General features: G+C 51.8%; 3 protein-coding genes, 1 long non-coding RNA gene and 1 pseudogene across 6 annotated transcripts; 3 read left to right on the top strand and 2 right to left on the bottom strand.

Annotated features, from left to right (window-relative positions):
- Positions 1-3,798: 3,798 nt before the first annotated feature.
- Positions 3,799-10,384, top strand: ENSA (endosulfine alpha). Of its 3 annotated transcripts, none has more exons than XM_004588863.3 (4): positions 3,799-3,998; positions 5,539-5,664; positions 6,819-6,985; positions 9,669-10,384. In XM_004588863.3, exons 1-4 carry the CDS (start codon positions 3,942-3,944, stop codon positions 9,682-9,684), a joined length of 366 nt encoding a protein of 121 aa, XP_004588920.2. In that variant the 5' UTR covers positions 3,799-3,941; the 3' UTR covers positions 9,685-10,384. The 3 variants fall into 3 exon arrangements, with proteins under 3 accessions (XP_004588920.2, XP_058516196.1, XP_058516197.1); XM_058660213.1 differs by lacking the exon at positions 9,669-10,384 and adding an exon at positions 7,470-7,682; XM_058660214.1 differs by lacking the exons at positions 3,799-3,998; positions 9,669-10,384 and adding exons at positions 5,166-5,321; positions 7,470-7,682.
- Positions 10,385-12,139: 1,755 nt separating this feature from the next.
- Positions 12,140-30,090, bottom strand: LOC131478062 (ubiquitin-like FUBI-ribosomal protein eS30 fusion protein; annotated as a pseudogene).
- A 9,754-nt stretch (positions 30,091-39,844) lies between these two features.
- Positions 39,845-42,295, top strand: MCL1 (MCL1 apoptosis regulator, BCL2 family member). Its single transcript, XM_004589174.4, has 3 exons — positions 39,845-40,658; positions 40,963-41,210; positions 41,890-42,295. Exons 1-3 carry the CDS (start codon positions 39,980-39,982, stop codon positions 42,004-42,006), a joined length of 1,044 nt encoding a protein of 347 aa, XP_004589231.3. The 5' UTR covers positions 39,845-39,979; the 3' UTR covers positions 42,007-42,295.
- Positions 42,296-52,836: 10,541 nt separating this feature from the next.
- On the top strand, positions 52,837-55,484 carry LOC131479508 (uncharacterized). The gene is made up of 3 exons (XR_009244914.1): positions 52,837-53,467; positions 55,176-55,225; positions 55,344-55,484. It is a non-coding gene; the product is annotated as an uncharacterized LOC131479508 (long non-coding RNA).
- On the bottom strand, positions 53,802-63,583 carry ADAMTSL4 (ADAMTS like 4). The gene is made up of 18 exons (XM_058660202.1): positions 63,493-63,583; positions 61,263-61,366; positions 61,045-61,102; positions 60,478-60,821; positions 59,739-60,285; positions 59,484-59,586; positions 58,201-58,337; positions 57,713-57,917; positions 57,394-57,566; positions 57,147-57,258; positions 56,879-57,064; positions 56,627-56,756; positions 56,204-56,408; positions 55,759-55,935; positions 55,301-55,504; positions 55,040-55,219; positions 54,649-54,793; positions 53,802-54,515 (listed from the first exon to the last, which is right to left on the bottom strand). Exons 2-18 carry the CDS (start codon positions 61,277-61,279, stop codon positions 54,379-54,381), a joined length of 3,060 nt encoding a protein of 1,019 aa, XP_058516185.1. The 5' UTR covers positions 61,280-61,366; positions 63,493-63,583; the 3' UTR covers positions 53,802-54,378.
- Between the last annotated feature and the right edge of the window lie 4,955 nt (positions 63,584-68,538).

The following is a 68,538-nucleotide window of genomic DNA, read 5'->3' as shown; positions in this document are numbered from 1 at the left end:
TTATGATACAGTTCCATAGGCCTTGCAATTTCCCTTATCCCCACACCAAGTCTCCTCCCCCAACTGAGCTCCTCTAATATTATTACTATAGTTCTTCATAAACAGTCATAAAGACAAGCATCTTTTTTTAAAAAAAATGTATTTTTGTTTATTTGAATGGTAGAGTTACACCAAGAGAAGGGAAGACAGAAACACAGATCCTCCACCTGCTGGTTCACCTCCCAAATGGCCACAATGGTCAGAGGTTCCTCCAGTCTCCCATGTGGGCACAGGGGTCCAAGGACCAGGGCCATCCCTGCTGCTTTCCTAGGCACCCAGCAGAGAAGCAGATAGGAAGTGGAGTAGCTGGGACTTGAACCAGTGCTCATATGGGATGTTATAGGCAGAGGCTTAACATGCTCCTCCATGGTTCTGGCCCTGAGACAGGCATGTTAAGCACCATTGAACAGCCAGACCAAACATTCACCCCGACATTTTCTTTCATAGTTGTTCTATAGAATGCTGCTTCAATTTTATATTTCATCTGATATCCTGGAAGGATTTACGCTTTAACTAGACAAATTCAGAAATAAGAATACAGACCAAAAGACTGAATCTAAAAGTTCAGGTCTTCTCTCACTATTTAACCTCTTCATCCCATGTTGGGCCTGTTTCTGCATTTCAGTAAATAGTATCACCCTTCTCACACAGGAATTTAAGATTCAGCCTTCATTCTCTCCTCACATGTACCTCTCATTTGCAATATCATTTGTCTGCGCAGACATCTCACACATGGTCTGCCTTTGAAAAGGCTCTTTCTTTCTCTCTCTCTCTCCTTTTAATTTGATAGATAGAAAGAAAGACAAGATTCATTGATTCACTCTCTAAGTGCCTGTGACAGCCAGGATTGGGACACACCAAAGCAGGAACACCGAACCCAGGCCAGGTCTCCATAGTGAGCGGCAAAAATCCAGGCACAGGGCCTGATGTGCTAGCATAGCAGCTAAAGTCCTCACCTTGCATGCGTTGGGATCCCATATGGGCGTCGGTTCTACGCCAGTGGCCCAGCTTCCCATCCAGCTCCCTGCTTGTGGCCTGGGACAGTAGTAGAGAACAGCCCAAAGCCTTGGGACCCTGAACCCTTGTGGGAGACCTCGAAGAGCTCCTGGCTCCTGACTTCGGATTGGCTCAGCTCCAGCAGTTGAGGTCACTTGGGGAGTGAACCATTAGACAAACGATCTTCCTGTCTCTCCTCTCTGTGTATCTGGCTTTGCAATAAAAATAAAATAAATCTTTTAAAAACATCAAAAGTACTTATTAAGCCACCCCAACTAGGCTACAGTTCCCACTAATGTGCATTAAGGGGCAGATGCATGGCACTCCACAAATGGCTGCAATTGTCACTGCTGAGCTGACCCTATCTAAAGCCAGGAGATTCTTCCAGGTCTCCCATGCTGGTGCAGAGTCCCAAGGCTTTGGATTGTCCTCCACAGCTTTCCCAGGCCACAAGCAGAGAGCTGGATGGGAAGTGGGGTTGCCAGGATTAGAACCAGTGCCCATAATGGATCCCAGTCCACGTGAGGTGCAGACTTTAGCTGTTAGGCCACGGTGTCAGGCCTGAGGCCTCTTCTTCTTTTTTTTTTTTTTTAAAGATTTATTTATTTTTATTACAAAGTCAGATATACAGAGGAGAGACAGAGAGGAAGATCTTCCGTCCGATGATTCAATCCCCAAGTGAGCACAACAGCCGGTGCTACGCCAATCCGAAGCCGGGAACCAGGAACCTCTTCCGGGTCTCCCACATGGGTGCAGGGTCCCAAAGCCTTGGGCCGTCCTCGACTGCTTTCCCAGGCCACAAGCAGGGAGCTGGATGGGAAGTGGAGTTGCCGGGATTAGAACCGGCACCCATATGGGATCCTGGGCCCCTGAGGCCTCTTCTTTACTTCCTACCAGCACCCAGGCTCTCTCAGCCAGGCGTGGCCTCACCGCACTCTTGTCTTCAACCCTCACAGGCGTCTCTGGTGACCAGTAGGTCTCTAGTCTTCACTACCACAGTTGTTAAGTAAAACCCCAAGAAAGTTTTCTGTGGAACTGCAGCTGCACTATCCAGCTCCGGTGTGTCTCTGCTTAGAATTAATGCTCACTTGCTGTTAACGTTTACCTGCTGGAACAGCAGCGATCTGACACCTTCAGGCCTAAAACCCTTCAAGGTTTTTCGTTGATTATTGAGCTATTCACAAATCCTTTACCTGGCATTCAAAGCCCTTCACCTACTGGCCTCAAATCAATTTTTCTAGACTCCATGCAATGTTTATGACCTTTGATACTTTACTGCCTTTCATCTTTTCCTAGAAAACTCCCAAGTCCTTTAAAGCACACTTCAAATATCAATTCTCCTGTGAAGCTTATTTTTAGATCCTAAACTGAGGACAACCCTTCCTTTGAACCCCTAAAACAGGCACTTTCCTTTTGAATCTTTCCTGCTTTCACAATATGTGGGAATCACTTTCTAAGCATACTTCACTGGGCCAGCATTGTGGCATAGCAAGCTGCCACCAGAAAGACCTACAAATGCTATCGCAGAGCCTGGTTGAGTCCCAGCTACTCTCAGCTTCAGATCCAGCACCCTGTTAACACACCGGGGAGGCAGAAAATGGGCTAAACTCCTGGCTTGCTTGTGGCTAACTGGAGGAATGAATGATAGAATGGAAGGTCTCAGTCTCCTCCTTTCTCCCTCCTTCTCTTTTTGTTTTTGAAGACTGATTTTTCTTTTCCTGGAAAGAAAGATTTACAGGGAAGAGAGACATAATAAGCTCTTCCATTCACTGGTTCACTCCCCAAGAGGCTGCAACAGCTGGAACTGAGCTGATCCAAAGCCAGGAGCCAGGAGCTTCTCCCGAGTCTCCCATGTGGGTGCAGGGTCCTGCTTTTCCAGGCCATAAGCAGAGAACTGGAAGGGAAGTGGAGCATCCAGGGCACGAACCAGAGCCCAAATGGGATACCAGTGCATGGCAGGAGAGGATCAGCCAATTGAGCCATCTTGCTAGGCCCACCTCCTTCTCTCATAAAATCAAAGAAACAAAGAAACAAACAAAAAAACCAAGCCTGTGTTGTCAGTTTTAAGATCAGTGCTCAGGGGCTCGGCACAATAGCTTAGTGGCTAAAATCCTCGCCTTGCATGATGTCCCGCCAGGATCCCATATGGGCGCTGGTTCTAATCCAGGCACCTCCACTTCCCATCCAGCTCCCTGCTTGTGGCCTGGGAAAGCAGTGGAGGACAGCCCAAAGCCATCCTGCACCTGTGTGGGAGACCCAGAAGAAGCTCCTGACTCCTGGCTTCAGATGGGCTCGGTTCCGGCCTCTGTGGCCACTTGGGGAGTGCAGACGGAAGATCTCTCTGTCTTTCCTCTTCTCTGTATATCCGCCCATCCAATAAAAATAAATAAAATCTAAAAGAGCCTATATGGCAAGTCCTTAAAAAAAATACCAGACCTCTTGTAAGGCTTAAAACACGCAGCACAAACGGCGTCCCACACAGCACTGAGGGTCATGTCCCCTCTCAGGCCGCCTGCAACGTCTCCAAGACGCGGGCGGTGGAACCCACTAAAGCCGCAAAAATACCCCAGCTAGACGTCCCGCCCTCAGAATCCCCCGCAAGCTTCCGATTGGCCCCAGCGGTTCACTCTCTTTGCCGGTTGGTGTTTCGGCTTGTCCGTCTCCTCCCTAGAGCCCGCCTTTAGCCAGCCGCTATTGGTAGACAGTTACGTCATGGCCCCGCTCCCCCGCACCCCCATTGGCTGCTACAGGCGGCCGCAACGTCACGGGCAAGGGCCGCCATTTTGGCTGAGCAGCCCTAGTGACAGGAGCCGAAGCTGCAGCGCAGGCTGCCCCGCTCCCCTCCCCCTTCCCTTCTCTAGTCGCTCTCCCGGGCCCCCCCTGCACTCTGCAGTCCCGGCCCCGCCATGTCCCAGAAACAAGAAGAAGAGAACCCTGCGGAGGAGACCGGCGAGGAGAAGCAGGTGAAATGGAGGGGGTGCGGGCGGGCGAGCCCGGGGAGACCGCGGGGGGCGGGAGACGGTCTCCCTCCTGTGCGGATTGGTCGCCATCGTCTCAGGCTCTGCAGGGGTTGGTCGCTTCTGGCGTCACGCAGGGCGAGCGTCGGCACGGCCCCGGTGTTCCGGCATTGATTGGTTGGGTTGATTGTCAGTTAGTACCGGGCCCTTCCTGATTGGCCAGTGGGCCTACTGCGCAAACGCTGGAAACTACTCTGTGATTGGCTTAGCTGGAGCTCGGGGCGGGTGTTTGGAAAGACGAGGTGAATGAAAGGGGCTGGTGGGCCTTGCGGGTCAGGGGTTAGTGGAGGTTAATGACCTCGGTCGGTGTTCGGCTGGGGCTGCGCGTCCTCCTGCAGCGGGAAGGTACAAGTCGACGTAAAGAGGTCTACGAAAGCCCAGCATTAGGGGAGGAGAAGAGAGTGATAATGGTGGCTAGCTCAAGGCAGCAACTGTCAAAAGGGATCTTATTTAGATTGTTGGAGGTGGTCTATTGTTCGCCCTGCGTCAGAACCGAGCTAGATTGAACTAGAGTTACAAATATAAATCACAGAAGTTAGGCCGGCCCAGCAAGAGGCCACAGACACCCCGGCTTCTTCCCCCAGACTTCCAAGGCAGTGGGGCTTGCGTCCACCTGCGATTCTGTGATGAAAACACAAGCGCCGAGTAAACCTTTGGGGTTTGTATCTCACTTCCAGCGTTCAGTACCGGACGCGAGGACTCAGGAAATGATGGCGTTACGTGGATGCCTGGTTTTAAGGGGAGAGAATGAAATGTCACTGAAGAGAGCCACCCCTAGATTGCAGGTCGTTCTGGGAAAAAAAAAATTGCCTAGGACTGGGCGGCGGGGCCAGTAAGCCAGTCCAGCTCCTGGCATGTCCTCAGGCTCCATTTCCCCCCCTCGGGGAAGCTATGCATGAAAAATTATAGGAAAAGACTAACATGTGGCGTATCTGAATTCATTTTCTCAAGGCTAGAAGCATTCTCGTCTCTGTCACCTTTCCACCAGAGTCCTTAGGGAAATACAGCCACTCAGGGAGCCTGCCCAGCTGGCCTGATAAGGCTCAGCTGACTTAGCCTTTTCCCATTTGCCCTGTGGGGCAGCCGGGGAAACCTGCTGCTCATCTTGTGTCACGAGCAGTCCCGGTCAGCTCTTAATTATTACTATTATTTGTGTGTCTCCTGGAGTCTGTGCTGTGTGAGCCGGGACCGCCCCATGACTGTGGTGTTCAGTGATTACCTTTAACTCGGTCCTGCCATGTCACTGGGAGGTGGCTGCCTGGACAAAGGGTGAGAAGCAATGTGTCTTTCGGTTCTCATTAGATGGACAGTCACGTTGAACTTTGGGGGTTTGAGCAAAGGTCTGGCCATCAGGTCAGCTGGGCTAGCAGGGATTACCAGTGAGTGGGCGGGTTTCCAGTGAAAGTGAATCCTGAGAGAGTCTTCAGGTCCTATAAGCGCTTGTTTCTGGGTCTCTAATTTTGTTTGGTCCACTTGTTTCTTCCAGGACACACAAGAAAAGGAAGGTATTCTCCCTGAAAGGGCAGAGGAAGCAAAGCTGAAGGCCAAATACCCCAGCCTGGGACAAAAGCCCGGCGGCTCGGACTTCCTCATGAAGAGACTCCAGAAAGGGGTAGGACACTGGCTCTGCCCCATATTCCTCGGGGCTGGAGTAGACCCTGGAGAGCCTGTGCTGGATGGTTTGTCACACGGCGGCAGGAGTTAGAAACTTGGCAAGAGCAAAGCATATTTCTGTAAATCCCTGATGACCATAGCAGTGGTCGACTGCTTTCCCATCTAGGAAGCTAAGACCTTCTGGGGGAGCATTTGGATATGTGAGGAAAGCCTGGGGTGCAGACAGCCCTGCAGGTGTTTTCCCTGTTTGGGGCCTGAGCTTCTTGAGTGGAGGTAAACGTGAGGGGATGCCTGTAAGGAAAATGGGGAATTGACTGTCTGCAGGAACCCTCAGCTTGAGGTGAGTGGGTTTCTTCCGACCCTCCAGTAGACACCCTCAGGAGGCCGACTGTTCCTGCCCACATACACAGCCCCGAGGAGCAGCCGGAGGCAGCAGCGGGAGCTGTATGTCCTTAAACTGGAGTGGGCACTTTGGGTGGGAGCCGTGAGGCGTTCAATCTGGCCTGAATCTTAGTCATAGAGGAGAACGCATTTGCGGCGTACCTTGCTGCAGGCAAGACAGGCATGGGCAGGCTGTCCAGGCTGTGGGGTGCGTGTGGGAGTGGCAGGAGGCGGCATGTGACACACACCCGCCCCAGCAAACCTAGCTTCTATTCCTAGGCTAAGAGCAGGAATTTTTTTTTTCTTTTTTTTTTTTTTTTTTTTTTTTGAAGTTGTGGGGTTAAATTCAGTGTGCCAAAGGCTAGGCTAGCCTCCATCCTGTCCATCTTAATTAATTTGTGTTTCGTTGGTACCAGTCTCTGACTTTGTACCCTAGTAAGGTCTTCAGTAAGCCTGTAAGAGTGAAGGAAATTTGGATGAACCTGGGAGGGTAACCCAGGATGTAGGGCGTATCTCTGGATTCTGGGGAGAAAAAAAAATATACACACACACACACACTCACTCACTCAGCCTGCCTGCATGCCTCAGAAGGCCAGAGGAGAGAAGACATTCCACCTGTGTAATGCGTGGTAAACTCTGCCTGCAGGAGGTTAAGCAAAGGCGACCTCCTGGGCCAGTGTGTGTATGGGTTCTTTGTATCTGGTTCTGTCTTCTTGCCTTGGAGGATGCCCAGGGCCACGCTCTCACGTCTGCCTCCTCCTTCTGTCTTAGCAAAAGTACTTTGACTCAGGAGACTACAACATGGCCAAAGCCAAGATGAAGAACAAGCAGCTGCCAAGCGCAGGACCGGACAAGAACCTGGTGACTGGCGACCACATCCCCACCCCACAGGATCTGCCCCAGAGAAAGTCCTCCCTCGTCACCAGCAAGCTTGCGGGGTAACCTGGCCCCCTTCCCTCCTCCCCTTCCTCACCCACTGGACTTTGTATATTGTAGGCAGAGATGGAATTGGGCAGCTAGTCAGTTCCTCCCAGCTTGTTAACCCAAAAGTGCTGTTGCTGCTGCTACTGGGGGCCACTGCGAAGGGAATGTGGGTTGAAGAGGGCCTCTGGGGCTCATGTCTGGTTCATTCGAGACTTCCACACCCTCCATGTAGCCCAGGTGGGGGCCTGAAAATAGGCAAGACCGGGATGGGATCGGATAAGGCTTGCAGGCTCTCTTTTTCTTGTGAGAAACTGGAAAAGAGATGCCTTCTTTTGGAAGACACTACCCTAGCAGTGCTTCGGCTGGGCCCTGGGGTCAGTGATGGCAGGTTGGACAGCGCAGGCCACGCAGCGTGCTTGGGAAAGGGGGTGTGTTTTCTGTGCTTCTGAGTGTTTTGTCTCTCGGGCTGCTATGGCTTTGTGTGTTCATTATGGGCAGGAGGTCCGAGTGGTCTGCCTGGGGCTGCGGTGCCCCCCTCACCTTAGGGTCGCTCACAGATGGCCCTGGCTCTCGTAGAAAGTCCAGACAGGTGGACGTTATGGACTGAAAATGGGCACCTTCTCTCCTTCCTCCTTCCTGTTGCTTTTGAAAGTGCCCTGGGATAGTGGAAAGAGCACTGATTTAGGAGTCTAGACAGTGGGAGGGAAGAGGCCCTGGGGTACATCCATTGTCAAGTCCCGTTGCCTCATCTGTACGAAGAGTTATTAAATATACGTAACATTGATCCTGACTCCTCTTAAGCCTGGAACTGCCAGCAGAGAACTGCAGTGTTGCAGTGAGAAAGGCTGGTGGGTGAGCCCATGCCCCCTAACGCTGCGCATGCCCAGAGGGGAGCCACAGAGGGTTCCATGATGGCGGAGGACGTTGCCAAGTCAGGGTTATAACTTCAGGCAGCAGCACATCACAGCCTTGGGCATCAGGTTCATCAGGAGCTGGCCGTGAAGCCCTCCTGCTGCCTGCCCGCAGCCCCCAGCTGGACCTTGACTGCCTGAGAACTGCTCTGGTGGCCAAGTGCTTGGTCTGCGGGAAAGCACACTAGCCCCTGTTCACGTGGAGAGCTGGATGTCCACTGCAGTTGGGCTGCCTGTTAGGAAGAGAGAATGGAAAGGGTTCAGCTGAGCTAGCCCCCCAGGCTTAGGGCCACGGGCCACAGTGGGGCGGCAGCAGCAGGCTTTAGGAGGTGATTCACGATGGGGGAAGCCGAGGAGAGTGGCTGTGGGGAGGAAAGGGAAGTCAGAAATCCCGACCTGCTGTAGACCTCTCCTGCAGGAAGGAGGGGAGGCCACGTGACTTCCCGCACAGGTGGAGGAAAGGGGGTTGCAGGTGAGCAGCATCTTCGGCCTCGTGGTGGCTGAATCTTGTTACTGCCACATGCTTGCTATGGCAAGAAGGCCAGAGTGAGAACTAACCATTGGGAAGAAAACACAAGATTCGCTAACTCTCTCTCGCCCCTTGATGTCACAAATTCTGAAATGCCAAGCATTTGGCCCAGCGGGGAAGGAGACCTGAGGAATTTCCTGGTGTAAATGAGGGAGGTGCGTGTGCACGCTGCTCCCCTGTATGGCCAGTTGGCTTGATCAGGCTGTGTCAGTGGGCGTTGGACAGGAAAAAGTCGGTGAGAGAAGCCCAGAGCGAGCAGGCTCCCTGACGCCCAGGTCCCTCGACTGTCCCTTGTAACTGTATATATAATGTGTGTGTTCCTTGCTCCATTTCCTCATGCTGTCATCCTGAATCGAAAGTCCGTGTGGGAAGGGGAAAATGCTGAACCTCATTGTATAGTTTCCTTGACTGTCCCAACCATGTTGTACATAAATATGTCATGTTATTATATATATAAATATATATATAATTTTGTACGTTTTCTTCATCTCTGACCTTCTCGAATTCTGTACTTTTTTTTTCTATTTTTTTTCTTGTGTCGGCTGCCTGCTGTATCCGTCCGTTTTGAGTCCTCAAGATTTACAGGCACACGATAAGTCTGATGTTAGCGAAGGAGCAGGGAGACTTTTACTCTCACTCTGGTGTCTCGTCATCTTCAAGGCTAAGACCACGTTGCCACCCACTGCCTGCTGTCTGCGCCTCCTTCCTGCCTCTCCCCACCTGGCCCATTTGTGTAGCATCCTTAGGGAGGAAAAGTCTTTGTGCAAATCCAAATGCTGATCACTTTGATGGGGCGTAAATGACTAAAGGCACTCAAAATACCTTGTCTGTGTGGTCTGGCCTTGGCCTCCAGTGCGGTGAGCACCTCCTCACCGTGCCGCCCCATCAGCCGTGCTGTGAGTGGGCATGGCCACAGCTTGCCTCCCCTAGAAACCTCCAGGAATTTGGATCTTGTCCGAAGAGTTGCTTTTCTATGTTTGTTTTCCACACATCATTCCAAAATACAGAAAACGCTGTTTTGTGGGTAGAAAAAGACTAAAATATTTTGGGTGGTTATTTTTGTTTTTAATTTTTTTTTTTTTGTTTGCTTTTTGTTGTTTTTATCTTTTGCAACTTTGCTATGCCAGGTAACCTAGAGGTGATCAAGTATAGAGAGGTCGTGGGTTAGTCTGGGATGGAATTCAGGGCTTTTCCCCTATTACTTGACCTGTTTGTTTTGTTTGTTTGTTCTTTTCTTTCTTCTCTGTTTGTCCACAGTGGCCAAGTTGAGTGATGCTGCCCTGGGCTCTACCAGATGCTGAGACGTGGCCCCCCACCCCAGGTCCAGCGCTGGCTCCCGCCCCCTCTCTGCCTTTGCAGCCAGGGACCCAGAGGTGGCCCAGGGGTGGGCTGCAGAGGCAGAAGCCCCTGCCTGTTGCTGTCTCTCGCATGGAGCCCCTGGGGCCGAGCCCCAAGACCTTGAACCCTTTTTTGTTTTACCTTTTTTTTTTTCCTAAATAACTTGGGGGAAAAAATCTCAGTGAAATTCTGGGAGTGGAATGGGGTGGGAGATTCCAGGGAAACATGAACTACGGCCGGAAAGTTGATGCAAACGTTTCTGACTTTCCTCCCTCTTGACCCTGCAGCTGGTGTGGGGTGGATGTGAGGGGGGAGGCGGATGGACTGGGGACACGGGGTTCTAGTTCAGCTCTGTAGAAACATGCCTGCTCTGGCTGTGGCTGGAGACTCGGTGTCCTGTGAAGGAAGCTGCCTACACACGACCCATGCAGACAGCTCCCCCACTTGGGCAGAGCTAGCCGAGGCCGGCGGTGTTAACTGGGCCATTGAGAAAAGTGCTACTCTCCTGGAAGTCTGTTACAGGGACAAGGGAGTACGTGGTGGGGGAAAAGAGCCGTGAGCATGCGGAGCCCCACAGAGGCCAGTGGACTTTTTCAGCATTTGAAATAATAATAATAATAATAATATATTAATAATAATAAAGACCCACCAAAAGAAAAAACCCAACCTGGAAATCTTCTGAAGCAATTGGTGTGTTTTATTGGGGTTTTGGGCAAGGGAAGAAAAACCATAGTGAAAACACTGAGTGTGTCCAGGCTCTGCACTCTGTCCCTTAGGGAGAGGTTCTTACAGCTGACATAGGGCATGCAGCCACCTCAGGGTGTGGCTCCCCAGGTGAGCGACTCTAGGACTTGGGTGCGGACAGCTTACTGACACCCGACAAAGCTTAGTACAAGCTCAGCAAACAAAAGCCAGTTCTTTATTTCCGTCTCAGTCCCCTGTTCCTGCGTAGGTTTCCCTGTGGGTGGAGGACAAACAGGACCCCTTAGTAATAGACCCTAAGACACTGAGGTTGTTCTGCTTGTGGCCAGCAGGAGGCAGAGTGACCTCTGTGCCTGGCGTCCCAGCCTGGACTGCCAGAGCCAGTGCAGCGGCTGAAAGGCATAAAAGCTGCTCGTTAATGTGTTACCAAAGGACAAACAGCCTGCAAAAGCAGCCCTTCCCCACCCCACCCACCATTCACCTGTGGCAGGCTGCAGCTACCTGCTGGCTTAGCCCTACTGCGATTAATGAGCACGCTGTACTCCCGCAGTGGGACTGACTGCTCAAAGGAGTGTGCTTCAAGGAAACAGCTATTCAAAACCCTGTTGTACTGGGCAGGGTGGGAGGACTACCTCTAACTGCAGAGGGAACGTTGCCCTCGGTGTCCGACTCATCAGTCTCTCCCTCCCTAGTGCAAAACCCTCCTTCCAAATAAAATTTCACCTCTTTGGGATTGTGTTCGTTTGCTCTCTCCTGATTTAGCCAGGGAACTCCCTAGCATCCTAACCATTTTTAATTTTTTTTTAATTATTTGAGAGGTAGAGACTAGATAGCTCCACTCCCCAAATGCCCACAGCTGGATGGAGAGCCAGGCAAAGAGTTGGCAAAGCTGGGAGCCAGGAACTTAATCCAAGTCTCCCACCTGGATGGTAGGACCCCGACTACTGGGGTCCTCACAACCACCCCAGGATCTCTGTTGGCAGGAAGCTGGACTCAAACTGGAGGCTTGGCAAACCCCAGGTGCTTCATCTTGGGGTTCAGGTGTCCCCAAGAGCCTCTCACCTGCAGGACCAAATGCACACTCCTCCACTTGGGTTTTGGAGCCATGTAACTGGGAACACGGTGTGATATTTGTGGTGGGTTAGTGAGCTTTTTTTTTTTTTCTTCCTTTTATTTAGGATTATTTGAAAAGCAGAGCAGCAGGGTTGAGGGGTTTTTCCATCCACTGGTTCACTTTCTAGATGACTACAGGAGTCCCACATGGGTGGCAGGGACCCAGCACTTGGGCCATTAGCGACTGCCTTCCAGGGTACATTCTCAGGGAACTGTATTCAAATAACTGGGACTCTTTAACAGTGCCCCTATGGGATGCCCATGTTGTTCTTGGCTCCCAGCCCTGACCTTTGCAGCCATCTGGGGAAGTGAACAGCACATGGAAGATGTTTCTCTAACTCCTTCAATTTGTTTTAATTGCCATTTATGGGGCCAGTGGGCAGGCTAATCCTCTGCCTGCAGCACCAGCATTCCCATACAGGCACTGGCTGTGTCCCTGATGCTCCACTTCTAATTCAGCTCTCCGCAAATATATCTCCTTCTATCAGTCTGCCTTCCAAATTAAAATAAAACTTTTTCTTAAAATTGCCACTCAGGCGCCTCGCACCTGTACTATAGGGCTTAGCAACCAGGCAACTCTTTCAGCAATGCTTTAAATAGCTATTCTTGCTCATTGTCGTAGCTGTGTGTTGTGTTTTGTTTTGTTTTGGTGGGCAGAGCAGCTTTATTAGCACCAGGACTGCGAGGGTACCCTAGGAGTTGGCATTGGGGCCTTTCTTGCCGAAGGCAGGCACCATGTTGATGAAGTGCCGGTTGTACTGCACGCTCCGCTTGGCCTGGCCGGTCATCGTCTTCTCCTGCTTTGCCACCCTCGGAGCCTGACCTCGCACATTTCCCCGTGGAGCCATGGACTTTACCCACCCACCCCCAGCATGTGTCCGGCTACCTGTAGCGTGCTTAGGACCTACACCCCACACTGGGTCTAGACGCCCTCATCCTCCAACGGCGTGCCCATGAGCAGTACGGCCTGGTCCTCCAGGGCGGTGCCCTCCAGGGAGGCCACATGAGCCTTGATCTGGGCCATAGTCTCCTGGCTGGTCACCTCAAGGGTGTGGAGCTCCTGCGGGCAAACAGCTGCATATGAGCAGCTGACCCACGGCACCTCCTCACTGCTGCTACAAGATGAAGCCCAGAAACAAGAGGAGATGAGGGCATGCACACACTCTTCATGTGTTTTGTTTTGTTGCTTTTTTGGTTTCTTTAGGTTTATTTTTTGAAAGACAAAGTTACAGAGGGAGAAGAAGAGACAAAGAGAGGTCTTCCATGTGCAGGTTCACTCCCCAAATGACCACTGGAGCTGAGCCAGTCTGAAGGCAGGAGCCAGAAGCTTCTTCCAAGTCTCCCATGTAGGTGCAGGGGCCCAAGTAATTGGGCCATCCTCCTCTGCTTTCCCAAGTGTATTAGCAGGTAGTAGGATCAGAAGTGAAACAAAAGGGACTCTAATTGGTGCTGGCCTTGCCGGCGGAGCTATTGGAACCAGCTCCAGTAGCTATGCATTCTCTAAAAGCTTTCTGTCCCAAAGAATTGAGTGGGCCTTTTAGGGAATGAACCAGTAAGTGAAGGTTTCTCTCTGTTTCTGCCTTTCTCTCTCCAAATCCTGCCTTTCAAAGAATGAAGTACATCTCTTAAAATTGTTTTAAATTGTTAAATATTTTGAAGACTATGCTTGTTTTACATACTGTCATTTAATCCTCATAGCTCTGTGAAATCTTACCATTCTTATTACACAAATGAGAAAGCTGAGGGAGGCAAAAGAAAATGTTAGGAGAAAAAAAAAACTAGATCAAAATAACTTTGCTAAAACCCCAAGTCACACAGCTGCAGAGAACAGAGGCAGGGTTGGCTCCGTGGACGGCCAAGGATGGGGAAACAAGGTGGGAAGTTCATGAAATAAATTCCAAAAGATGAATAGAATGGCTCCAGGAAAGCAGGGTGGAGAAGGAAGCACGCTCGGAGGAGGGTGAGGGTGTTTGCCGTAGTTGGTCAGGTGTGTCCTGGACAATGGCTGGAGGCCATGCCAGGAAGGCAGGCAGGGCTAGCAACCACTAGGGACTGCAAAGAACAGATCTAGGCAGACCGTGCTGATTTCGGGGAGGACAGGTTCTAGTCACTAGGCTGCCTTGGTTTTAAGTCGTTGTTTTGATAATTCTGGACAAGTTGGGTCCTGCCTGCTTGACTGCCAGTCCAGCTCCCAGTTAATGCACCTGAGAAAGGCAATGGAGGATGGCCCAGGTACTTAGAGCCCTGCCATCCATGTGCAAGACTCAGATGGCGTTCTTGTTCCTGGTTTTAGCCTGGCTCAGACTGGGCATTGTGGTCACTGGGAAGTAAACCAGGGGATAAAATAGTCTCTGTTACTCTGCCTTTGAAATAAATCAATCTTTAAAAAAAAATTATACAACCCTCTCTTCCATCTTATCTGCAACATACAAACATAAAGGGTTGTAATAATTAAACAGAGGCATTTACTACAGGGACTGCAATAGCATATAAAATATGGTCTCTATCCTCTGAGAGCGTGTAACATATGAGGAGCAGTTAGAATCCAGGGGTTCAGTGCTAAGAGGGGGATTTTTAAATGCCCTGAAGCACTGAGTAGGGACACCCATCCAGTTCAAAGGGGTGGTGGAGAAAAGACAGGAGAATCCTTTCACTGAAAGTAACCTCAAAGCTGAAATCTGAGGAGTAGGATCTGTTCTGCAAAACTGGGGGAAGGGCTCCTGGGGTGAGAAGACCCCCTATGCAAAAGGCACAGAGGGTTTACATTGTAGCAACTGAAAGAGTAGCCTGGCAAGCAGGCAAGGGTGAGGCCAGAGAGAAAGAAGGAAGCCAGAGCTGAGCAAACAGGCCCTTTGGACTCTATCCTGCAGGCAGTAAGAAGCTGCTGCTGATTTTTTTCCATGGAATAATATCAAATAGGCTGTATAGATTCATCTTCCTCACCGTATACAGTGTGTGGATGAGATCGGCAGCAATAAAATGTATGTAGTTAGTTGAGCTGCTAATGAGATAGAAAACTTGAGATTTTGGTTGTGTGATGAGAAAGATGAGTTCAGTTTGGCGCAAAGTAGATTTGAAGTAAGAATAAAATTCCTGGGTGGAGGAATCTGTTCAATACTCCACTTAGCTGGTTGGATGCACAGTAAGATAGTTTATCGTGCTGTCAAAATCATGGAAGAGAGTGGGCCCGGCGGCGTGGCCTAGCAGTTGAAGTCCTCGCCTTGAAAGCCCCGCGATCCCATATGGGCACCGGTTCTAATCCCAGCAGCTCCACTTCCCATCCAGCTCCCTGCTTGTGGCCTGGGAAAGCAGTCGAGGAAGGCCCAAAGCTTTGGGACCCTGCACCCGCGTGGGAGACCCGGAAGAGGTTCCTGGTCCCGGCATCGGATCGGCGCGTACCGGCCCGTTGCGGCTCACTTGGGGAGTGAAACATCGGATGGAAGCTCTTCCTCTCTGTCTCTCCTCCTCTCTGTATATCCGGCTTTCCAATAATAATAAATCTTTAAAAAAAAAAAATCATGGAAGAGAGTGAACAGATAGATCCAAGAGGCAAACTCAGTGAATACAGTCTGTTGTGGAATGTGGGGCTTGGGAAAAGAAAGGGGTCTGGTTGAAAACTAGCCCTCCGGTCTGTGTTACCAGATGCCAATGCTATGTCCCAGGAGAGAGCAAATCCAGCCAGAAAGATGATGCATTGAATTTTTGCAGAGAGCTCAATTCGAGGTGCCCCTAAGACACCCAGGACTAGCTGACTAACAGGTTGCTGGATTCAGGAGTTGAGTTAGAGCAGAAATCAAGATGGACATGCATGATCTCAGTAGGTTAAAGAGCCTCCTGCAACACTGGTGTCCCATACGAGCACCGGTTCAAGCCTGCTCCCTGATAATCTGTCTAGGAAAGCAGCAGAAGGTGGCCCAACTTGGGCCCCTGCCACGCCACATGGATGACTCGGATAGAGTTTCAGACTTTGGCCTGGCCCAACCCAGCCAATGAGGGGTGAACAAGTGGATGGAATCTGCCACTCCCTCTCCCTGTAACTCTTTCAAATTAGTAAATTGGAAAAAAAAAAAAAAAAAAAGATTCTGGGCGTCTTCAAGGCATAGTAACAAACCCATGAAGTGAAATAGCTAGAACAGAAACACAGAGCTGACGTTAACAAAGGCTAACATCTAAAAGGGAATGGAGCCGCACGTTAAGCTGCTGCCTGCAATGCGTTGCTGGCACCCATAGGAGCACCAGGAGGACTCCTGGCCCCAGCCTGGTCCCACCCCAGCCATTGCAGACAATGGAGAGAGTGAATCAGCACCAGACACAGGAAGTGCGCTGACAAAGGAACCAGGGGATGGAGGTGCTGGTGAATGATGGCCCAAGGAATCCACCTAATTCAGCCCAGATAAGAAAGTAGACCAATAAACTCAGCCTAAGAAAAGTCTTACGGGTTGGTGCTGTGGCATAAAGGATAAAGCCATGACCTGTAGTGCCAGCATTCCACAGGAGCACCACCAGTTCAAGTCCCACCTGCTCCATTTTCAGTCCAGCTCCCTGCTAGTGTGCCTGGGGAAGCGACAGAGGATGGCCAGGTGCGCGGGTCCTCACCAGGTGAGGCTTGGAGAAAGCACCTGCCTCCTGGCTTCAGATCAGCCCAGTTCACTTGGAGAGTGAACCAGCAAACAGAAGTACGTTCTTTCTCTGTCTTTCCTCCTCTCTATATCTGCCTTTCCAATATAAATAAATAAATAAATAACATGGTGGATTAAAGCTGCCTCTTGCAATGCTGACATCCCATGTGGGTGTAGGTTCATGTCCCTGCTGCTCCACTTCTGATTCAGCTTCCTGCCAAAAGCGTGGGAAAAGCAGCAGAGGATGACTCAAGTGCTTGGGCCCCAGCTACCCACATGGGAGGCCTAGGTGAAACACCTGACTCCACCCTGCCCATTGTGGTCGGCTGGGAGAGTCAACCAGCGGATAAAGATTTCTATCTTTCTCCCTCTCTCTCTTGTAACTGACTTCCAAATAAATACTTTTTTAAAAAAGATTTATTTTTATTACAAAGTCAGATACACAGAGAGGAGGAGAGACAGAGAGGAAGATCTTCCATCCGATGATTGACTCCCCAAGTGACCGCAACAGCCGGTACTGTGCCGATCCGATGCCAAGAACAGGAACCTCCTCCGGGTTTCCCACATGGGTGCAGGGTCCCAAAGCATTGGGCCATCCTCGACTTTTTTTCCCAGGCCACAAGCAGGGAGCTTGTGGGGAATGGGATGGGATGGGAAGTGGAGCTGCTGGGATTAGAACCGGCAGCCCACATGGGATCCTGGAGCGTTCAAGGAGAGGACTTCAGCCACTAGGCCATGGCGCTGGGCCTCAAATAAATACTTTTTAAAAAAAGATTTTTATTGGAAAGTCAGATTCACAGAGAAGGAGAGACAGAGAAAGGTCTTCCATCTGCTGGTTAACTCTGCAAGCAGCTGCAACAGTCAGAGTTGAGCCAATTCAAAGCCAGGACCCGGGAGCTTCTTCCAGTCTCCCACGTGGGTGCAGGGTCCCAGGACTTTGGGCCGTCCTCAACTGCTTTCCCAGGCCACAAGCAGGGAGCTGGATGGGAAGCAGGGCAGTCGGAACGTGAACTGGTGCCCATATGGGATCCCGGTGCATGCAAGGCAAAGACTTTAGCCACTTGGCTACCATGCCAGGTCCCAAATAAATATTTTTTAAAAGTCTTTATAAGGTCAAAGAGCAGATGATTTAGAAGTAAAGCATGTGAATAATCTGAAGGCCACAACTTTATAGTCAGAATAATGTTGGGGTTTGTGAGACTGTGGAGTTAGGACTCTTCCTGTGTCATGGCAAGGACAATGGGGTGGTGAAGTGGAGGAAAAGCAAGAGTCACTAAGAACTAAGGGAGTTCCCACGTCCAACAGCGAAGGAGGGTGGGATACGTTTGTACAAGCTTTGTTCTTTTGACTTCTTGTTTAAAAAAATCAGCTGTATTTTTGCATTTTTGTTTGTTTATTAGAGAGGCAGAAAAAGACACAGAACCAGAGAGGACTCCCATCTGCTAGTTCACTCCCTAAATGTTTACAGTAGCTAAGATTAGACTGAGCTGCAGCTAGGAGCCAGGTTCTCAGTCCAGGCAGGAATCCAGCCGCTGAACCGTCAGCACGTTCCCCAGGACCTGCGTCAGCCGGAAGCTGGAGTCAGGACCCAGAGCTGAAACTCAGACCCTGACCCTGCAGGGAGCCACATGAGCATCCTAACTGGCATCCTCAGCACCGTGCCAAAGGCCCGCCATCCTTAATAAAGCCTCCATCTTAGCCGGAAGAAAAAGTATAGGCCTTGGAGAGTTCAATCAGTAAGTCAGTTTGTGTTTAACTTGAATCAGGATAATTTAGAATTAGGGAGTGGCCCAGCACGGTGGCATAGCGGTTTAAAGTACTTGCCTTGAACGCACCGGGATCCCACATGGGCGCCAGTTCTAATCCCAGCAGCTCTCCACTCCCCATCCAACTCTTGGCTTGTGACCTGGGAAAGCAGTTAAGGACAGCCCAAAGCCTTGGGACCCTGCACCCGCACGGGAGACCCAGAGGAGTTTCCTGGCTCTTGGCTTCGGATCAGCATAGCATCGGCCGTTGCGCTCACTTGGGGATTGAATCATCGGACAGAAGATCTTCCTCTCTGTCTCTCCTCCTCTTTGTGTATCTGACTTTCCAATAAAATAAGTAAATATTTTAAATATATATATAGAGAGAGAAAGAATTAGGGAGAAGAAGATGAAAGCCAGTGGCAGTGGTGGTGTAAGAGTGATCAAGTATGGACCCAATGTGGTAGCCTAGTGGCTAAAGTCCTTGAATGTGCCGGGATCCCATATGAGTGCCAGTTCTAATCCTGGCTGCCCCACTTCCCATCCAGCTCCCTGCCTGTGGCCTGGAAACGTAGTCGAGGACGGCCCAAAGCTTTGGGACCCTGCACCTGTGTGGGACACCCAGCAGAGGCTCCTGGTTCCTGGCTTCGGATGGGCTTAGCTCTGGCCATTGCAGCCACATGGGGACTGAATCAGTGGACATAAAATCTTCCTCTCTCTCTTTCCTCCTCTCTGTATATCTGACTCTGTAATAAAAATAAAGAAATAAAATAAAGCCTAAAAAAAGGAAAGAGTGACCAGGCATAAAAAATGTGAGGAAAGATTTAACTAATGGAATGAGCAGAACTCACACCTAGGCAATGATGGGATGTGGGTTTTCCATGCAATAACTGCTGCTTTCAAATATCCAACCCCATCATATATTTATCATGGGTAGATGCTACAGATGCGTGTATGCTGTGAACTCAGTTATTCTCTAGTAGATTGAAGAGACTGAATAGGATTTACAGAGCACATGATCTTTATTCCAATAATTCCATGTACTAACTGCTGTGACTACATACCCATTAGTATATGTCACTCTTGGTTTGGACCAACTGCCGGCCTTTAGTCTCAAACCCAGTTCTAGTGTCTCCACATTTTTAACTGGAGACAAAAGTTTCATGGTAGATTTTCAAAAATACCCAGGAGGAAACGTGAGTTTCAGAAGCAGCTCACCAAAAGCCATGCTATGTGGATAGCAGTTACACAGACACGTAAGGGGAAAACCCTGGTGTTATTCAGTGATCATGCGTCTTGGATTGACACGAAGACCTGTGGCTGAAGTGACTTTTATGAGTAGGAAAGTCTGTGTCACCCTCAGACTTCCTGCATTGCATTTCTGAATCATTTCTTCACTAAGTCAAACTAGCTACAGCTGCTTACAGGCACTTAACAGGCATTTTGGAATAAAAGAGGCATTCGAGATTACTGAGCTTGACCCAGTCGCTAAAGTCCTCACTTTGCATGCGCTGGGATCCTGTGTGGGCATCAGTTCGTATCCAAGCTGCTCCACTTCCCATCCAGCTTCCTGCTTGTGGTCTGGGAAAGCAGTGGAGAACAGGCCAAAGCCTTGGAACTCAGCATCCGTGTGGGAGACCCAGAAGAGGCTCCTGGCTTCGAATTTAATCAGTTCAGCTCTGGCTGTTGCGATGCTTGGGATCAGCAGATGGAAAATCTTTCTCTCTGTCCCTCTTTCTCTGTATGTATCTGCCTTGCCAATAAAATAAATATTTAAGAAGAAAAAGTTAAGGTCACCAAGTTCAGAGTGTTCATATGACCAAGTGGTCACATATTTGGTGTGGTTGCAAGGCTCCGGGCAGGCAGCTGCTCTGTAGCCTTCTTTGGAAGCAGCTTATTTCACAGCACATTTGGACTCTGACATTTATTTTTGTGGGAAGTCAACAAAAATGCTTGCCTTGCAAATTGGGCTAGGGGAACAAGCAGACTGCTCTGGCACACCGTTCAGGTAGCTCACCTCACACCAGGGCCCCTGAAGTAGACCAAGGAGAGGCCTCATGTGATGGGCCTGCGTCGTCTCAGTTGGGGTTTGGCTGTCTTGGAATACTACTGTTTTACATCAGAATAGTTCTGAGTTGTTGTGGGGGCTGTGTTGTGCATTTCAGGATATTTCTATGACTTCTCAGTGCTCTGCATACTAATTGCTTCATCCGTACAATGAAAAAAAAAAAAAAAATCCCCCATGGGGGATTCCCTAGCTGAGAATGATTTTGGTGATTTAAGGGAGGGTCCCGAGTATCTCTGGCCAGGGTCCACTGAGCCCTTGCAGCTGCTCTCTCTGTTTGCTCTTGCACACTCGCTCCGGGCTTCTCTTCCTTGCCTTGGCAACTGGGGCTGCCCCACCTGCATCTGATGAGCGCCATCACCATCGAGCTTCTTTCGACCCCTCACTTGGCTCCGAAAGTGGCACCTGGGTGAAAAAATAGGAAGCAAGAGCTTCTGCTTTTCCCCTCTCGCACTAAGGGGATCCCCCAGTTGGGCAGGAATTTGCATAATTAGTAAAAAAAAAAAATAAGATGTGTGCAGGGCTCAGCTCTCAGCTGTGACTGCTGTGAATCAAGGAAAATGTGAGGCCTTGAGCCCTTTCTTGTCTTGAGGCTGTGCTGGCGAGGGAACTGAGTGAGGGCACACCACGGGAATCTGCCTTTTCGGCACAATTTGCCCTTGACTCAGCGGTCCCACTTCTGCTCAGCCCACATTATCAACAATGTTCCTATTTAGCCTGCAAGCCTTTGTTGTCATAGAAAGATATGGCTGCTATGGTGACTTGCTGAAACAGTCTAGAGCCTGGCCCAATCTCAGTGGGGAGAATGACTAGCAATTTTTGTGGGGCCCTGGGCTTTCCTTCCTCTTATTCTACCATTCCTCCTATCTCTTCTGTTCTCCCCATGTATTCATGCTTCTCACTTCTGCACCCAGATGCCTCCTCCCACTCGCCAGCACTGTCCTTACACTTACTTCTCCTTTTCCTCAGCGAGTCCCAGTTTGAGAGCAGAGCTATTATCAGGCGGGCATTGTGGCACTGTGGGCTGAGCTTCTGCTTGGGATGTTCACATCTTATGTTGGACACTGATCCAAGTCCTGGCTACTCTGCACTTCTGATCCAGCTTGCTGCTAACGCACTGGGAAGGCAGCGGTTACTGGCTCAAGTACTTGAGTTCTGCCACCCATGTGGGAGACTTGGATGGAATTCTTGGTTCCTAGCTTCAGCCTGGCCTAGCCCTGGCTGCTGTAGGTTTCTGGGGAACGACCCAATAGATGGAAGGGCTTTCTCTTTTTTTTTCCTCACTCTCTTCCTGTCTCTGATGCTCCGCCTTTTGAATAAAAGGAACATAAATCTTAAAATAGCAAAGTAACGTAAGAAAAGCCCAGAATTATTAAACTTTGAGCTTCAGACCTTTCATTATATTGTGGTCAGAATGATAATACAAATCTTTATGGCATATGAATTTCAGAGTGAAACTACAGACATGAAATTCTCATCATGACTGGTAAAGCATCGCTACTCAATAAAATGACATGTTTGCTAAAACAAACTCCAGCTCCAGGCTGCCTAGAAGCAGCCACTTGGGAGCCCTGCCTTTTGCTTCCCCGCTCACAGTAGGAAGAGCTACGTGGTGGCTTGTTCTCAGTCCCATGCGGTGATGGGCGAATGACATTGCGGAGGAGGGATTTTGCTTTGGTTTGTCCATCATACTTTGCTGAAAAGCTATTTTGAGAAAGAATCCAGGCATATGATCGCCTCATTTTTGCAATTTGAAAGAAAGCCAGAGGCAACAGAAAACATAAAATACAACATCATCCTTGCCTGGCTAAAATGAAAGAGGAAAAAGGAAGTGGCCTGGTGTCTAGGCATTGGCCGTCACTGCTCTCCAGCATGCGGGGACCCCAGCAGGTGCTTGTGCAGAATCTGCGTGGGATGGTTGTTGAGTTTTAGGGAAAAACAGAACCAAAAATCTTTCTATTTTTCTGAGATTGAAGAGAGAGCTGGTCACTCCCTTCCTGAAAAAAACTTGAATTTAGTGTCAAGCTATTTTCCTGCTGTGGATCTCAGCTGCTATTAAACAACACATGGAGGTGCTCAAAAGGAAGAAAACATGACTCACATCACAGCTCACCTTTGTTCTTTTCTTGAAATATTATTGTCCCACTTTACAGTTTACATTAAAAAAAACCAAACAGATTAAATTGAAAAAAGGTCTTGAAGAAGAAATACAAAATTGAGAATGGCACTTGCTTCTAGGGTGAGTTAGGCAAGTGGAATTGGAGGTGGAAACCAAAGGAAATTGAGTCTTACTTGTTTTACTTTTCTACAAAGAGAATGAATATTTATGTGCTAATCCTGTGACTGAAAGTGAAATTCCAGGAGCGGACATGGGCTGTCTGGTTGGGATGTCCACCTCCCCTATCTGAGTGCATGGGATGGATTTTTGTCCATTGTGAGCTGCGTACTCTGGCTCAGGCTCAGTCCTGGCTGCTGTAGGCATATCAGGCAAGGAACCAGCAGATGGGTGAGGTCCCTTGTATCTACCTCTCAAAAACAAACATCAACAAAAACTTGGCTTTCAGTACATTTTCAAATTGCAGAAAAGGTAAGTTATCTAAAAATTATTTGGTAAATGACAAGTTCCAAAGCACAGGACTGGCTCTTTCAAGCCAAACCCTCTGGATGCACTCTCAGAAGGAGCTAGGTATGGAGGCAAGGAGGAGTCCTGACAGATCTCACTCTGGGGCTGTGGCCTGGGCTTTCGTGTCATGAGCAGATCATGTTGAACCAGCTTGATGACTAACCTCTGACTTGGCCTGCACATATGACTAAACCACAGATAAGCACCATGAGAGCAGCATAGATAGAGGCCATGATGTTGTGTGCTTAGGATGTTTTAGCCAGCGGGACCAGGGTTTTGCACAGGAAATGCAGGCAGAAATTGGAAAGAAACTACCAAGGACCCATCCCACAACTTTTTTTTTTAAGATTTATTTTTTTTTTACTGGAAAGATTTACAGAGACAAGGAGAGACAGAGAAATATCTTCCATCTGCTGGTTCACTCTACAAATGATCGCAACAGAACTGAGCTGATCCAAAGCCAGGAGCCAGGTCTCCCATGTGGGTGCAGGGTCCCAATGCTCTGGGCCATCCTCGACTGCTTTCCCGGGCCACAGGCAGGGATCTGGATGGGAAGGAGGGCCGCCGGGATGTGAACCAGCGCCCATATGAGATCCCGGCGCTTGCAAGGCGAGGATCTTAACCACTATGCTACCGTGCTGGGCCCGAAAATTTAAAATCTTAAAAAAAAAAAGTGGAGGCAGTTTATGTAGAATCGCTTTCTTCCAGGAAAGCCATTGCCATGTGTATGCCCTATCCAATCCCAAGGACAAGAGATGGGGGGGGGGTGATTCGCTCTTAAACCTGGGTAGAGGGGCTTCGAGGTGGGGGTGGAGGGCAAGGCTTCTCACCAAGGACCAAAGCCACGTCAAACATTGTGGCTTATCTAGTTAAGCTGCAACTTGCAACTGATTCCATCATTGGAGCACTACTTTAGGTCCTGGCATCTCAGTTTCCAATACAGCTCCTCTGCTAATGCACCTAAGAAGGCAGTGGATGATATCCCAAATCCTTGGGTCCTGATTCCCATGAGGGAGAAGAGGATGGAGTTCCTGGCTCCCAGTTGCAACAGGGCGCAGACGTGGCTGCTGGAGTCAATAGGGAGTGAACCAAAAGAAAAGGATGTCTCTCTGTCACTCTGCCTTTCAAATAAACCTTTAAAAAGAAAAGCTTCAGGTCCAAGGCAATAGCCTAGTGGCTAAAGTCCTCGCCTTGCATGTGCAGGGATTCGTTATGGGCACCAGTTTGTGTCCCGGCAGCCCTGCTTCCCATCTAGCTCCTTGCTTATGGCCTGGGAAAGCAGTAGAGGACAGCCCAGGGTCTTGGGACACTGTCACCTATGTGGGAGACCCAGAGGAGGCTCCTGGTTCCTGGCTTCGAATTGGCTCAGCTCAATCCATTGCAGCCACTTGGGGAGTGAATCATCGGACTGAAAATCTTCCTCTCTGTCTCTCTTCTTCTCTGTATATCTGACTTTGCAATATAAATAAATAAATAGGGCCTGGCGCGGTGGCCTAGCGGCTAAAGTCCTCCTCACCTTGAACACGCTGGGATCCCATATGGGTGCCGGTTCTAATCCCAGCAGCTCCACTCCCATCCAGCTCCCTGATTGTGGCCTGGGAAAGCAGTTGAGGACGGCCCAAAGCTTTGGGACCCTGCACCCGTGTGGGAGACCTGAGGGAAGTTACTGGCTCCTGGCTTCGGATCAACTGAGCACCGGCCGTTGCAGTTCACTTGGGGAGTGAATCATCGGACGGAAGATCTTACTGTCTGTCTCTCCTCATCTCTGTATATCTGATTTTGCAATAAAAATAAATAAATCTTTTTAAAAAAAAAGAAAAAGAAAAACTTCACAAAGCTTGGAGAATAAGTGTGGATCTATTATAACTGCGGCTTAAGAGAACTGCCTGAAAGGGTAGGGAAGTCCTTGATGATGACCACAGCACTGGTGTCCCTCAGTCCCCTCCAGGAAGCGGCCATTGCCACAGGAAAGGGAAATTTGATGGGCCCCTTCCACTGCACACACCACGGTCGGTTTCCAGGTCAGCCAGGCCCAGAGGCTTGAGGCCACGAACAGCCTTCTCCCTTCTCTTCCTGCTCTGTGTCAGCGTTGAGGAGGAGGGGAGGAGGAACCCGCCATCCTCTTGGCACAAAGGCTACCGCGACCCTCGCCGTGGGGTGAGGGGATTCAAAAGTGTGGTGAGGACCTGAGACGTTGGCACCCTCTTGAGTACAGAGAGTGGTTTTTTTTTTTTTTTTAAGATTTTATTGTTATTGCAAAATCAGATATACAGAGAGGAGGAGAGACAGAGAGGAAGATCTTCCATCCGATGTTTCACTCCCCAAGTGAGCCGCAACGGCCGGTACGCGCCAATCCGATACCGGGACCAGGAACCTCTTCCGGGTCTCCCACGCGGGTGCAGGGTCCCAAAGCTTTGGGCCATCCTCGACTGCTTTCCCAGGCCACAAGCAGGGAGCTGGATGGGAAGTGGAGCTGCCGGGACTAGAACCGGCGCCCATATGGGATCCCGGGGCTTTCAAGGCGAGGACTTTAGCCGCTAGGCCACGCCACCAGGCCCTACAGAGAGTGTTTTAAACTGACTGCAATTGCTTTCACCTGAAGGTGGTAACGCTGGCATGTCCATGAAACTTGCTGAATGTCCCATCGAAATGCCACTGAGGCTGAGGAAGACAAAAGCAAACTTGAGGGTGTCCTGCATCCCTTCAGTCAGTACTTGTCGTTGTGTCCTCTGGGTCGTTTGGCTGGCACTTGTGAAGACCTTTCTTCACATGGACTGTGCTGACGCAGGTCTCAGTAGACATCCTCTCCATAAAAACAAAAGATAAGAGTGTTCGGGATTTAGGGCTTGGCAGGCAGGGCCGAGGCTTAGGAAATTTGATGAAATACACTGAATTGTGAGGGCCGGTGTAGTAGCGCAGCACGCCAGTCCTCCATCGGTGGCTCTGACATCTCCTATGGATGCTGATTTGTGACCTGGCTCTTTCGCTTCCAACTCAGTTCCCTGCGTATGACCTGGGAAACCAGCTCCTTGGGCCCCTGCACCCATACGGGAGACCCAAAAACAGGTTCCTGGCCTCCTGGCTTTGGATCAGCTCAGCTCTGACCATTAAGATTATTTGGGGAATGCAGCAACAGATGGAAGACTTTATCTCTCCTTCTCTATCTTTAAAATCTGCCTTTCAAATAAAAATAAATCAAAAAAAATTAAAGTTGTAATCTTGAAAATCATCTAGGCCCAACTCATGCCCCTCCGGTGAATCTCCACGCCAGCATGGCAGGCAAGCAAACAGCTGGTCAGTAATTCCTGTGTAATTTTTCCAAATATCACTTTTTTCACCCTCATTAAAGCATCAACAAGTTGAAGACCACCTCTCATCATTTTTCGGCCTTTTGGCTAATATCAAGTGTGAAGACCACTTCCCTGAATTTTTTTAAATTGTTAACTAATTATAATTTATTTGTGAGGCCAAGAGACATGATTAAACAAATAAAACTCCCATCCACTGTTTAGGGTCAAAGACTGAGGCAACTGAGAGTCAGGAACAAGGAATTCAGTCCAGGAGCCAAGAGCCTTTTGAGTTCTGCCACAGGTGCACTGGAGCCTAAGCACTTAGGCCATCTTCCATGGCTCTCCCAGGTGTATTAGCAGGGGCTAGATGAGAGGAGCAACTGGGACTTGAACCAGTGTCTTTATGGCAGGAGAACACTGCAGGCAGCAGCTTAACCAACTACAGCACAGCACTGGTGCCACAGTGGTTTTTGTTTTTATTTATTTATTTATTTATTTATTTATTTATTTATTTATTTATTTATTTATTTATTTATTTTGAAAGCCAGAGTTACAGAAAGGGAGAGGCAGAGATCTTTCATCCACTGGTTCACTCCCTAAATGGCTGCAATGAATGGAGCTAGGGGGCCCATCCACAGCCAGGAGCCAGGAGCTTCTTCTGGGTCTCCCACGTGCATGCAGGGTTCCAAGCACTTGAGCCTTCTGCCACTTCCCGAGGCCATCAGCAGGGAGTGGATCTCAAACAGAGCAGCTGGGGCTCAAGCTGGATCGCATCTGGATTGCCAGTGCCAGTTTTGCCTGTGTTTTTCTTTAAAATTCATTCATTTGAAAGATATAGACAGGGCCCGGCACGATAACATAACGGTTAAGGTCCTCACCTTGAACATGCCGGGATCCCATATGGGCGCCAGTTCTAATCCCATCAGCTCCACTTCCCATCCAGCTCCCTGCTTGTGGCCTGGGAAAGCAGTCGAGGACAGCCCAAAGCCTTGGGTTCCTGCACCCATGTGGGAGACTCGGAAAGAAGTTCCTGGCTCCTGGCTTCGGATCGGTGCAGCACCAGCTGTTGCGGCCACTTGGGGAGTGAATCATCGGATGGAAGTTTTTCTTCTCTGTCTCTCCTCCTCTATGTATATCTGCCTTTTTAATAAATAAACAAATCTTTAAAAAAAATAACAACAGGGCCCGGCGGCGTGGCCTAGCGGCTAAAGTCCTCGCCTTGAAAGCCCCGGGATCCCATATGGGCGCCGGTTCTAATCCCGGCAGCTCCACTTCCCATCCAGCTCCCTGCTTGTGGCCTGGGAAAGCAGTTGAGGACGGCCCAATGCATTGGGACACTGCACCCGTGTGGGAGACCTGGAAGAGGTTCCTGGTTCCCGGCATCGGATCGGCGCGCATCGGCCCGTTGCGGCTCACTTGGGGAGTGAATCATCGGACGGAAGATCTTCCTCTCTGTCTCTCCTCCTCTGTGTATATCTGGCTGTAATAAAATGAATAAATCTTTAAAAAAAAAAAAAGATATAAACAAAGACCTACCTGCTGATTTACTTCCCAAATGTCCACAGCAACCAAGACAGGGCGAGGCAGAGGCTGGAAGGCAAAACTCTCCAGGTCATCATGTGGGTGGCAGTGACCCAACCACTTGAATCATCACGAGCTGCATGTCCGGATCCACGTTAGTCAGCACGTTAGTTCAGTCCTTGCAATGAGGACTGAAACCCAGACGCTGTGGTATGGATGTGGACATCCCAACCTGCCAGGCCAGATGCCCACCCATCGTCCATGTTTTAATTGCCCATCTTTCTGTAGAGTTTCTTCATTAATATTTAAAACATATTAGGCCCAGCGCGGTGGCCTAGTGGCTAAGGTCCTCGCCTTACACGCACTAGGATCCCATATGGGAGCCGATTCTAATCCCGGAAGCCCTGAATCCCTATCCAAAACCCTGCTTGTGGCCTGGGAAAGCATTCAAGAACGGCCCAAAGCCTTGGAATACTGCACCCATGTGGGAGACCTGGAGGAAGTTCCCGGCTCCTGGCTTCAGATCAGCGCAGCTGCGGCCGTTGTGGTCACTTGAGGAGTGAGTCATCAGACAGAAGATCTTCCTCTCTGTCTCTCCTCCTCTCTGTACTTCTGACTTTGCAGTTAAAAAATAAATAAATATTGCGCCTGGTGTGGTAGCCTAGCAGCTAAAGTCCTCACCTTGAACACGCCAGAATCCCATATGGGCTCCAGTTCTAATCCTGCCAGCCCCTCTTCCCATCCAGCTCCCTGCTTGTGACCTGGGAAAGCACCCTGAAGCGACCGTAATGGCCAGAGCTAGCCAGTCCAAAGCCAGGAGCCCAGAGCTGTCTCTAGGTCTCCCATGCGAGTGCAGGGTCCCAAAGTCTTGAGCCGTCCTCAACTGCATTCACAGGCCACAAGCAGGAAGCTGGATGGGAAGAGGGGCTGCCAGGATTAGAACTGGAGCCTATATGGGATCCCAGCATGTTCAAGGCGAGGACCTTAGTCACTAGGCCACTGCGCCGGGTCCCAGTCCTGCCTGTATTCTGACTGTGCTGTTTAACATAGTCACTGTCTTCCCACATCCTTGATACTTAGAAAGTTTTTCCGCTGTCAGCGATGTTCTTAGCTGAGCACCCTGAAGGACGGCAGCTGGTGGCACGCACTGACAGCACCTACTGTGACTCCATAGTTAGGTAACAGAGGTCTCTGTATTACACACATGGCCTGCTCAGCCAGGAGCATCGGGATCCCAGAGTTGTAAGCCCCAAAACAGGCCTCATGCAAACCAAGTCCTCAGTTTTGTGTCCCAGGCCAAAAGGAGGAAAAGAAACATTGAGAGTAGTAAGACAAGTACTTCTTGGGCTTTTGCCTTGTGGACCAATGTTCTGTGAAGGAACTCTTTCATTTCAAAACACACAAAATTTTTCTTAAAAATAAAAAAATACATTGTTGGGGCTGATGTTGCATAGCACATAGAGCTGCTGCCTGCAATGCTGGCATCCCATGTTGGCACCAGATCAAGTCCCAGCTGCTCCACTTCCAATCCAGCTTCCTGCCTAATCACCTGCAAAGCAGTGGAGTATGGTGCAAGTGCTTGGGCCCCTGCACAAGAACCTGGAAGAAGCTTCTTGGCCCCAGCTTTGGATCAGCCCAGGTCCAGTCATTGTGGTCATTTGGGGGGTGAACCGGTGGATGGAAGATCTCTAACCCCCTTTCTCCGTAACTCTCCCTTTCAAATTAAAATAAATAAGTCTTGAGAGATACTTATATACATCATCATCATCATCCACCACAGTTGCAGCCCACTATGTTCTTCCTGGTGTGACTTCTTTCCCTGTCCGTTTTAGAAGCCAAGGGCAATGAACTCAAGACACCTTCACCATGCCCTCCGTTACCTTTGTCTTTTTGTTCTTTGGTCCCAACTATGTCGCCACTTCCCAGGTCTGCATCGGTGTAACCTTTATGTTTATGCAACAGGCCTGACTGTTGTAGGGCTCAAGGCTGAGGATGAGTCTTCTCCCGTCGCACAGGCTGGCTGCTGCTTCAGGGAAAGCCTGATTTGATCACCAGGTGGACGTGGCATCAATTGTGATTTCCAGCCTTAACATTCCTCATGGGGAGCCACAGCCTCGTGACTTTTTCACACCTGTTCTCCCATAGTGTCTCTACCTAGTCCCAGCCTTTGCCTTTTCTGTTAAGATTCATTTATTTGAAAGGTAAAGCAACAGAGATTGTCTACCTTCCATCTGTTGCTGCCCTCCTCAAATAGCAATAGCTACAACAGCCCGGACTGGGGTGAACTGAAGCCAGGTGCCAGGGGCTCCTTCCTGGTCAGCTATGTGTGTGCCAGGGGCCTGAGCACCCGGGCCATCTTCCCAAGCCTTCTTGGGCACGTTAGCAGGAAGCTGGATGGGAAGAGGAGCAGCCAGGTTGCAACTAGCACTCATGTACCTGCTGCTCTACAACGTGGGTCCCTCTGGTATCTGGCAAAAGAAATTACACTTCCTCACGTTCCTGCCATCCTATGACCTCTTGAACCCACAGACACTATGCTTTTGTCTTCATTACTTTACTAAACTTAAAATGACACCAACTCCCAAATGCAATGGCCTGTCTTTACTATCTCAAATTTTCCTCTTACCTTCCTGAGAGCTGATTTTCCCTTTATCTTCATACATTCAACCAACCTGTCATTACTGGTGACTTTCTGTGGGTCAGGCAGAGTGCTTGTGCTGGGAAGACAGCAGTGAGCAAGGTCCCACAGCGAGGGGCCATGGGGGTACAGACCTCCAGCAAAGAATCAGACTCCACGTCCACCAGTGCAGCAGTACCCTGAGTCATGATTCCACTGCAGAACACTCAAGAATACTTGCTTACAAATGAAAAAAAGTAAATGTGTGCATCCAGAAATCTAAGGCTAAAGTTAGTGGCAGCTCTAGAGCTATGTGCCCTAACCCCCAGGGACAGGACTTCACACTCAAAAGCTCCTCCGGGGACCATGGACAGAGCCTGCAGCTTGAGCAGGCAAGCAGCTAGGTGGGACCCACAGCCACAGCTAGGACTCCTATGGGCTCTCCAGGAAAGCACAAAACAGGAAGTCCACTTCTCGTGAAGACGTGGATACTGGCTGGGTCAAGCTCTGAGTCAGGGCAGCATTCCTCTCCTGGGTATTCACAAGCTCCACCCCTCCCAAGTTTATAGCCTGAATTCACTACACCCGACTTGGCTTGGCGGACCTCAAGGTTGGAATGTGTAAAGTCAGTCACAGTTGGTATATTTCCCATAACAGATGCAAACCCCTAGGGAGCCGGCATTTGGCCTAGTGGTTAAAATGGCTGCATCCCACAGCCAAGTGCCTGGCTTCCATCCTTGGTTCTGGCTTCAGATGACTGATTCCCTGTCAGTGCAGACCCTGGGAGGCAGCATGGATGGCTCAGGTAATTGGGGTCCTCCCTCCATGGGGAGACCTGTTGGAAGATCTCAGCACCTGCCTTCTCTTTTCTCCAGTCTCGACCTGAATTACATACACATGCAAGGTAAGGATTTTAGTCACAAGGCTACTGCAACAGGCCCATAAATCCTAAAATGTTTCAAATTACTTTAAAAAGGGCATGGTGGTATGGCCTAGTGGCTAAAATCCTCGCCTTGCACGTGCCAGTTCTAATCCCATCAGTTCCACTTCCCATCCAGCTCCCTGCTTGTGACCTGGGAAAGCAGTCGAGGACGGCCCAAAGCCTTGGGTTCCTGCACCCACGTGGGAGACCTGGAGGAAGTTCCCGGTTCCTGGCTTTCGATCAGCACAGCACTGGCCGTTGTGGTCACTTGGGGAGTGACTCATTGGATGGAAGATCTTTCTCTCTGTCTCCTCCTCTCTGTATATCCAACTTGGTAATAAAAAAAAAAAATAAATCTTTTTTTTTAAATTTACTTTAAAAGGCATCATTACTGAAAGAGATAGCAGGAGAGAAATTCCCCCTCTCTTGGTTCACTCCCCAAACCAGGAGCCAGAAGCTTCTTCAAGGTCTCCCACATGTGTGGGTACAGGGGCTCAATGGGTTATGTGCCATCAACCTTGGACTTGTAGCTTCCAGAGATCCAAGGAAATAAATTTCTGTTGGTTAAGCCACTCCATGTATGGCAGTGCTAATGAAAGATCTATTTCCAGCTCTTTGATGATTTCTCTTTTCCTATTTACTGGTGTTCTCGAGGGTCCTATTTTGTGCTCTTTTTACCTTCTGTAGTCTTTCTGGATAAGCATGGGCTCTAAAATTGGACCAGAATTTAAATGGCACCTGATACTTAGAAGTTGATTGTAGAGAAGTTCCTGAAACTATACTTGGTTTGCTTTTCTGTAAAAACACAGGCAGTAGTTTGGCTTGGCAGCGTGGCCTAGTGGCTAAGGTCCTCGCCTTGATCCCATATGGCCGCTGGTTCTAATCCCGGCAGCTCCACTTCCTCTCTATCTCTCCTCCTCTCAGTATATCTGACTTTGTAATAAAAATAAAATAAATCTTAAAACAAACAAACAAACAAAAAAACACAGGCAGTAATGTGGTAGGCACTCATCTCAATGGATAAGATCCTGTTAAGGAAGCCAGTATCACATATCACAATGCCCAGGATCCAGTCATGGTTCTGTAGTGTATCCAACTTCCTGCTAATGTGCAGGTGATGGCTCAAGTACTTTGGTGCTTGTCGTCTATGCGGGAGACCTGCTATGAGCTCTAGGCTCCTAGCCTAGGCCGGGTCCAGCCTTAGTTATTGCAGCATTTGGTGAGTGAGCCAGTACTTGTAAGATTCTCTCTCTGCCTTCAAAATGAAGTAATTTGGCCCAGCAAGATAGTGTAGTGGTTAAAGTCCTTGCCTTGAACACGCCTGGATCCCATATGGGTGCAGATTCTAATCCCGGCATCTCCACTTCCCATCCAGCTCCCTCATTTCGGCCTGGGAAAGCAGTCGAGGATGACTGAGGGTCGTGGGACCCTGCACTAACGTGTGAGACCTGGAAGAAGCTCCTGGCTTTTAGCTTTGGATTGGCTCAGCTCCGGCTGTTGCGTCACGTGGGGAGTGACCCATTGGATGGGAGATCTTCCTCTCTGTCTCTCCTCCTCTCTGTATATCTGCCTTTCCCATAAATAAATCTTAAAATAAATAAATTCAAAATAAATAAATAAAACTGAATTGGAAAGCCAAAGGGCCATAGTAGCCAAGACATCCTTGAAAGAAGGAAGAAAGGGAAAAAATAATATGTGCTGAGGGGCTGGTGGTACTAGACATGCTGGACAGCATGACTTTCACATACATAGAAAAAAAAATGACAGTGTGATATTAACTGGGAAAGACAGCTGGAGGGCCCGGTGCAATGACTCAGCTGCTGAATCCTTGCCTTATAAGCACCGGGATCCATATGGACAATAGTTCTTGTCCAGGCTGCTCTGCTCCCCATCCTGCTCCCTGCTTGTGGCCTGGGAAGGCAGTAGAGAATGGCTCAACACCCTGGGACTTTGCACCCACGTGGGAGACCCGAACGAAGCTCTTTGCTCCCAGCCTGATATCGACTCATCTCTGGCCTCTGAGGCCACCTGGGGAGTGACTCAGAGGATGGAAGATCTCTCCTCTCTGGAAATCTGTCTTTCCAACAACAAAAAAAAAGTTTTAAAATATATTTCAAAAGGAAAATGACAACTAGAACCATGCAACAGAACAATGATTCAAAAATAGACATATGGGTATGAGACATGATAGCAGAGGCAGCTTTGCAGATGAACGGGAAAAGGGATTGCTTTGTACGTGCAGCCTGACAACTATTTATATGGAGAAAGTGGAATGACATTTCATTCATACTATATATAAAGCACAAATTCCAGATGAACTGAAAACTTTAAAATTATATTTGGAAAAATTCAGTTAAGAAAAAAATCTTAAGATTTAAAAAGCATGGGCCCAACGTGGTAGCCTAGCAGCTGAAGTCCTCGCCTTGAAAGTGCAGGGATTCATATGGGCACCAGTTCTAATCCCGGTGGCCTCACTTCCCATCCAGATCCCTGCTTGTGGCCTGGGAACAGAGTCGAGACGGCCCAGAGCATTGGGACCCTGCACCCGTGTGGGAGACCCATAAGAAGCTCCTGGCTCCTGGCTTCGGATTAGCTCAGCTCCAGCCGTTGTAGCCGCTTGGGGGGAAGATCTTCCTCGCTGTCTCTCTTCCTCTCTGTAAATTTGACTTTGCAATAAAAATAAATAAATATTTTTTAAAAAGTATTAACATACAATCAAATCAAGTAAATAAGAGGTTATCTTAGTCTGATATTAGAGATTTGTAAAAAATACAAAACTATATTTTGAATAAAGTATGTCATTTTTATCAACCTGTAATTGCTTTACATAATTCTTTAGTTTCTCATTTTATTTTGTAACAAATAGTGATAGATATAACCTTACCTAAACATAAGCTTTTTGGCGTCCTTAATAATTTTGTTTAAAGAATTTATGTATTGGGGCTGGCAACGTGGCCTAGTGGCTAAGGTCCTCGCCAGGATCCCATATGGTCGCCGGTTCTAATCCCGGCAGCTCCACTTCCTCTCTGTCTCTCCTCCTCTCTGTATATCTGACTTTGTAATAAAAGTAAAAATGAAAATCTAAAAAAAAAAAAAAAAAAAAAAAAGATTAAAAAAAAAAAGAATTTATGTATTGGGGCCCGGCGTGGCCTAGCTGCTAAAGTCCTCACCTTGAAAGCACCGGGATCCCATATGGGCGCCGGTTCTAATCCCGGCAGCTCCACTTCCCATCCAGCTCCCTGCTTGTGGCCTGGGAAAGCAGTCGAGGATGGCCCAAGGCATTGGGACACTGCACCCGCGTGGGAGACCCGGAAGAGGTTCCAGGTTCCCGGCTTCGGATCAGCGCGCATCGGCCCATTGCGGCTCACTTGGGGTGTGAATCATCGGATGGAAGATCTTCCTCTCTGTCTCTCCTCCTCTCTGTATATCTGGCTGTAATAAAAATGAATAAATCTTTAAAAAAAAAAAAAGAATTTATGTATTCCTTTGAAAGGCACATTTTAGAGAGAGGCATAGTCAGAGACAGAGGGACTCTTCCATCTCTGGGTTCACTCCCCAGCTGGCTGTAATGGCCAGGGGCAAGTCAAGCGGAAGCCAAGAGCCAGGAGCTTCATCCAAGTTGTCACAGGCCGAAAGGGGTCCGGAACTCTTGGATAAACCTCTGCTGCTTTCGCAGGACGTTAGGGAGCTGGATCAGAAATGAAGCAGTCTGGACCCAGACCAGTGTGCGTGTGGGATTTACTTGTTATGCTACAACACTGCAATAATGATTTTTAAAGATTCAATTTTTTTCATTGGAATGACAAATTTACAGATAGAAGGAGAGACAAAGAGATGTTCCGTGTGCTGGTTCACTCTCCAAGTGGCTGCAACAGCCTGAGCTTAGCGGATGTGAAGCCAGGAGCTTTTTCCAAGTCTCCCACATGGGTATACGGTCTCAAGACTTTGGGCCATCCCTGACTGCTTTCCCAGGCCACAGGCTGGAAACTACATGGGAAGTGGAGCAGCCAGGATAAGAACCAGCACCCATATGGGATCCCGGCACGTGCAAGGCAAGGACTTTCGCCACCTGGCCATCGCAGCAGGCCCCACTGGTAGGATTTTAAATGGAGTGACATGGCTGAATTTCCCATCTTAGTTCACAGCTTGTTCTTGGGAATCTGGGAAGCTGCAGCTTGTTTGGGAAAGTTTTTTCAAGGATTTGAATTAATTTGTCAAGAATTAAAAGGAGGAGAACTAGATTGAAGAAACATTCCTGAAAGCAGAATCAACAGGACTTTATACCCAGGGTGCACGTGTCAAAGGAAAGAACCTAGGAAATTTTCCAAGTTTCTGCCATGGGAGACTGGGTAACTAGCTTCACTGTGAATTGAAATAGAGGCTCACAGATGCTGTTTAAAATGGGATTACATCCTGATAAACCCATTACAGATGCATGGTATCACCATAAAGCTCTCAACGACTCTTTCAAATAAATAAATCTTTTTAAAAAAATTAGATTTCTCGGGCTTGGCAGCGTGGCCTAGTGGCTAAGGTCCTCGCCTTGATCCCATATGGCTGCTGGTTCTAATCCCGGCGGCTCCACTTCCTCTCTGTCTCTCCTCCTCTCAGTATATCTGACTTTGTAATGGAAATAAAATAAATCTTAAAAAAAAAAAAATTAGATTTCTCTTAGTTGCTATTATCAAAGTGCATTTGGGCCCATTGTTGTGGTGCCTGCAAATCAGGATCCCACATCAGCTCCCTGCTAATGCATCAGGGAAAGCAGTAGAAGGTAACCCAGGGCATGGGCCTCTGTACCCACAGAGGAGACAGGGAGGAAGCTCCTGACTCCTGGTTTCTGCCTGGCCCCACTCTAACTATTGTAGCCATTTAGGGAGTGAGCTGGAAGATGGAAAATTCTTTCCCTCTCTGAATCTCCCTCTCTCTGTTACTCTGCTGTGCAAAAATATAAATATTTTTAAGAAGTATATTTAAATATTTTTATTTATCTTGTATCAACTAACCTTAGTGAGCTTCCTTATATGTTTTAGCAATTTTAATTTTTAAAAAATTATTCATTTTTATTGGAGAGACAGATTTATAGCGAGAGAAGATGAGACAGAAACAGAGGTCTTCTGACTGTTGCTTCTCTTGTCAAATGGCCACAACAGTCAGAAGTGAGCCGATCCAGAACCAGAAGTCCCGAGCTTCTTCCACGTCTTACATGCGGGTGCAGGGTCCCAAGGCTTTAGGCCATTCTCTACTGCTTTCCCAGTCCATATGCAGGGAGCTGGATCAGACGTGGGGCAGATGGGGCCCGGTAGCGTGGCCTAGCTGCTAAAGTCCTCACTTTGAATGCGCCGGGATCCCATATGGGTGCCAGTTCTAATCCCGGCAGCTCCACTTCCCATCCAGCTCCCTGCTTGTGGCCTGGGAAAGCAGTTGAGGACAGCGCAAAGCTTTGGGACCCTGCACCCGCATGGGAGACCTGGAGGAAGTTCCTGGCTTCTTGCTCGGAATCTGCATAGCACTGGCCGTTGTGGCTCACTTGGGGAGTGAATCATCGGACGGAAGATCTTCCTCTCTGTCTCTCCTCCTCTCTGTATATCTGACTTTGTAATAAAAACAAACAAATCTTTAAAAAAAAAAAAGAAGTGGAGCAGATGGACCCGGTGCGGTGGCCTAGCGGCTAAAGTCTGTGTCTTGCATGTGCTGGGATCCCATATGGGCGCCAGTTCTAATCCTGGCTACCTCGCTTCCCATCCAACTTCATGCTTGTAGCCTGGGAAAGCAATAGAGGATGGCCCAAAGCCTAGGGACCCTGTACCCGCGTGGGAAACTGGAGTAGGCTCCTGGCTCCTGGCTTTGGATCAGCTCTGCTCTGGCTATTGCGGCCATTGGGGGAGTGAATCAGCAGACAGAAGATCTTCCTCTCTGTCTTTCCTCCTCTTTGTATATCTGGCTTTGCAATACAAATAAATAAATCTTTAAAGAAAAAGAAGTGGAGCAGATGGGACAAGAATCAGCACCCCTATGAGATGTCAGCACTTCAGACAGAAGATGAGCTTGCTATGCCAACTGTTCCAGCCCCAGCTCATTTTCAAAGGGGGGCATAATTAAAAGAGGGAGTAGGGATAATAGTAAAGACTGTTAATTAGAAGAGGGAAAGTAACATGAAGTATTAAGTATATGCAGCCTGAGGCCTCATCAGGACTAGAATACAAGGCTGTCAGATATGTGTTAGGTCTAACATGGGAAAGCAACTTCTCCCCCTCCCCCAGCATATTTTGAAAGCAGTGATGTCAATGAGTTACTGAAACAAAAGCACATTTGAGGAGGAAATGTGCTCATAGTTCTGGAACGTTTCAAAGGACTCTGTGCATGCCTGGGAGAAAGACTGCATGGTCAGATGTCAACATGTTTGTTTTCTTTTAAGATTTGGGACCGTGGCCAGTATATTTAACACTAAAGACTTAGGGCCATTCTTGGTACAGAGTGTGGATAAATGCAGAGTTTTCTGGACAACAGTAAGGACCAGGTATCCTTGAAAGCTCCGAGGACAGCCTCCCAGCAGCACTGTCCCAGTCACCAGAGGCGGCCAGGAACTCACATCCTGTGCAATGTGGCCACACCCCTACAGACCATGACTTACTCTGTCACCCACAGGCTCCACCACTTCTGCTCTAGCCCATTCTGAAAGCTACAACAAATGCAAGCTCAGCGTGCATCACTGTCGCTGTCCTGCAGAGATGGACTTGGTGCACGGAGCTGATAATAACACGCATGGACTACTGACTGATGATCAATAGCCAAAATTTATTAGGGGCAACAGACTTTATATGCTGAGGGTCATACAGGATTAGGGTAGAGATACTTAGTTCATCCACAGAACCATCAACTGTTTCTATGCCTTAGTTTGGAAGTCCTTTTGTCTTGTATATTGCTGTTCTTATACAAATGTTATCGCATCAGGATACCAAAGGTAGCCATTCAGTTGTTCTCATGCAAAGGATATCCAATCAGTCACACACAAGACATCCATTCAGTTGTTTATCATACAAATATTGTCCCATCAACTGTAATCCTGTGCTCACTGACCTTGTGGGGTCACAATGTCCTCCTACACATCACAGTACTCCAGTGACTCCCCAGGGCCTTGAAAAGTTCCGTGCTTTCATGCTTGTGCCCCATCCTACTTCCCTGGCCTTGCATATCCCATGTCAGTTACTACTCAGATCCATCCTTTGAATAGTGCATTATCTGCCATGGTCCACCCTAAGCTTACCATTCCCCACCTTCGCCCCCAGGCCAATGCACCTTATTCTTTTAAAATTTCATTTGGGGGTCCAACATGGTAACCTAGCAGCTAAAGTCCTCACCTTGAACTCACCAGGATCCCATATGGGCTCCAATTCTAATCCAGCTCCCTGCTTGTAGCCTGCCTGGGAAAGCAGTTGAGGATGGCCCAAGGCCTCAGGACCCTGCACCCACGTGGGAGACCTGGAAGAAGCTCCGGGCTCCTGGCTTTGGATTGGTTCAGCTACAGCCATGCAGGCCACTTGGGAAGTGTACCATCAGATGGAAGATGTTCCTCTGTGTCTTTCCTCCTCTGTCTATATCTCCCTTTCCAATAAAAATAAAGAAATCTTGGGCCTGGCGGTGTGGCCTAGTGGCTAAACTCCTTACCCTGAACGCCGGGATCCATATGGGTGCTGGTTCTAATCCCAGCAGCCCTGATTCCCATCCAGCTCCCTGCTTGTGGCCTGGGAAAGCAGGACGGCCCAATGCCTTGGGACCCTGCATCCGCGTGGGAGACCTGGAAGAGGTTCCTGGCTCCTGGCTTTGGATCAGTGCAGCACTGGCCCTTGCAGTCACTTGGGGAGTGACTCATTGGATGGATGATCTTCCTCTCTGTCTGTCCTCTCTGTATATCTCACTTCCCCAAAAAAAAAAATCTTTTTTTCCCTGCCCCCCAAAATCTTTAAAAAAAAAATGATTTTATTTGGGAGACAAGAGTGACAGAGCTCTTCCATCCATTGGTTCATCCTGTGAACGGCTGCAACAGCCAGCTGTAGACCAGGCTGTACCCAGGAACCAGAAACTCCCACCGACTTTCCCCACACAGGTGGCAGGGGTCCCAAGGACTTGGGCCATCTTGGACCACCTTGCTTGGTGCAGCATTAACAAGGAGCCGGATGGAAAGCAGAACAGCCGGAACTCAAAACCAGCATGCCCGGCAAGGGCTGCCACAATGATCAGTACGAAACAGTGTGGGGCGCTCAAAGAAGGGGTGCCACCGGGGGCTGGAGAAGAGAGATGGCGGGGAGAACGTAAGAAGGGAAGCTGGAATCAAGTCTGTTTTCCAGCGCATTGCTGAATCAATCTCTATATATAGTATATACTCAGTATATATGTGAAATACATATACTATCAGCTAATATAACATAACAACATAACATAACATAATATAATATAATATAATATAATATAATATAATATAATATAATATAATATAATATAATATAATATTTCAGTTGTTTAGGTCAGACCATGGAGTGTTCCCATTTCCAAAAATGCTGGACCGGGGTGGGGGTGGTGATTCTGACTGGTTTCGTCAGACACACAGTCCAGCCTGGGCCCTGATGCCGTCCGCGATGCACGGCGTGCGGGGTCCGGCCCGAGCCCCGCGGCCCCGGGAACCCCCAGTGCTGGTCAGGCTCGAGCCCCGCAGCCCCGGGGACCCCCAAAACGGCCGTTACGTGACCGGCGTCCGGGGACTCGCCGGCCGGAAGGCACCGCCCCCTCCGGGAGCCGTGCGCAGCTCCGGAAGCTCCCGCCCCTTTTCTCCTTTTACGGGAGCGGGAAGGCCTTTTTTTTTTTTTTTTCTTTCCCGAGTTTGCGTACGGCACCGCCTAAGAAGTCGAGACCTTAAAGCCGGCGAGCCCGCGGCCGCCCGTAGCCTCATCGCCCGAGGATCCGCACGGGGTTGACCGGCCTCCCCCGCCCCCCCAGCAGCCGCCATCACTGAAAAATGTTGGGTCTGAGAAGAAAGGCGGTCCTCGGGCTGAATATGTGCTGTGGGGGTGCCGGGCTGGGAGCCGGCGGCGGCGTCAGCGTCGCCTCCTCGGGCGAGCGGCTCCTGGCCGCCGAGAAGGAGGCCCCGGGCCGGCGGGAGGCAGGGGGAGGGGAGGCCGGCGCGGCCATGGGCGGAAGTCCCGGCGCGAGCCCCGTGGCCGCCCGGAGGGTCTCGCGGCCGGCGCCCATTGGCGCCGAGCGGTCGGACGTCAGCGCGACCCCCACGAGGCTGCTGTGCTGGGCGCACACCCGCCGCGCGACGCCGCTCGACGAGATGGAAGCCGGCGCCGCCATCATGTCGCCCGAGGAGGAGCTGGACGGCTACGAGCCCGAGCCTCTGGGCAAGCGGCCGCCCGTCCTTCCCCGGCTGGAGCTGGTGGGGGAGGCCACTAAGGCCCCCAGCACGGACGGCTCCCTGCCCTCGACGCCACCTCCCGCGGACGAGGAGGAAGTGGGGGAGGACGAGTTGTACCGGCAGTCGCTGGACATTATCGCTCGCTACCTCCGGGAGCAGGCCACCGGCGCCAAGGACGCCAAGCCCCTGGGCCGGACGGGCGCGACCAGCCGGAAGGCGCTGGAGACCCTGCGGCGGGTGGGGGACGGCGTGCAGCGCAAACATGAGACTGCCTTCCAAGGTAAAGGAGCGCGGGGCTCGGGGTTGCTCCTTGGACTCGCCCTGCCCCGGGGCTTGGGTGGAAAACGAAAGCGAGTCGGTGTAGCCGAGCTCCGCGTGTTCGGCCCATGAGTCATGGTTTCCGCCGCCCTCGATCCTTTGGGAAATGGCAGCGCTGCTCCAAGAGCGGAAGGGGTGGGATGGCTGCTTTGCAGTGGGGTGGGCTCGAGGTCCGCGGGGGCCCCCGTCGTGGGTGGGCCGGCGAGCAGCGCCCGGGCTGTGCAGACAAAGGCGGCGGGGACCCTGCGAGCCTCTCTCTTCCTCAGGCATGTTGCGGAAACTGGACATCAAAAACGAAAACGATGTCAAATCTCTGTCGCGAGTGATGGTTCACGTGTTCAGCGATGGCGTGACCAACTGGGGCCGGATTGTGACTCTCATTTCTTTCGGGGCTTTTGTAGCCAAACACTTAAAGAGCATAAATCAAGAAAGTTGCATCGAACCCTTAGCGGAAAGTATCACCGATGTGTTGGTCAGGACGAAACGGGACTGGCTAGTCAAACAAAGAGGCTGGGTAAGTGGGCCTGGTGGTGGGATGGCCTGGAAGGGGGGGGGGGGTCCCGAGAAGGTGGGGCGAGCCGCTGGCCGCTTCCTGTGAATTTCAGTCGTGAGCACCCAGGAGCAAAGTGGGTGGCAGGCTTGAAAGCCCCGTGTTGATTGTTGTAAGGCAATTGGATGCGCCTGTTACCAGTCCCTCGTCCCCGAGAGGAGCTAGGAGTCACCTGGGGGCCCTCTGCGCGGCCCCCTCCCTCACAGGGGTGGACTAAACTGGGGGGAGCCTGCGTCCTGACACACACACCCTGCCCCGTCTTGTTGCGTGATGTATGTAACTGCATTGAGAAATGCTGCGCACCTGAGATCCTAGGTGGTTAGACTGTAAAGAGCAAGGGTTTTGTTCGTATTTTTTTTTTCTTAGGTTTCTTTCTTAGATTGCCCTGCTACGAGCATGATTTCACTCGTGGCCAAGTTGAGCTGTTACTGCTCCCAGTACTCACTTGGTGAGGAACTCTGGAATTGTGTGTCTGGAACTTCCCTGAGGAGGATACAGATGGGTCCATCTCAGCTCCAGGGGCACCTCAGATGTGTTTATTAATCTTTGTATGCCGGTTTTTTTTTTTTTTTTTTTTTTTTTTTTTTAACACTGTGGAAACCCAGGAGGCTTGAAAACCTGCTTTTCTTTTTGTGTTTTCTAGGATGGGTTTGTGGAGTTCTTCCACGTAGAGGACCTAGAAGGCGGCATCAGAAATGTGCTGCTGGCCTTCGCAGGTGTGGCTGGAGTAGGAGCGGGCTTGGCATATCTGATAAGATAGCCTTCCAAGTGCAGTAGTTGACCCTTAACCAATTCCAGCCACCAAAAAGGACACACTTCCATGAATAAACACATGGGAAAGTCGTGTCCCTGAAGACTCACTCTCTGACAGAAGGCACATTTCGGCAACCAGCAAACCGGGGAGCCGGGAGAACTTGTAGATGGAGTGAGCCGGGCAGAGTGGAAGGACCTGATCTTCCCTGTTGAGAACCGGTTAGTGACCGCTTGCCAGTCTCATCAGAATTCATTAAATCTGCCCAGTGAATATGTTAATTTCCTGTAGTGTTGAAGAAAGCACTAACAATGCCTGTGACCTGTGCAGAATGAATTTCGGTTACATGCAATAGAAGTATAACAAGACAGCTCGGTGCTGTCGAAGTGTGTGAGGGGATGCTCCCGCTCTCCCGTGCCCTGGGTGTGCTTAAAGAACAGAAAGTCCCAGTTAAGAATTCCACACCTTTTCCATTTGGCTTTGTTTGAATGATTCTAAGTTTGTTAGTCTAGTAATGGCAAGAATACTTGACTGTGAAAGTTCAGAAATTAGTTAAAATATAGAAAATTTTTTAAACTTGTACATGTATTTGTAAAAATGTATATATTTTTATCAAAAATTATCTTTGTAATATGAAGGGGAATATCTAGTTGGCATTAGTTTTTTCTCATACCCTCTTGAAAAATTTGCTACTTCTAGTTAGCATACTTTCTTACAGCTTTTCTATTCTAAATTTTGTCCCAGTTCTAGAGTGTATTACAGAACCAGTTGTAATTGTATGAAACCTGGTTTAGTGGAACGAATTTGATTCATAACTATGCAGCTTTTTAATTTTTCCACTCTGATTTAGGTATGTATTCCTTAGATAGGTTTTTCTTTGGAAACCTGGGATTGAGAGTTTGGGAAATGGAAATAAGTCCTTTCACTTTGTTAAATGTAGGTTTTCAAGAATTGAATCAAAGTGGATTTTTTTTTTTTTAAGTTTGGGAATGGAGTGGGGCTTAGGGCGTACAAATTATGGGCTCTGATTGGGCAACTACTCATTTGAGTTCTTGCATTTGACCTAATTTAATTGGTGAAATTTAAACTGAGTTTGTGAGCTCATCTTTAAGGCTAGAATGTTTTCAGCTGTTCCACAGAACTTACTAGCAGTGTGTGTATAAAGAACACATCAGGTGGAGGGAGGAGACACGTTTGATCCCTTGTTGGCTTAATAAATTGTAAAATGATGGCTTGGAAAAGCCAGCTAATCTAGCCATGGTGCTATTATCAGGCTTGGTTGTTAAATAGGGACCAAGCCTGGTATGTCAATAAAACAAATATTTGTTTCTGTTGGTTCCCAAGCTTTGTTTCAGGTTTGTGCATTTGCATCTTTCTGAATTTCAGACTCGATGTTCTATCACGTTTACCTTTTCCTGCCCACCCTTGAAATATTTACTGTTCGTTTTTATTACGAACCCATAGCAGGTAACTAGGTAATATCCCTCCCCCAACCCCAGCAACCCCAGGAGTCAGCAGCTGGGCGTCTGTAATGAATTTGATACCACATTTGGAAGTGTGACGTTGGGGTACTGTAGCAGCAAAGGCAAGGGGTGAGAGACCATGGGAACAATGTCTTTTCAGTTACTGCTCTTTATCCTGTCTTGGGAAATTTCAAAAATCTCCTTGGGAGTTTTCAGAAGATGTGGCTTTCTCTAGTTTCCTTTGTATTTGAATGTGCTCACTTCAGTTTATAGCGAGAGGTGGGCTCTGTCAAAACCCAGAGGCAGAAAGGCTGCTGGAGAGTGAAGAAAACTTTAGCCTTTGACCCTGACTCCAGATAAAAACAGGTGTGAGTAAAATGACTAAGAATGTAGTGGGGAAAGGGCCCTGCCTGCTGCCCAGGAGTCACAAGGTCACTCTCTAGAGCTGTTTTTACCTACGTATTTATCCTTCTTGATCCTAAACCACTTATTTATATCATGTCTCTCCCTAAAGACCTAAAAGCACTTTATGTAGTTTTTAATGAATCTTGAGGAGAAGTGGTTAAGAAGGTAACTTCAGGCCTGTCCCCCACTATCCAATTATGGAAGTAAGTGCAGAAGTGTCAGCTGGTGTGGAAGAACCCCACTTGTTGATGGCTCACTAGCTAGGACTGCCAAAGTACAGAGGAGGCCCTCCTTGTCATCCGGGTCCTCTAGAGCCCCAGTGGGGAGGGGGGATCTGGTGTCTGACCTGGGAAGAAGTGGCATGGGGTCTTCGGTGCCAACTGGCTGTGGCCTTCAGGCAAATCCCCCCTAGGGGAAAGGAGGGGACTGCTTGGAAAGATGCCTCTCCATGAATTCTGTTTGTCTTTATGCTTCTCTCAGGGAAAACCACACAGTCCTATAGGGTGGTCCCCTCTGGCGTTGTGCATGTGCATTATGGGGTGTGACCACTTTAGTTCTGGTTACACAGCTGGTGCTTTGGACAGCTGCGCCAGGAAGCATTAGGACCAACTGCAGATTAATGTTGTAAAATACAATTTCCTGTTCTGATAAATAAATTTTTATTCAAATGTAAGGTGTGGTGTGGGTCCTTTCTAATCAGCACTGTCCTTCCCCTCCCCCCCTCCTGCCCGACTCAGGCAAGCCCTTGCCAGCTGAGAAAACAGGTGCAGGTGGATCAGCAAGCCAGGTCCACAAAGCTGCTTCATCTTGGCACGAGGGATAGTTGCTTTATTTCGTCCAGGTTACGGGTGTTGATTTTTAATGTATTGCTACTGTAGTTAAGAATAGTTACTGTACACTTGATTACAACAGTCAAAACTCCTGTCTTGGTTTTCCTATGAGTAACCAAGTGTTGGGAAAGCTATTAGGCCAGGCGGCTTACTGTCATTCAGTTTCTAGCTTCTTAACCTTTTGAAATGGAACATGGAAAATTACACCTAAACTTAAGCTGGACTTCTTGGGACAAGGTGCTTACTGATGAGTCCGCCTCTGGAACCTGAAACTGCCTCTATTTTCAGTGACCTAAAGGGAAGCTGAATCACCATGGAAATGTGCAAATCTAAGGTTTGCATACTGGTTTGCAGCTCTGAGCACCATTTGCTAATCATGCAAACAGGATTCTCTAGCTTCCTTCATTCGGTTTTGTTTAAAAGTCAGAAACCCCTCTTTGTAGCCAAACAAGCTGGCAAGTGTGTGGCTTTTTTTTTTTTTTTACCATTAGCAAATGACCTCTCGGCGCTGCGGGGAGAGAATGGCAAACACAAAGGTGCCAGAGCTGTTTCTGTGGCAGTACTCTGCACAGTAAACCTTGGGTCAAACAGTAACCAGGAGAGTCCCAATAATCAACACCTTTTTTAAAAAACTCTTCAGTTCCTGTTTTGTGACTATTGGAGTCAGATCTTGCTTCACACTGTTTTCTTTAACAGTTGACATGAGTTGTCTAGAAATTAAAGAGAAAGTTGGTGTGTAGTGTATATCCGGCCAGATGACTAAAACAGACGGTTACTTGTACAGTTGAAGGTAATCCACAGAATAGCCTGACTTGCTGCTTCATTCACTCATGCAGTGATTACAGAACTTTTTTCACCCTGCCATACTCTAGCTGCTTCTGAGTGTGAAGGTTGGAAAGCCTCTCGTTTCTCCTTAGAGTTGCTACAGTGTTGTCTCAGTTTTGTGAAACATGTATTTGGGTTCTACCTCCAGACAGGAACATGTGAAAAACGGGTCAAGTGCTACAGGAAAGTGGGTAAGACGTTCCTACATTTCTCTTTCTGGGGGAAGGGAGAGATAAAAAGAGAAGCCCCGCCCTGCCTGTTTCTAATAGGCAGTTCCTTTCTTCATGGAATAGTAATTTGTGGTCATTAGGAAATAGCATTGACCCTTTGTGAGTGCCTTTGGTCTTGGATGTACTGTGCTTCAGCTAGAATCACCTGAGCCTGTGCTGGTGAAGGCAGTGGCCATCAGTGGAGGCTGTACTTGGCATTTTCCTCTTTCTGGGCTGGCAGTAAGGTGTACACTCTGTTCCTAGTCAGGCACACTTGGCACGGGAGCACACAGTCTGCTAAGCAATGACGTTCAGTAGGTGGGGTGCATTTAAATGTGCTTTGGACAAGATGTTTGTAATGTGTTTATTGGGATTTTTTTTAAAGATTTACTTAATTTTTATTGGAAAGGCAGATTCACAGAGAGGAGGAAAGATAGTGAGGAAAAAAATCTTCCTTCTGCTGGTTCACATCTCAACTGCCTGCAACGGCCAGAGCTGGGTCTCCCATGCAGGTGCAGGGTCCCAACACTTTGGGCCATCATCAGCTGCTTTCCCAAGCCACAAGCAGGAAGCTGGATGGGAGGTGTGACAGCCAGGACATGACCAAGTGCCCCTGTGGGTGTGTAGTATTTGCAGTGGGGGATTGATTGAGAGAGATGGTTTGTTCCCCATATGCCTGCAGGAGCACCCTCTAGGTAGCCAGCCACACAGGTGATTGAGACCCAAGGACTTAACACCTTCATTTGCTGCCTTAAGATGCCTCAGCAGGCAGCTGGGTCAGAAGAGGACCTGGGAGTCAAATTAGCACTGGGCTTGATATAAACATCCCAAGAGGCAGCTTAACCTGCTGTGTGGCTTCCAAGGTTCATTTTTCTTGAATAAGTTCCATGGTTGGGTATGGTAATGTCCTTGTTCTTAGATACATGCTGAAGAATTCTTGATACTGAATACAAAAAAGTGGCCAAGTACACTTCATGGCTTAGAGTAATAGGAGTGAACAAAAACACAACTCACAAAGCCATAAGGAGTGGGACAAAGCAGGGTGACAGCTGGAAGTAAATGGTACTAAGAAGGCTTCAGAGGGCCCAGCACGGTAGCCATATGGCTAATCCTCACCTTGCATGCACCAGCATCCCGAATGAGTGCAGTTTCATATTCCGGCTGCTCCATGTTCTCATCAAGTTCCCTTTTTGTGGCCTGGGAAAGCTGTAGAAGATGGCCCAAAGGCTTGGGACTCTGCAGCCACGTGGGAGACCCAGAAGAAACTCCTGGCTCCTGGCGTCAAATCTGCTCAGCTCCAGCTGTCGTGGCTACTTGGGGAGTGAACCAGTGGATAGATCCATCTACTATGTCAATTGCCTTTCAAATTAAAAAAAAAAAAATACAGAAGTAAATTGGGGGTTGAGCCTTAAAGAGGACTGGAACTGATTTTTTTTTTAAAGATTTTATTTTTATTGGAAAGCCAAGTATGCAGAGAGGAGGCGAGCCAGAGGGGAAGATCTTCCATCAGATGATTCACTCCCCAAGTGGCCACAACAGCCAGAGCTGAGCCAATCTGAAGCCAGGAGCCTGGGGCCTCTTCCAGGTCTCCCATGCGGGCGTGCGTTCCCAAGGCTTTGGGCCATTCTTGACTGGTTTCCCAGGCCACAGGCAGGAGTTGGATGGGAAGCGGGGCCGCTGGGATTAGAACCAGCGCCTGAATGGGAGGGATCTTGGTGTGTGCAAGGTGAGGACTTCAGCTGCTAGGCTACCACGCTGGGCTCTCTCTGACTTTCAAATAAAGTAGGAATCAAAACAAAGTAGACAAGTTCCTAGACCCTGTGCTGCCCACATGATGGGGATTTGAGTTTTGGCCTCACTTCACTCTGGCTTGGCACTGTTTAATGGGTAGGCATTTGGGGAATTAACCAAAGAACGGAACCTCTCACAGTCTCCCTTTCCCCAGTCAAATAAAAAAATTTGTTTTGTAGGAAACGTGTGGATGGTGATTGTGAGCGTCTCTCACTTAGTCTTCCCTTCCTCCCCCTTGTCACACTTGGTCTGTGCATGAGTGGTTCTTCTCTCCCAGTATTAGAAAACACTGCTAGGATAAAAAGATAACCTCTTTGATTTCATAGGATTCTGAATATGGTGGTTAATGAAATAGAACTCAGTGGATTGTGTTTATTTTAGGAAATGAAAAAGTTTCCATTCTTTCCTCTATTATGCTAAAGAGGTGACCCTAAACATACGGTCTCAGGATCGTAAATAACCATCTTGGGCTCCAGGTTGGAGAGGCAGGTGCTGGTAGGCATGCTTTGAACAGAGTGCCCCGATTGTTTTTAGAGCTCCGGTTTCCACTGGGTTCCCTCAGATGTCTGCATCTCATGAACAAAGCTCGATTCTCTTAACATGGTGGTAAGGTCCCAGGCACTGGAACCAGGGCCTGTGTCCAGCAGAGTCTGCGTTAGTAGCATGCTTGGAGCTCACCAGGAATCTCTAGCCCAGGGAGCGGAGCTGGTGGACCAAACAGCACCTCGAAGTAGCCCTTGGATCACTCAGCAACACATATTTTACCAGTGGTCGGCTCTCTCACCCTCTAGGCTGCTTAGCCAAGAAGAGGAGCATATGTTAACTGATAAGCAGAATTTCATTAAGCAACAGTTCTTGAAAGATCTATAACTGGACCCCAAAATGCTGAATGGCAGCTTCCCCCTCCCCCATCCTGTTCTTGTGGGAGACTGAATTACTGCTATTCCCATCCTGATTTAAAAAAAAAAAAAACCACGTTTGCTCTGGCGGCCCAGACTTCCCCACAGGCTGCATTCTTGCCCGTGAGCTCATTGTTTTGGCTTCTTCGCCTGCATAAATCCACAGGCCCTGCCAGAGGTCTTGGACCAGAGGCCCCTGGACTGGCTGGGGCTACATTCCATTGAGAATTTCACCACCCCCACTTGGTGTTCTTCCCACCCCGTGTGGTCACGTGGATGTTTATTCAAGTTAGCCTGGGACAAGGTGTGCTGGGAAAGACAAGGAAAAGAATGCTCAACTGTTGTTTCACCTTGGATTTGACAGGCTTTCAGTTGTATGCTCTAATACTTGGCTTTCTTGCCTAAAAGGAGCTGATTCTAAAAAATGCTGCCACTTCTTTCACAGTGGCCCATACTTAGCTGGTTGACTGCGGCTTCCGAACTGGTGGCTTTGCATCCCTGAGTGCCCTGGGTGCAGAAGGGTGCAGGCCTTACCCTTCTGCTGCCCACACCTCCATCTGTTGGGTTGCCTGGAGTGACTCCCACCGACTGGGTCCTCGGTGGAAATGGGGGCAGAGACAGCTGGGCTCTGGTGAGGCAGCAGCTGTCACTGCTGTCTTGTTTATTTCCTTTTGACCCTGGAAGCCCCATCTAAGGAAAGGTGGGGCCGGCTCAGGTGGGGCCGGGGAGGGGGCGGGGTGGGTGTGAAGTTTGGATTACCAGCATATGCTCAAATGGTGTGCTTTTCTCCCCCCTCCTCCTCAGCATTAAAAGAAAAAAAAAAAAATAGAAAAAACCAAAAACAAAACTACAAATAAGGCTGTGGGAAGTGGCTTATTTTTCATTTCTCAGAAATCCCTCATGAAGCAGAGAAACAGAAAGAAGGAAACGTGTCGAAATCGAAGTGAGGTTGGCCGCCCGTGTGAGGGTGGGGTGGTGTGTGTGGATGTGGCCTGCTTTCAGCTGCAGCTCTGCAGAGGAGCCTGGTGGGGGTGGGGTGGGATGTGGCCTGCTTTCAGCTGCAGCTCTGCAGAGGAGCCTGGTGGGGGTGGGGTGTGCGTGGTTACCTGGCAGTTGGTGGGCGCTAAAACTGGTTGAACCATGAAGGATCTGCCGATAGTATTCATTGGGACTGGGAAGGTATGCTATAGAATAAGGACTTGGTAAGAATTTCCAACACCAGTTTGTGGAAAGACATTTCTTTTTGATTTCAAGTGCATGTTAACATAGCGCACAACTTTGTGTCTGTGCTGAGGGGCTGGAGAAAGAAAATGTTCTGAATCCAGAGTGCTAATTGCTTAGGGTTCTATAGGGAATCCTGTAGGATAGTAGGCCTTAGGAGATCAGATATCCTGTCATTATTTCCACAGAACCAAATAGTGATTGCATTTGAAAGGATGAATTTCTTGAGGATAAACTGAAGTGTCAGGTTGAAAAGATCTTCCTGAAATGCTGAAAAGTCATGAAAAAATAATTGAAAACAACAATTAAAACTATCCCAGGGCTGGGTCACTGTAGCCAAAATCACTGAACATTTTGATAGCAAGGTACCCTGTAGGAGTGAACCAAGCTTTCAGGTAGAACTTTTAACAAGTAAAGTTTGGATTTCAAGCCTTACTCCTCTTCCACATAAATAGGATTTAACAACACTAAAAAATATTTTAGTCTAAAAGATATTTTCATTATCACTTTTGCCTTAAAGCCCTGTACAAATGTAAGGAACTGCAGTAAGAGTAACCCTTAAGAGGCAGCCATTTGGGCCTAGAAGGTTGGGCACTGCTTGGTGGTCCAGCTCCCCCCAGCGGTGTGCCCTCTGAGGAAGCAGAGGAAGACTGCTCGGCCCCCTGCCACCGGGTCCAGGCTCCTGGCCCAGTGCTGGCCATGGCAGGCATTTGGGGTGTGTGTGGGGTGGTGAACCAGGTGAAAGTCTTCCTATCTACCCTAGAGAAAAAGGTTGTTCAACTAGAGCTAGGAAGGAATCACGGCTTCCTGATGGAAAGAGGCATCCTCAGGCAGTAGGCCGGCGGCAAGGGGGCAGAGATGGGGGTGGAAAGGCTGCTCGCTCCCATCCTGCTCCCAGGACAGGCCGAGTTGAGGCAGTCTCTGGGAAGGCACCAGCTGCCTTCTCTGCGTGCCCCCTCCTCTGCCCTCCTTGGTCTTTCTCATCGTTCACATGTCTGCGACGCTGGCTCTTAGATCCGGGTGAGCCAGAGGAGAGGCCAGCACAGTGCCGGCCCCGCACAGTTTGCTGGCATCTTGTTCCAAGTCGTCTCTGGATTCTTGTGGTCCAAGGTTCCCTAGACAGATCCGCCTGCCATGTCTCCTGCCTACCTCCTGGGGACTAGACTGGTACATTCTTCCCTTCAAATCCTTGCCAGGTTTAGGCCTTGTCACCAAAATACCCAGTCTCCTAGGAGGCCAAAGAGCCCAAATCAGACTGAGGGTTTGTGCTAACTGGGTTTGAGATTAACCCAGCCTGTTTATCTCTGGTTGACAGTTAGGTACTTTCCTGAGCCGTACTTCCTGTAGAAGGTGCCTCCTGGCCTTTAAAGCTGACACCTCTGCCTAGCAGTGTGTCACTTCTACTGGAACTGGTCTACCCGGCTGCTTCCTAGCACCCAAAGGTGGGGGGGGGTGCCTGGCAGGAAGGAGGGTGGGAGCACCCGCCTCACCTACCCCTGCCCCCAGCCACTACTGTCCATGAAAGTTGAGAGGCTTCCCTGGGTCAGCATGCTCGGAGGGAGGAAGATAAAGCTGAGTCTCTGGTTTGTAAGAGAGCAGAGAGCGAGACACGAAAGAGGATGTGGAAGGGAGCTGCTCCCTGCACATTCTGTGTCCCACCATGAGCATGATGGTGTTTTATTTTTAAATATTTTATTTATCTTTATTGGAAAGGCAGACCTATGGAGAGAAGGAGAGACAGAGATCTTCCAGCTGCTGGTCCACTCCCCAACGGCTGCAACTGCCAGAGCTGAGCCAATTTGAAACACCAGAAACCTCCAGGTCTCCCACACGGGTGCAGGGTCCCAAGGCTTTGGGCTGTCCTCAACTGCTTTCCACAGGGAGCTGGATGGGAAGTGGAGCTGCTGGGAAAGGAACTGCTGCTCATGTGGGATGCTGACTCTTGCAGCTGGAGGACTAGTCAGCTGAGCCATAGCCCTTAGCACTGCTGCACACACATTTACCTAGACCTGCAGCCAGTTTTCCCATCCCTGAGACCCATGTACTGGGGTCAGAATTGGGGTCCCTAGTCCCTACTTCACCCCTATTACCAGAAATCTTGAATGAGTAGAGGTGATAGGAATGTCCAAACTTGCCACCAGGCCCACCCCTGCAGCTGTGCACACCTGCTGAGGGGAGGCCTAAGGGTTGGGGAAGTCTAGCAGCTAAATTTAGCCCACAGGCTGCAGCTTACTCTGGTGGGTATTTACCCTGGGGAAGCTGGGGGGAGGGAGGAGGGAGGGCCCAGGATTCCTGACCCAGCTGACTTGTAAGCCCTCCAGGGTCACCCCTGAGTGCTCTGCCACCAAAGCCCCACCTCTCCCTCCCCCAGCAGGTGCTTAAGAACGAGCAGCTCTACAGCGGTGGTTTCCCCGTGTCCACTGAGATGGTTCCCATCCCCACCCACCTGGGTCTCAATGCTCAGGGGTCCACTTCCTCCCAGTCCTTCCGTAAATTCTCCCCAGTGCACCAAACCCTGGGGCCCCCTGCCACCACATGGCCTTGCCCTGGGCTTGCAGCTTCCTCTCCCCCAAGGTCCTCTGAGGGTTTCACAGGTCAACAGAGGGGCAGGGCTGGGCCAGGGGCTTGCCCTGCGTCACCATCTGCCTCCTGAGATTTCCCACACTGACTCCCCAAGAGATCAGAACTCTGAAGGGACTGCCCTGGAGCCTACCCCTCAAGGAAAAGACCAGGAGACAACAACCCCCCCAGATGAACCCACCAACCAGGAAACAGGCCCCTGGCTGGCCCAGAGACGGTTCGTGGACTGTGAGAATCCGGAAGGAGGCCCTCCTAGGGCTGCCCCGGCTGCACTCCGCATCTGGGATTGGTTCTTAGGCTCAGGCCAAACCCCAAAGCTGCCCAGCAACAGGCAGCAGCCCACCCAAAGAGGCCTGTGGAGGGAGGGAGGGACGGTGGATGCAGGAAACCAGCAGAGTTGGTGCCTCCACCCAGCCGTCAGCTTCCAGGAATGGCTGGGAGGGCCCCGGGGGTGGCCACCACCCACACTGGGTCAGAGGACCTTCAGCCTAGTATTTCCCCAGGGCTGGCCCAGCATCATCAAACACCTTGAGGCCGGGCCCTCCTGGCACCCAGCTTCTCACTCCCCACCCCAGGCCACACAGTTCTTCTTTTCCCTTCCACACTCCGTCTGCTCTCCAAAATAGCATGTTGTGATCTTGCCTAGCCACTTGGGATGGTTGCAGGAGGAGGTGCAAGAGTTGGCTGGTGTGGAGAGTGGTGTCTCTGCAGGCCACTCTGGTGGCTTCCCCAGGATCCAGGTCCAGCTGAGAGGGACAGGGGTCGTGCCCGCTCCCCCCTGGCCTGGGACGGCTGGCTTCCCATGGGGATGCAGAGCCCAGGCCATAGGGGCCAGGGAAGGAGTCTGTCGTGTCTCACACCACGTCTGCAAGTTGTTCACCTCCAGAGAAGGGACAGGCAAGGCAGCAGGGAGGAGGGTGGGGTGAGCCATGCCTCAGGAATGCGTCCCTGGCAGAACATCCAGTACAGCCGCGTCCCCGCCCGCACTACCCCAATTCCCCTCCAGCCAGGCCTGGTTCCTCTTCCTCCAGCCATTTCCACCAATGGAGAGATGGGAGCCGAGTCACTTCCCTTTCCCTGCCCCCCTCCCCCCAAAGGCAATAAACCGAGAGCTTCAATGGGGAAATGGGTAATAGCCAACAGGAAGATGGGGGAGATGGGAAGGCAGGGCCAAAGAAAGGGAACAGGAAGACGGCTCCCGACAAGACAGCTGTCATCTGCTCAGACCCAAACCCAAATGAGCACTGGTTCCAAGGACCTTTACAGAAAAACCCTAGCCTGCCAGGAAGCCCATCATTCCGCAGCCAACCTTCGGCTCATCCTACACCGAACCGGGAGCACTGGCGGCCTCTAGTGGTCACTGTGCGACCTGCAGGGCTGGGCTGGCCCGGATTTTCTTGATCTCAGGTGCTCTGGATGCACTCCAGCATCCAGCTGATGGCCCCTGGCCAATACATTCCGCCCTCGCGCTGCTTAGGTGGCTCTTACGGCCGTATACCCACGAGGACAAGGAAGAGCACATTTGTCATAACCATCTTTAATAAAAATAAATTATTTCTTGGGTGGGGACCGTTTTCGGTGGGGAGTGGGGGCAGGGGCGCGAGTGTCATGCTAGCATTTCTCTTTTCCACCTTCTGTGGAGCTGCTCCTGCTCCAGGCAGGCAGTCCTTCCTCTTGTGATAAGGCAGGAAAGGCAGTGACTACCCCCAACCGCCCCCTCCTCCCCTCACTCCTAACTTTTTAGGGAGGCAACAGAGAGGAGAGTCAGAGGGTGGCTGGGAAGAGGTGTGGTCTGAACAGAAGTGAAGTTTAGGGCACCAGGCTGGAGCAGAGGGGGAGCTGACTGAGAAAGAACTGCAAGCTTGCTTTCCGCTCGGCCTAGCTAGGTCTCAGGAGATGGCGCCTTCGTGATCTGCGCCACTAGGCTTTGAGAAGTGATACATACATATGAGCGCACACATCCACACAAAGCCCAGAAACATGCCAAGGCAGACACGCACACCCGCCATCACAACACCACACACACCCAAGCCTGGGTTTTGACCGTCCTTGTCCCTGGAGGACATCTCTGGTGAGACGTGGGCAGGTCGGAGAGCCAGGGCGTTACAGAGTGGGTGGCACGAGAAAACCAGGAGGACAGGGGCCTCCCAGACCCTTTTCAGGCAGGCTCCAGCGGGGGCCGCTCCAGGAGATGGGCGCAAGAACGGCAGCAGGTGGCTGTGTAATACGGATAGACGCAGAGCCGGGCCTGCACCACCAGGGGGCAGTGTGGAGAGCTGTCCTTACACTGATCATCTGGGGACAGAGGCCCAAGACCGTCTCAGAGCCAGCGGCCTCGGGGGGGTCTATCGCCCCCACACACACACCTGGTCCCTTCTCTCCCACCGCGTTTCAGTTCTTGAGGGGCTGGGGAGAGGGGCCTCTTTACCGGGGCGTTGGTTGCAGGGCTGGCTGTTGCAAGGTCGTTTCCTGGAGGGTCGCAGGTGAGGAGGACATCGGGTGCTGAGGGTTTGATTGGCGCTTAGGCACTGGACCTCCCTTGTCTGCGTGCCCCCCTGGCAGGAACGAGAACACTGGGGGAGACCCCAGCTATGCAATCAGACCTTTGCTGCGTCTTGGGGGGTCCCTCCTGCACCCCTCCTCTCTGTGGGAGGTGGTGGCTGGGTCCTATCCTAGGAGCTAAGGACATCCCAAATGGACAGCCAAGCTTGTACTCCACGCCTGTGGGGAGTGGAGCATGCTGAAACCCAGCCGGATTATCCCAGGGCACAAGCAGACATGGGGTACAGTGAGAGGAGCCTTACGAGCCACTCACTCACCGGGCCCCAGGGTGTAGAAAACCATCGATCCTGGCAGGCCTGTCCCTGGCAGGGTTGCAGGGTGGGGGGCTTTGGCAGGTGCGAGCAGTCGCCAGGAGAAGTCACGTTGAACTCAGTGCCCAGTTTGGATACACAGATGACATTCCGATGCTGCGTGCCCGAGCCACACTCCGAGGAGCACTGACGGTGAGTCAGAGACAACAGGGCTCACCCCCAGGTCACCCACAGCCCGGCCCCTCCCAGGCAGGCAGGTCAGCTCACCTCGGTCCAGGGCCCCGTGTACCAGCGCTGCACCCTCTCACAGGGCCCCATGCTGCAGGCACGCATGTCAGCAGGACGACTGCCCGGACAGCTCTGCCCACTGTTCTGGGCTCCTGCTTCTTCTTGACCAGCCCTGAGGGTGTCCCCGCTGCCCAGGCAGACCACGGAGCGCCGCTGGATCCCCGTCCCGCACTCAGCGGAGCACTGTCGGGGAGCAGAGCACACGGGTGCAGCCTGTGTGAAGGGCACCCACCTGCGAGCGGAAGGGGTGGGGGAGGAAGGGGCAGGGTCTAGGGTCCCAATCGCAGGGTTCGCGTGTGCCTGGGGGGATCCCAGGCGAGTGCCTGAGATCGTAGAGCATGTCTAGCTTAGCTGAGCACACAGGGTGGGAGTGTGCTTATTGAGCTGTGCTGGATGCCCTAAGGCAAAGACTGGGTGGAGGGGCAGTAGTGGCCCACCTTGGAGCTCCAGTCGCTGTGGAACCAGGCTGTGGTACAGGGCCCCATGTCACAGGCCTCTCTGCTGGGCGGCTTGGGGGACCCTGAGGCACACTCCCGCTCGCTCACTGCATCACCGTTGCTTCCAACACAGCGGACCTGCCGGCTTCTATGGCCTCGCCCACATCTCACTGAGCACTGAACCAAAGAAAAGGCCGTCAGCTCCCCTCCCGCAATGCACCTGACCCTGTCCTCTGCTGTCCCGCCTGAGACTACGTGCACCCAACCCCCACTTCAGTTTCTTATCTGACTGCTATATTGGGGCATGAAATCTTGTTTGTGGAAAGCTGCTGCTGATGGGAAAAAAGTTGGGGGAAAAAAAAACCCACTGCTCTGATTCATGGAGAGCAGGTCTGATTCATGCTCTGATTCTTAGGAGAGCAGGTCTTGCCCCTGGCCCACTCACCTGGCTCCAGGGGGAGCTGACCTCCCAGTGGCCACAGAGGCGCAGCTGACAAGGCTGGGTGGTGTTGGGCCGGGGAAGGTGGCCGCAGCGCTCGGGGGACACAGAGGAGCCACCCCCTCCAAACTCCTGGCGGCAGTGCAGCTGGCGGTGCTGGGTGCCTGGGCCACAGGAGCGGCTGCAGGACGTCCACTCGCCAGCCTCCCAGCTGCAGGTGGGGGAAAGGTGGAGGGGGAATGGGACAGTTGTGGGGTGGGGTATGTACTTGGAGTCTGGGTCCCTCGTGGGGGCACTGGCCGCCTGTGGACTGCCACTCCCTCTAACCTCACCCAGTCTCTGCAGCCAGGAGCACAGGGTGTCACCCAGGGAGGGTGGAGGAACATTCGGCTTCCCAGTACCCCATCCCTTCCCATGGGTCATACTCACTATGGAGGGCACGGGGGCCCGTGGCAAGATTCCAGGGAGGCCAGGGGCTTGGCCCCCACACCACAGCTGTGCTCCTCTAAGGCCTCTCCTGACTCACGAGAGATGCAGAGGAAAATGGGGCGCCAGCTACCTGGGGGATCAGACGGGATGACAAGCTGGGGGAGGGGACAGCCTCAGTCAAGGTCCATCCCCTGCCTGTGGTTGGGCCCTCTGCCAGGGAGGGGCTGTTGGGAGAGAGGGGTGGAGCCTCACCTTTCCCACAGGATGCAGAACACTCTGAGTAGCCCACTCGCTTCCAGTACCCGGCTGAAGACCCCCCAGACGTCCGGTGCTGTGGTGGCCCAGACACCTGGGGAATCCGCACCTGCCGCTGCAGGGTGCCCGGCATCCGGGCCACACGGGGTGCCACAGCAGCTGGAGGCTCCCGCCTGGGCATCTCTGGGCAGAAGGGAGGTCAGGTCACCCGCATCCCCTTAGCCTCTCCCTCCTCTTCCCACCTGCCTGGAGCCCAGTGTCTTACCAGCCCAGAGCTGGTGACTGGCAGGCTCTGAGGTGGGGCTCTCAGTGGTGGGAGGGGGTGATGCGATGACATACTGGTAAGCCACGCCTGGGTTTTCCTCCTGGAAGATCATCTGGGGAGAAGGGTGGAGGTGGGAGTTGGGGGTAGCGGGAGGGTCAGCACAAGCCACCCCCACACCTGTCATGCCCACAGTTCACCCTTAACCAGAGGAGCCCCACCTCCCAGCTTGCCCCCCACCCAGGCTCACGTAGACATCCACAGGCTCTGTGGTGGGGCCCGCAGCCCACAGACTCTCGCCCTTGCCCTCCTCCCGTGGGGGGCGGCTATAGTGAAAGATGGTCCCCCCAGCTGGGTAGGAGCCAGGGGGGTCCACGGCCCAGTTCCCGTTGATGATGGAGCGGCCGCCCGGGCCCCGGAGTGCTAGAAGGGGGAGATGAGGTGATTTGAATTTAGTCACCCCTTGCTTTCTCCAGCTCCTGCCTGTCAGGTTGCAGGCCAGGCCACAGCAGGGGCTAGGCAAGGGTGGGGACATAGGTGGGGTGGAGGTGGAGAGCCAGGGTGCCCACCAAGGTAGTTTGCGCTTGGCCGGAGTTGAGCAATGTGGAGACGGAAAGCCCCCGCGGGAATCCACAGGATCTTCTGGTAGCCCAGGGGACCGCCTCGCTCGGTGAGGTTCCCCGAAACGAAACGACAGGTGGAATCGTCTCCCCCGCACACCCCACAGCCATCTGGACGCCTGCCAGAGCCAAGGATCCCATCACAGCCGGGGCTCTGGGGAGAGTGAGGTAAGGCAGGGGCCACAGGAAAGCCAGGCACCCCTCACAGCCCACCCGGGGTCTCCATCCCACTCATTGCGAGAGGAAAGGGATATGGTGGCGTCACCCTCCCACCAGCCGGGCATCACTCTGGCACTGGGCCTCTTGGTGCCCCGCAGGCCAGCCTGGCAGGTGAGAGGGTCCCCCTTGGCCACTGTGTGCTGCCTGGGCTTTTGTTGGGGGCTCAGAGGCAGTATGTGTGTACATGCTTGCATACACACGTGGGCATGCTCTCTTACCAGACAGCGCCCAGCCACACAGATGTCTGGGGCTCCCGGCTGACACAGGGTCCCATCCTGGACCTTCTCCGTGTGACGGACATAGAAGCGGAAGCCACGGGGACGGCAGTTCAGCTCACAGCGCTGGGAGCCCTGAACTGTGGAGGCAGAAGGGTCGTCAGTGGGGTCCAGGCGGGGAGGGGGGTCTCATCGGGAGGGTCCCCAGGGCCCCAACAAAAGTTTTGCTTAGGACAAAGCTGCTGGGAGAATGGAAGTGAAGAGATCTGTGGTGGTGCAAAACATTTTGAAATCCACACGTAGGCAGAATCCTCACAGAGTTCATGGTAGAGGGGGTTGTGGCACAGCAGATAAAGCTGCCATCTGAGGTACCAACATCCCATGCGGGCTCTGTGTCCCTGGCTGCTCCACTTCCTGTCCAGCTCCCTGGTAACATGCCTGGGAAAGCAGTGGAAGATGGCCCAGTGCTTGGGTCCTCTGCCAGTCACATGGGAGAGCTGGATGGAGTGCCAGGCTCTTGGCTTCGGTCCGGCCCAGCCCCAACCATTGTGGCTCTTTGGGGAAGTGAACCAGCAGGTGAGAAAGTCTCCCTCTCTCTCTTTCTCCCTCTAGCTCTCTTTCTCTGTAATTTTTTCAAAGTAAATAAATCTTCAAGGAAAAAACAAGTTCATGAGAAATGTGCACTTGAAAAAAAAAATGCATGAAGTTTAGAATCTCTTTGTCCCAAAGTAATCATCTTTGAATTCCATTTTCCCACTAACTAGCTCTTTGGAGTCTGCCCATGTCAGCTCCAGCGTGCCCTGAGGCTGCCCGGCTCCTTGGCTCAGTGCCCAGGTCACCAAGGTCACCGAGGCCATCAACGAGTGATCCTGAAACCTGTGGGTGTGTGGCCAGCAGACATGCCCTTACAAGCAAGGGACAAGGTGACAACCTGGGTTCCTTGCACACCCCAGCCAGGGGCACAAGCTCCCGTGTCAGGTCCACCTTGTTCTTCAAATGAATCCCATCCTGGAAGAGGCCAAGCGCACTTCTTTCCCCGCTCCCTCCCACAGCCCCTGCTGACCCTCCTTCACCACCTGACAGCTCAAGCACCTGTGGGAAGCCCCTCCCCTTTCCAGTCCTGGACTAAGTCTCCTGGTCCCAGTCCTGGGGCGTGAGAAAAGGGATGAGCCAGAGGAGTGGGAGTTAGGCTGCAGATCTCCCAGAGCTGTGGGTTGGTGAATATTTTGCCCACCCCATCACTCCCAACCCTAGGTGCCTTCCCCTAGCCCCTGCCTAGCACCCACCTTGGGTGAAGGGCTCCCACTCATACAGCTGGCCCATGAATTCCTGGGAGTTGAAAGCTGCGCACTGCAGGGCCCGGGGATCTGGCTGTTCCGGGGGGCAGGGCTGGGGGGCAAAGTGGTCAGAGCCTTGAGGGGCAAAGGAGGGGGTCTACAGGGGAGTACCAAGGCACCTTCACAGAGCAGATGAGCAGCCCCAGCCTGTGTCCAGCACCCGGAGTTCCATGGGGAGCTGGGGTGAGGGTGGCAGGCACTCACCGCCTGGCTGCAGGCTCTCAGCTGCTCCATCTCCCCAGAGCACCACGGGATGGGGCTGCTGGGGGCAAAGAGGCTCCAGAGGGGGCTGTCCGGAGGGCTGTCACTCAGCAGGGGCAGCCAGGTGCCTGGCTCCATGGGAGACCCTTGCAGGCTGCCCCGAGGGAAAGACTCCGGGTGTCTTCCTGTTCCCCGGGGATGGGCCCAGCCCTGGATATTCGGCATCCGTGGCTTGGGGGACAGGGGTGAGGGGCTCCTCTGCCCCAAGAGGGTGGATGAGAGGGACTGTGTGCGGGGGGCAGCCCTGGCCCTGGACCCCTCAGTGTTTGCTAGGAGGGCAGAGGTGCGGGCTGGCAGCTCTGTGGGTGGGACTGTGGGGGGTAGCTCAGCATGAGGAGACAGGGCCGATGGCAGGGGTGCCCCTGGCACCACAGAAGCAGCAGCCCGGGGTGGCCGCTGGGGGTGTCTGCGGTGGCGATGCAGCGGCAAGGCAAATGGCACCCTCCCGTAGCCGAACATTCCAGGCTTGATGGGCTCTCGGACCCGAGATCTGGGGAGGTGTGGCAACTGTGAGTCAGCAAGGTGAGTCACGGCTGGTGCGGTCTGCACCGGCTCCAGCTCCCCAGACTACTTCCTGATCCACAAGTCATGTGTGGATGTGGCCTTTGCTCCCCTTCCCTCCACGACAGCGGCAAGCCTGACCCCTTGGGGGCCCAGCCCACCCCTAACCTCCCAGCCTCACCTCCTGGCCCCTGCCATCTCCTGGGTCTCCTCTCTGCCCAGCTGGGCGGCAGGGCCTCGAAGGGGGCTGCCTCTTCCCCGAGGTGGAGGCCTGTATAGAGGGTGGGTTTCTCCAGAGACCTGGGGTCTGGGACCCTGGCCAGCCCGGGACAGGAGGGCTTCGGGGTGCCGCGGGGGCCGGGGAGGGAGGGGCAGGTCCTGGCGGAGCTGGCACGTGCGGCTCCTGCGCTGCACCCCAGCTCCGCAGGGCTGGGAACAAGAGGACCAGTGGTTCCAAGGACCCCATGACCCCTCGGGTCCCTGGGCCTCATCTGGGGGCATTTGTGCTGAATGTCCAGACGGCACCTAGAGGGAGAGAGAGAAAGGTCACAGAGGACAAGGGTGACTTCAGAGGGCCACCCAGGAGTCTCAGTGGCTTAAGGTCATGGTCAGTGATTAGCCAACACCAGAACCCAGGCCCTCTTGACCTCAGTGGATGTGGGGGTGGCCAGGAGAGACCGGGCGGGAGTGAGGGGGCCAGGAGGATGCTAGGCAGGCCACCAGGGCTGCTCCGGCAGGCAGAGCTCACCTCCTGATCCAGGCAGGGCTGGGGAAGAGCCAGAAGCAGCAGCAGACACAACCGGGGCCTGCAGACCCAAGGCGGGAGGGGCTGTCATTCCTGGCAGGGGCTCCCCACAGCCCGCCCCCCAGGGCTCAGAAAGCAGAAGTGACTCCTCACTTCCGCCCCCTCTTGCCCAATGATTTCCCCTCCCTCACAAAGGCAGTTCTGCCTCCCCCTCCTCTTACCAGCCTGCCCACTTCATCTCTCAGCCCTTGACTGCCCCCTGGGCAAGGGAGCAGGGGCCTGGAGGGGGGCTCTACTCAGACATCAGGGCGCCGAGGGGTGCTGTCTGCAGGAACACAAGCCCAGCCGTCACCCCCCAGCACCCACCTTCATGGTGTGCAGGATCAGGCTGCAGGGCGGGGGTCTGACCTCAGCCTTCCCTCCCACTCTCCCTTGGCCCTGCAGGAACTTTTCAGCCCCTCCCTGAGTCCCCTCTAGGGGCTGTTTGGAGGCCAACAGCTTGGGATGCTTACCATCTGGCCCCTCTCCCCTGCCCATGCATACAGAGGCACCTGCGAAGCTGAGACTCAGACCCTCATCCACCCGAGCCCACTCTGGGGCCTTCACGCAAGGATCCCTTCCCCAGCCACCTCTGCTTGCTACCTGCCTCCCAGCTTCATCTTCCCTCCTGGACTAAGCTCCTTATGGAGCAGTCGGGCACAGCCCTGCCGCCTCAGCCGCTTCTGGGCCCAGGGATAAACTAAGTGGGTTGGTGGTTTAATCATCATAAAGCAGAAGCAGGTGACTTAACCTCCCCTCTGGGGCTGCCGTGCACCCACCCTAAAGGCCCCCTTTCCACAGCGCTGCACTGGCTAGGGAGACCTAGCGAGGAGAGATGGCAGCCACCATTGCCCTTGTTGCTGTCCGATCTCCAGCCCCCCAACTCCTGGCAGGGTTTGGGAAGTTCACCCTGAAGTCCACCTTGCCCTCTGAGCCTGACACTCCCCACCCTTCTGACTTGCAGCCCTTCCCGCCCCCACTCCTAATCCTGCTCTTAGCTCTGCTTTCCAGGAAAAAAAAAAAAAAAAACCAAAAACGTGTTTCTGTTGGATCTGAAAGGCACCCGGGAGAAGGTTCCAAGGAGCCACTGTGAGGTGGGCCGGCTCCGGGGCAGGAGAACAGTGGTGGGAAGGGGGTACACCCTGGGGCCCCCTTGTCCTCCCCGAGATCTGCAGCGGGCAGGCTCGCTCTGCTGCCCAGAGCTGGGGAGGGGCTGCTGATGGCCGGACTGACCACTGAGGTCAGCAGCTCCGCCCTGCTGAGAGCCCATGTTCTACCCAAACCTTCAGCCTGCTGTCCCGTGATCAGATGCGTGCTGACCACCATGCCAGGGGCTGCCTTCTCCCTGCGGGGTCCCCCTCCGTGTCTGCTTCACCCCTGCTCCACTCCATGGGTCTACCCAGGACACATAATCCCAGCCCAAGCTGGGTTTGGCTTTGGCAGCTCCCTGGAGAAGTGAGGGGTGGGGGGGCGGTGACGCTAGCGCCAAGGGCCACCCGCCAGGCCTGGCTCCCTCTCTGGAAAAGTCCCACCCTGCCCTCCCCTGCCCTGCAGCTGGGCAGGGGGCTGATCCCCCCCAAAACAGACATGCATTTGTGCTTCCACCCTGTCCATGCCCTTCTCCTGGTGTATCTGGGTGAGGACAGGAGAGGGCAGAGGTGGTCACTTCGGTGCCAGGCTGGATCCTGACCTGGAAAAATCTGGGCTCCTGCTGGCCACAGCTCTCCACTTTGGACAGTGAAGGTCCAGGCATGGGACCTGCAGGGCTAACCCCTTTACACGGCTGGACTCACCTCCGGCAAACAGGTCATTGCAGTGGGAGTGGATGGGGCTGGGCAGTCGGCTGCAGCAGCGGCGCAGGGGTGGGGGCAGTCTCTATCCTGGGCCTGAATCCCTTGTTCCCACCCTCCCCTCAGTCCTGGAACCAGGGGGCGTGGGGAGGAGGGTGCGGAGCCATCGCAACAGGTGTATCTTTCTTTTGCCACCGGCTGCGCCTGCTGATATCGGGGCCCCACCCACCAGCATCCCTCCCGGGAACCCCCCCCAAGCTGCAGGAGTGAGGAGAAGTCAGCGGGACGCGTCCCCAGAGAGCAGCAAGGACAGGCGCAGGGAGGTCTTGGGTATGTTTTCCAACTGCACTATGTGACTTAGTAGGAATTTTGGCTCATTCCCCGAGCGGGTGGTGGGGCCAGAGTTCCACCAGTTCAGACCCCCTCCCCAGGAATCCGACCCCAGGGAACTAGAAGATCTTCCGAGACCTTCTGAACCGGCGCCGGGCCGGGGTCGCGGCGGGGGGCGCGACGGCGCGGAGCAAGGGCTGGGGAGCTGCGGGCTTGGCGCGCGGGCCGGGTGCTCTAACGGGACCGGTGGGCAGGGGACGGCCGGGGCCGCGGGCTCAGGGACGGTCTCTACCTGCTCAGCGCGCCCCCGGCGGCACGGTGACCCTTCTGCGCCCCGGCGCTCCCTCGGGGCAGCCTGGCTCGGCGGCGGCCACTCCAGCCCCGGAGCCGGGCGCGGGACACTGCCGCCTCCGGCCGCGGCTCCGCCCCGCGCCGCCCCGCCCCGCCGGCGCCCCGCCCCCTGCCCGCCACGCGCCTGGGCCCGCGGGGCCGGGGAGGGGACGACCGACCCCTCGGCCTCGGCGCGTGCGCCCGGGGCGCGACCCTGGAGCTGCGGGGGCCGCCCCTCCGGCACCCCGACGGCTCTAGGCAGCGACTGCTCCGGCGCGGCGTCCCTGTGCCCTCCGGGGGCTGGCAGAGCAGGGGGACCTGGAGGGGCGCTCAGGACGCAGGTGACGCCGGGACCGGAGCGATTGGGGCGAGGTCGCACAGCGGGAAGCAGCAGCTCCTCTGGCCCCCAGGTCCGCAGTCTGCCCTGAGAGATCAGTCACCCGTGCCTTTCCGCTCTTGGACAGCGAACCGGCGGCTGTGGCTGCTTGGGACCTCCGGAAGCCCCCGGTTCTTCCACCGACTTGTACACACGCGGCGTGGCGGGAGGAGCGCGCGTCGACGGATCAGAGACCGATCGGAGACCGACTTGGTCTGGAGTGCAGTGTCCGCACCTGCCGGCTCCTGGAGGCGCCTCCACCTGTTTACGGCAGATGCCTCGTGGGTAAACGGGGCCTGACGGGCGTGTGTGACAGGCCTAGAGGTGGCTGTGTGTCCCCGCGCGTCTCGCAGTTTCACAACACCGCAGCTCTGGCAACCCTGAGGAAGGGCAGCGGGTTTTCACAGTTCATGCTCCGTGTGTTGTGTGGATTGTTGAGGCGTCATCCCTGTGTTATGTTAGAAAAAATCACTAATGTAAGATGACTGCGTGGGTGTGATGATAAATGGTCGCTAGTGTCGAAAAAATTTTTTAAGATTTTTATTTGCTACTCATGAACCGCATTTTAATTAAAAAATATTGTTATTGAAAAGAAAGATTTTACAAAGAGGAGAAACAGAGAAATAGTCTTTCCTTTGGGTCATTCCCCAATTGACTGCAGCAGCCAGAGCTGAGTAGATTCAAAACCAGGAACTAGGTCTCCCGTGTGGGTGCAGGTTCCCAAGGCTTTGGGCCGTCCTCAACTGCCTTCCCAGGCTACAAGCAGGGAGCTGGATGGGAAGTGGGGCTGCTGGGACGTGAACAGGTGTCCATGTGAGATGCTGACACCGCGGGGCCCTGCTCTGCGTTTGCAGTTGCTTCCCTGGGGCTGGTGTCGGGGCATATGGGGTGAAGCTGCTGCCTCCAACGCTGGCATCCAATATGGACACCAGTTTCTGTTCTGGCTGCTCTAATGCCAGTCTGTCTCCCTGTTAATCGCCAGAGTGTCTGGACCCCCAATACTCTTTTGAGAGACCCAGATTGAAGCTCCTGCCTTCTGGCTTCCGCCTGGCCCAGCCCTGGCCACGGCAGCCTTCTCCAGCGGAATGAGCAGGTAGAAGACCCTTGTCTCTTCCCCCTCAGTAACTCTGACCTTCAGATCATAAATGCATGTTTTTAAGAAGGCAAGTTTGTTTATCTGAGAGTGTGTGTATTCTCTTCCACTGAATCACTCTCTATGTTAGCAACCAATGGTGCTGGGACTGGATGGGAGCCAGGAACTGGGGACTCCATCCAGCTGTCTGAACTGGGCCTTGGGGATCCAACTATGTGAGCCCCCCCGCTGTATCCCAGGGCCCACATGAGTCAGCAGCAGGAACAGGAATCGAACGCAGGTCCTCTGATGTGAGATGCAAGCTTCCTATTTGGGATCTTCTTTGCCCAGCGTGTTAAAGGTACTTTAGGGGGCTGGCAGGGGGGTGGGGGAGAAGGGCTGGATGCGGCACAGTAGACTGAGTTGCCACCTGCTGTGTGGGCATTCCCTATGAGCATTGGTCCCAGTCTGGGTTGCTCCATTTCCAATCCAGCTTCCTGCTAATGAGCCTGGGAAGGCAGCAGATAACGGCGCAAATGCTTGGGGGCTCTGCGACCCATGGGATAGATCAGGGTGGAGTTCCAGGCTCCTAGCTTCGGCCTGGCCCAGCCCTGGCCATTGCAGTCATTTGGAGAGTCAACCAGCAGTTGGAAGATCTTGCTCTCTCTGTCTCTATCCCACTCTCTCTGTAACTGTGCTTTTCAAATAAGTAATTTTTTAAAAGAAAATCTGGAGCCCAGCACAGTAGCCTAATGGTTAAAGTCCTTACCTTGCACACGCTGGGACCCCATATGGCCTCCGAGGCCCCATTTCCCATCCAGCTCCCTGCTTGTGGCCTGGGAAAGCAGTCGAGGACGGTCCAAAGCCTTGCACCCATGTAGGAGACCTGGAAGAAGCTCCTGGCTCCTGGCTTAAGATCGGCTCAGCTCCAGCCATTGCAGCCTCTTGGGGAGAGAATCATCAGACAGAAGATCTTTGTCATCTTTTCTGTATATCTACCTTTCTAATAAAAGTGAATAAATCTTTAAAAAAAGGAAAGAAAATGTTTCTGAGCCAATACATTTCATAAAATTTCCTTCCAAAAGAGAGACCACAAAAATATCAGCTCTCACAAAAATTGTCCTTCATCCCCACAAAATACCAGATGCTTCTGGTGTTCCCATCTAGCATTCCTTAGGCCACCTTTGCACTTGGTGTTGAGGGCACACAGAGGTCAGTCGCTGACCCCAAGAGTTGGTCTAGGCGGGACCAGGCACCACAGGGAACGGGGAGCCTCCCTCTGGCTGCGCAGCTGCTGTCATCTCAAAGATGTTGGATGTGAAAAGACAGAGTGAGTGTAAGTATAAGAACTGTGTATTCTGCTTGTGTATTTTATGACTTGGGTTTGTAGGGTCACAGAAAGCGTATTAACTAAAATGTCGGGGAGCAGGTGGTGGAGTCCTGGATCCCCAGGCCTGCCCTCTTGGCTTCCAGAACCAAGCTCTGCAGTCCAGACAGACAGGAAAGCTGGCTGATGACTTCTGTGGTCCCTGTTGTTTTGTGGGGTTCAGTGTTTTTGTTCTTCAAAGAAAAGTTGTAAAGTACCCTGATGTAAGGGACCAGCCTTGTGTGTAATGGGTTAAGCTGCTGTTTATGATATTCGCATTGGGATGCTGGTTCAAATCTCAGCTCTTCTGTTTCCAATCCAGCTCCCTGCAAACGTGCCTGGGAAAGCAGTAAAAGATGGCCCAAGTGCTTGAGCCCCTGCCACTCACATGGGAGACCTGAATGGAGTTCCAGGCTCCTGGCTTCAACCTGATTCAGCCCCAGCCATTGGGGCCATTTGCTGAGTGAATCACTGGATAGAAGATCTCTCCCTCTCCTTCGGTGTCACTCTGCCTTTCAAATAACATCATAGAGTGCACCAAAGCAAGTCTACAGCTCAGGTTTAGCTTCTGGGCCCCACTTGGCACATCTGCTGAGAACCTCTCTCCTCCTGGTCCCCTGCTTCTATGGAGGAGGAGTTACTGTCCCCTTCCCACGAGGGACGGTCCATCCAGGGACTCCTGGTGACAGAGACCTATTTATAGTGCTGGGTTGGAAGGGGAAGCCCCTTGGCCCAGACCTCAGAGGACCATGCAGGCAGTGACAGGTGCAGCTGGAGCAGGGAAAGGTACCTTAGGAGGGCAGGCACTGCCCCTGGCTCAGCTGCAGGCCATGGGCAGGGCTGGGAGCACAGCCAGGGAGCCTGGGAGCGGCCACAGGGTCCAGCCCTGACATTTGTCACTGCCCAGAACTCAAGGTCAGAAATAGTCCTTTCCATTAAGAGATGGCTGCGGACCAAAGTGTCACGAGATGTCCCACAGCTGTCACAGCCCATGGCTCGGTGGTCTGAAGACACCAGGGCTCGCTGGGCCTCGGCAGCTCGGACAGCACTGGATCTCACATCTCAGGCTGAAAGCAAGTCGTTTTTAGGAGATTAAGCTCCATGCAGGCAGATATTCCTCCCTGGGGATGCACTGGTGGCTTTGGGCTCAAGGTAATGACAGTAGTGATAACACCGCCTGTTAAGAATGCTATGATGAATATCACACAGTTGGCACCAGGAGATAATCTTCACACGCGTCACCTTGCCCATAGACTGGTCAAGACACAAAGACAAAACCCAGTTAATGAAGCACGAGAGAGCCAGCGTTCTAGTTGGACACTGCCCAGGTTCTGTGCAAATGCAAAGTTTGAGAGATCTGGCTGAGTGAATGCATTGTCTTTCCCGTCACTAGAAGGAAGTCGTGTGTGTGTGTGTGTGTGTGTGTGTGTGTAATGAAATAAGAACCGTTTCCACCAAGGCCCTGTGTGTGACCGCGTCCTCTTCAAGGACACTGGATGCTGATGCCAGCGCATGCATCAGGGCCTGAAGCTGAACGCAGAGCTGAGAGTCCCTTAGTTTGCAGTTGTTTACGCCAAACCTTGGCATTGGCTTTTCGGAACCATAGTGTTCTCCACTTTTTTTTTTTTAAGATTTATTTATTTTTATTGGAGTGGCAGATCAGATTTACAGAGAGAAGGAGATACAGAGAGAAAGATCCTTCATCCACTGGTTCACTCCCCAAGTGGCTGCAATAGCCAGTCTGAGCTGATCTGAAGCCAGGAGCCAGGAGCTTCTTCCAGGTCTCCCATGAGGGTGCGCGGTCCCAAGGCTTTGGGCCATCCTCTACTGCTTTCCCAGGCCACAGGCAGGGAGTTGGATGGGAAGCAGGGCAGCTGGGACATGGACTGGTGCCCATATGGGATGGTAGCGCTTGTAAGGCAAGGGTTGAGTGACAGAGCCGTTGTGCCCGGCCCCGCTCCTTTGTTCTGAAAACGTTCCATTACAGAACCACTTTCCTAACCCGTCCCATTGTCCCTCACTGCTATGTTGTCCCTCCCGGGTGCTATTCTTGGCCTTTGGGGCCAGGGCGTGGTCCTGTTGGCTCCTGTCCCCCTCCTTTCTACTTCCCTACCGGGAATCTGGGAGCAGGACCATGCTGCCATATCCGTCTTGGTCCCCACCACTCCCCCTTGTACATAGCAGACACATAATA

The sequence above is a fragment of the Ochotona princeps genome, chromosome 2, assembly GCF_030435755.1.
Source record: "Ochotona princeps isolate mOchPri1 chromosome 2, mOchPri1.hap1, whole genome shotgun sequence".
Taxonomy (NCBI): domain Eukaryota; kingdom Metazoa; phylum Chordata; class Mammalia; order Lagomorpha; family Ochotonidae; genus Ochotona; species Ochotona princeps.
Note: the sequence above shows the minus strand (reverse complement) of the source record. Positions and strands in the feature narration are given on the sequence as shown.

What these genes read in the sequence shown, in the direction of transcription:
- MCL1 (XM_004589174.4), top strand. Translation starts at nt 39,980, where the DNA reads ATGTTGGGTCTGAGAAGAAAGGCGGTCCTCGGGCTGAATATGTGCTGT. An exon ending in ACATGAGACTGCCTTCCAAG is followed by an intron (nt 40,659 to 40,962) that starts GTAAAGGAGCGC and finishes TCTCTTCCTCAG; the next exon opens with GCATGTTGCGGAAACTGGAC. An exon ending in TAGTCAAACAAAGAGGCTGG is followed by an intron (nt 41,211 to 41,889) that starts GTAAGTGGGCCT and finishes TGTGTTTTCTAG; the next exon opens with GATGGGTTTGTGGAGTTCTT.
- ADAMTSL4 (XM_058660202.1), bottom strand. An exon ending in TTCTGCATCCTGTGGGAAAG is followed by an intron (nt 56,757 to 56,878) that starts GTGAGGCTCCAC and finishes CTGATCCCCCAG; the next exon opens with GTAGCTGGCGCCCCATTTTC. An exon ending in ACACGGGGCCCTGGACCGAG is followed by an intron (nt 55,220 to 55,300) that starts GTGAGCTGACCT and finishes ACTCACCGTCAG; the next exon opens with TGCTCCTCGGAGTGTGGCTC.
- ENSA (XM_058660213.1), top strand. Translation starts at nt 3,942, where the DNA reads ATGTCCCAGAAACAAGAAGAAGAGAACCCTGCGGAGGAGACCGGCGAG. An exon ending in AGACCGGCGAGGAGAAGCAG is followed by an intron (nt 3,999 to 5,538) that starts GTGAAATGGAGG and finishes TGTTTCTTCCAG; the next exon opens with GACACACAAGAAAAGGAAGG. An exon ending in TGAAGAGACTCCAGAAAGGG is followed by an intron (nt 5,665 to 6,818) that starts GTAGGACACTGG and finishes CTTCTGTCTTAG; the next exon opens with CAAAAGTACTTTGACTCAGG.